This window comes from Rhinichthys klamathensis, unplaced genomic scaffold (genome assembly GCF_029890125.1).
Source record: "Rhinichthys klamathensis goyatoka isolate OS25496 unplaced genomic scaffold, OSU_Roscu_1.1 h1tg000277l_1, whole genome shotgun sequence".
NCBI classification, from domain to species: Eukaryota; Metazoa; Chordata; class Actinopteri; order Cypriniformes; family Leuciscidae; genus Rhinichthys; species Rhinichthys klamathensis.
Window position 1 is genome coordinate 1,600,745 of NW_026606796.1, and position 72,089 is coordinate 1,672,833.

Consider the following 72,089-nt stretch of genomic DNA (forward strand, 5'->3'; position numbering starts at 1 on the left):
CTTGAACACAGCAGATTTTATATTGCTTCCCCTTCACGTTCCAGATCGCCCCTGCTGTTATCAGTAGCTGTGTTTATTGTAATTAAGCCACCGTTTCGTTGGTTTCTCCTTTTAATGCTTTTCATTTGAACTACGTCTTCAAGGTCTGGCAGTTGTGGGTTATCTAATGAATCAACCATGGTGGAAAACAAAGGCAGTATAAAACATTTTAATCATACACTTGTGCATTAATGCTGACAGTCAGCACTGGAGGGGTATTTGATGCGATGAAATATTCTTGTGACTGAGAAACAAGAAAGCCTGTATCAAAGCAAACAAGAATAATGGAGCGAAGAATGACACATTCATTATTCATCACGGGGCTTTTGCAAAACATTTATTTATTCATCCACCGACTTATTTATTTTATTTATGAGCGAATCCCACGCCGCACACGACGGCAGACGCAAGCTACTGTTTAGGCTGCGCTTATAGGGATGCATGTGGCAGAGTTTCTCAAGATATTGATGCAACTTTAAGAATGTTGTTGTCAGTTTGCTGATAAATAGGTAAAGGTGAACGAGACCGAATGAGAAATGAGGATCGACTGGGGTTTTCACCTTCCCTCGCACTGTTATTGCCATGTGCGCACCATGATGTAAACCGTCGCCTGGAGTGATGAAGAAGCGTGATTGCGCGGAGGAGATGGAGGATGTACCTGATAAATCCAGAGGTCTGGTTTCGAGATTTTTGCTGTGGGACGTTCGATGCAGAGCTATTACGGGCTGCGAAGTAGCTTTGCCCCAACTACCACATTTCTCTGTTATCACAATGGAGATTAATTTGCATGTGTGCCAGACACAGGCTTTTTTTGAATTTATTTATTGCTTTCCAGTGGCAGGAAATTTCCCAAATTTGATGAAAATGTGCACATACTCAATCTTCTATGCATCAGTCATATGGGAGCCATCAGACAAACATAAATTAGAGAAATGCATGTTGAAGGCCTCATTTATAAAAGCAAAAATAATCACAAAACAGTGAGCCCTCAGGGATCTCAAATACAATTTTCATTTGCTTCAGATCCTTCATTTTTCTCCTCTGTCACTTTTTGTACCTGGTCTCCCTCATCTGGGGACGATCATTAGACTAATTAGCAGGTAATCAATGTTTAATTAAAACGAGGTTGTTAATGAAAATGACTGGTGGTGCAATTTTGGACCGAGTCTCTTTGTCACACCATCCTCATGTGAGAAAGACATTACGGGAAAGCACTTTTAGCACATTCATACTTTTGATGCAGTTAGACAGAAGTTGACACACTCAGCAGTAACCCTGTTGATACCGTGACAACTTCTACCGACATTATATTACTTAAAGTTTACTTAATAAACAACAACAACAACAACACGTCAGAGCACCACTAAATCTGCAAAAGTCATATAATAATTTAGCACACCTGTTGTTCTTTTCATTAAGCTAAGAGACAACAGTGGACTTTTAATTTATTTCAGTTTAATTTGATTTAAAATGTTTGCAATTGTGCTAAAAAATGTAATGTGTATCGAACTCACTTGTTTGGAAAGTGGGTCTGGGTATTACGTAATGTGTTTGCGAGCAAATGAAGCATGCTTACTGTAGAGCTTTACAGTCAATACTCCTACGTGCTACTATTCTAGAAATACTACTAAAAAAAAAGTACCCTACAGAGCTGAGACATTCCTGGTTGACAGGTGTGAACATCCTTCAGTCAAGGTTATGAGATGGGCCGGGCAGGGCCGAATGAGTTCTCAGTGATCATATACCCTAATTTGAACAAAGCATAATGAGGGGCTGTAATAAAACATCTGTTTTAGCATAGTCGGTGATTAAAACTGACCTTTGAGTAAGACAGGAGAGTGCTTAACGACTGGAGTGGTATGCAAAGTGAAAAATGAATGCATTATCAATGTAATTAATGTCTATGGTGGACCTAAAGGCATTATGCAAATTGCACTGAATCTTAATGCCTTCCACATCAAATGTTCTGTCTGGTGATTGCCCACAGACTTTGCTCATGAAGGTTCAGTTCAGCATTGCATTAACTCTCCAACCTTGCTAAACTTAGTCGTCTCCATCTTGAACGTTTTCAGAGTGGTTTAGATGTGATGGAGTGTCAGAGGGGTAAATGTCTTAGTATTTTGATTCCTAACTCGTGACATGAAAGATTTCGAAATGTGTGCCGTAAAATAAATCCCTTTTCAGAATCTCTATGCTTTAAAGAAGTTGTTGTTTTCAGAGCTCAAATTGCACCTGACTTCCTTTTACCCGTCACACTTCTTTCTGTTCGTCAGGTTGTACATTAGTAGTGCAATTAAGTTTATAAACCTCCAAGTAGAAATTATTCTGCCTGATGTTTAACATAATAAAACAACAACAACAAAAAATGATTTTGATGTCTAAAAATATGTTTGAAAAACTATCTACTATCATTCCCAAGGAAAATTTTTTCTTCATCCTATTTACTTTTGCCTTGTTTGATTTACTTGTTCAAAGTCGTTTCCTGTCATTTCTTATTGTTCCACATATGATTGTTCTGTTGATGGCTGTTGAGAAATACATTTTTAGCAGTAATCCATTTTTGAAATGAATTGCATTGTTTGAATTCATTTGAAACATTTTATGAAATGGGTGCCTTTTTAAATAATAAATGATACATTTTGAGGTCATAAATAAATGCATACTGGGCTATAATTATGTCAAAAAATATTATTATTTTAAATATAATACAATAAAATTATTATTATTTTTTTTTTTACTATATTACCACATACTGTAGTAAAAGCTGGCATCAGATATTCATTGTTTAAGGGCTCCTGACTGGCACCAGCTTTGTAAAATGTCTTATTCCCTATTTCATCCTGAAATAGTTTTTTTTTTTTTTTTTTTTTTTTTTACATTTTATGAGGGTTTTTGGCTAATTTGACAATTTTTTTTAATGGTGTGACTTCATTAGTTATTCTGAGAGCATACAGAAAAGTTAATTATAACTTTAAATAACCCGAAAATTCAAATAATGACATTAAGGAATCCATATCAGTGCAACTTATACACTTATTACTTTGATTCTAGGGAATATATGCCTACTTTTAACTTGTGAAATACACAGCTTACCATCTAAATGGCTAGAACAGCAAGTATTTTTCAGAAATGAAAAGAAAACATACATTTATGTCAAATTAGGATACCAGATTCCACCCCCAAAGCGTTGCTTATAAATTGAAAAGAACTTTAAGCTTTGTTGAATGCGTAGGAGCTAAAACTATGACACGATGGATGGGTCAGGCATGAACCAACGTCAGAAGACTCAACACAATCTCATGGCAATTGGCAAACATTTTGGCATATGAATTCGTATAATAATTTTTCATATGATACGAAATTGCCACCTTGAGACTGGTTTGGAAAACTACTAGGCTATATACTGTACCCTTAGCGTTCTAATGATAATTTCTCGCATGCACATTGACATATAATGTCAGTTTTGACCTTGTCTGTGTGACGGCACAAAAAAGAGCAACATATTGACACTTTTGCTTGACACAGAATTGACAGAAACATCTTCATCTCACACAAAGTGCAAAAAGAGCTCTCCACTCCCTCTTTTGTAAACCTAATGACCCTTTGTGTAAAATAGATTTCATTAATCTGGACAGAAGAGCTCTTATCCTAGCTGATGTGCTGTTCACTTTGTATTCATTAGAGTTGCGTACTGTGATAATGCAGGAAGAGGGGAGTTTTCCTGCACCCCCACCAAGGCCAACTTTTTCATCAATGCACCTGCAGTGCTTATAGGGATTTAGATTACCCTGCTTCATCAATAAGCTGCACAGGTCATCGATGAAATTATCCTTTGAATACAATTAAGGAAGTAATAAAGCCTTTCATTGTCCTTGACAGATTGATGGTCTTAATCTTTGTGGTGAGAACATTACCTGCTCATAGCAATGCGAGGTGAAATGTCCCCATATCGCCTGACATAAATATTACAGGTAAATAATGGTTCTAAAGTATCCGTGCAGCACAGAACCGATGCTTTAATGTGACTTCATATGGAAAGAATGATACTAATTTACACGCTCGCAACCTAGTGTCACTGATTAATTACAACTTGTTTATCTCAAATTATCGACATTAATTAGACACATGACTGCAGTGACCTGACAAATGGGGGCCGTGATATTAAAACACGTTTTTATGCCGGAAACTGCCCTCTTCCCAAAAACGCTTTCAGTTCTCGGGAAGATAATTAACAGCCAGGGAACGATTTCCATGCTTTTAATTTTATTTTTTATTTTTTTTGTCAGAAGAGCACCATGCACCTTTTGTAGAAAAGCTCAGAGATGGGCCGGACTCGAAAGGAGAAGTAAATCCGAGCTGCTGTGAGTTAAGTAGCATTTCGTGCTCTCTCGATAAATAATTCACTCTCCAGCGATCACACCAAATTTAATTAGCTCTTGTTATCCTGATATCATCAGGGCCTCCATGCTGGAGCATCTCTCTCTGCATCAGGGCGAGAGGACCTCTCGCTGCACACACTGCCTCTAGGTCACAGGACGACACACACACACTCGTACAGTGGCACACGTGCGAACTCACACCTCTGCTGATTTAGTGTGAAGCCAGTTAAAGATTACTACGCTGAACAAGGAAAATGAACATTGCGCAGAGGGCTTTTGCAATACAGCTATTGCTCAAATTGGGTTGGGGTCACGTAGTGTCTTTTGTGGTACGTTGTGTAATTGGTGTAACTGAGATGTAGTTTGTGGAGGCGCAACAGCAACAGTCCTGTAACAAATGTGTGAAGAGTGCTTTTCCAAACAGCTTTTACCTCCAAATGATTGTCTTTCTGTTAGCCTCAAAGGATGAGGGATGTTTTAGCACTGTTTTCTGCCATTTTAATATTACATATTGCCTATAAAAGAACAAATATTTAAAATTGAAAATGTTGATTAGTTACTTGGGACATGTTTTCGATGTGCTAAATCTGATGTGGAAACCCTTAATGTGGCTGTTGTTTGTCCTAGCAAACGAAATACAGTTGAGAGCTAATGGAGAAATCTCCCTCTGCTTGCATATCACGTGTATCTCCTCTTGAATTTCAAGAGATCTCAACAGTGTCTCCAATGGTGCTCAAGGCAAGTCTAAGATTTCATTTATATTTACAAAGTTATAATTGCATATTAAAGGTGTAGCTCTATACTTTGTGCATCAGTCACTAATAATAAGTTGCATACAGTGCATAGAGGAACTAGTTCCCACCAAGGGGGTAATCCACCAGCCGGAAACTGAAGTCTCCCCGGGGGCCGCCATTGGCTAACAAGCCTTCACCTGCTGTTAGCATTCCATTGACTCCCATTCATTTTGGCGTCACTTTGACAGCGAATAACTTTACATCTGAGGCGTTTAAAGACTCCATTTGTCCATTGTTTATTTCTAAAGAAACACGACAATGTATAAAATGCTCCATTACCTTGTATCTTACGGTATGGCCCCGTAGAAGCAGTTTTTGTAAAAATAGGCTAACGATTGCGTCATAACACGCGACTCTCTGTCGCACAGTAGAGAAATGACCGTATAGACAGAAGTAGAAGCTCGCGCGCAATCGGGGGACGTGGAGGCATAAAGTCAAGGGAGAAGCCCATAGAGAGTTGTAAAGTTGCTCCTGCTGCTAGCTCATGGACAGCTAATACTCCGGCTCTGCAAGATTCGGAAGGGAATGATTCAGATTCCTCTTGGCACAGCTACTAGAAGACGTACAACTGTGAGACAGGTTGCTCACGTCACATCACACGTCACAGGTTGCTCACGCAGTGCGCTTGGCAATCAGGAAGCGAGTGCTTCTAATTGACTTCACTTTTCTCTGTTGAAGTCTATGGGGTCGCTGTGTCCATTTCTTTTACTGTCTATGGTTCCCACCAGGTTTGCAGCAAGACCTTCAAGCAAAGTGTATCATTCAACTTTTTAAATGAATAAATTTTTACATTATTTATTAATATTAATTAATTAATTTATTCAATTCTGAATGAACAAATTCCATGTTTAAGCCCACTGTGATTTATATGCTTTATTTGTTTGTTTTGCATATTTAACGTATTTTAAGTATGAACTACTTTAATTCAAAATCAGGAATTGAAATTTAAAATGTAGAAGATGTATATGCATGCTTAGTGAATGAGGCCCATTGTTTTATGCATTTATTTCTTTTAGGAAATTTCAGTAGAAAAGTGTAAGAAAGTTGACTCTTAAATGGCAAGATCATTTGGAACTGAGCACCTTCTAAGGGTGTGTTCACGCTTGGCATGGTTGGTTCGATTAAAACGAACCTTAATGCGATTGCTTTGTTAGTGCGGTTCATTTGAATAAGTATGAACGCTGCCATCCGAACCCTGGTGCGCACCTAACAAGCGGACCGAGACTGCTGAAAAGATGAACGCAACCCGGACCAAAGACATGTAAACGACCCCAAAACAGGACATGATGTCACAAGATGCGACCCTAAAAAGGACATCTTTAGGTTCGGTGTTAAAAATGACAGCGTGAACGCTAAGCGAACCAGGTGTAAATGTATTATTTTCTTTTTTTGATCCGGACCAAAAGGACCAAGAGAACTAGTGTGAACACACCCCAAGTGTATCACTTCACTCTAACATCAAAACTTTTACAAAGAAGTGATAACATTTTGTATAATGTTGTAACCCCATCTCAGACATGTATAATGTTATTGGCCACTGAACTGTCTGTGTGCTGGAGCTCTGAGCTGCAGTGGCATGGTGTGATTCGCCCAGGCTTAATTGCAGTGATTGTGAGAGCATTGTAGCAGTATAATGTGGTGGTGTTCAGGGAAGCATAGAGCCGTAGAGCGATCAGTTTGAGGAGGTGACTGGTTGTGAGTCACACACACACACACAGACACACACACACACACACACACACACACACACACACACACACACACACACACACACACGCACACACACACGCACACACACACACACACACACACACACACACTTGTCAAAAGCGAGGATGGAACAGAGAAAGACAGCAGCCCTAGGAGTCTAAAATTTGTCTAACCTCATGATAACTGGATTGTGAGTTTTAGGAGGATTTTTGAGCATATTCAGCAGTATTGTTATTACAGAAAGAGTCAGGACTCTTAAAGGGTTATTCCTGGTTTAATTCAAATTAAGCTCAGTTGACAGCATTTGTGGCATAATTTTGATTGCTACATTTTGTTTTTTACTTTTACCTGGTTGGGAAATAGATATTACTGCCCTAACAATACAAGCAGAAGGGGACACATTTCTGAGGATTTAAATTCAGAAATGTGAGGCATATATAATATGTAATAAATAATATAAAATATAACAATGGATCATATCATATAATTATATAATATATAATAAAATCACTTGTTAACATGCTTATTATTCTTGTTAACTTTTTTATTTGAAATGTAAAATTCCTCTTGTTATTTATACAGTTGATAGTGTTGCATTGTCATGGCAACTTTAGCAAGCCTTTTACACTAATCATGTTCGCATATTGCGGCTGTAGATTTGAACTGAGTATTTTGATGTTTACAAATTGGTCCCATTCACTTCCATTGTTAATTTCTCACTGTAAGTTATATTTTGCTTTTCTTTTGATGGGACAAAATGTATCTTTTTAATCTTTTTAAACTTATTATTATTGTAGTTTTTTTTTTGAATGAGTTTATATTTTTATATTTTCATTATTGATATATGATATATTTGTATAAAAAAAAAAGCAGCCTTGGAAGCTAGCAGAAATATATATATATATATATATATATATATATATATATATATATATATATATATATATTGACGTTATAGTAAATATAGTGGCAATAAACATTGTGTGACAGCATCTGTCAAATGATTTTGAATCCTTACGAATCCCATCCTAACAGCCGGTCATAACATCTCAGTCGTTCTCTTGCAGATTTCTCTCTTCAGAACATCAGACCAGGCGAGAGCGGCCTGTCCCTTCCCCTTGTTATTGGCAGCTTGACATTATCAGGAAACGTAAGTGTCTCAGGAATCACGACTCCATCTCTGCGTCGCTCAACTTCTGCATCGCCACGTTCCTAAATCAGCCTTACGTTCTCGACAGCCATGTTAGCTTTACCCCACTTCACCCCCCTCACACCTCAAATCTTGTTAGTCATTCTCCAAAAGCGTCAAAGACATCTTTATTGCGTCTGGGCTGGCAATGTTTTTTTTTTTTCTTCTTCTTCTTCCAGTGTGACAAGATAAAGGCGAGTCTGCACTTCAAACGGCTTCTGTTGGCTGCGCAGGAATAACAATCGGCGCTTCATTATTTATTTTTCGCCTCTGTTGTCTCTGGCAGTTATCTTAGCCATACGTCGTTATCCAACAAACCCCCCACCACCACCACCACCACCCCCCCCTCCACCCAATCCCCATCCCCATCCCCACCCCGACAGTCCTCCTCCCGTTATTACGAATTCAAAAGAAATAGTTTCTGAAGTGTAGCGAGCGCCTGGGGAGCTGATTAGCTATTTACAGATGCCACCCACAAAATCCCATGACCCTTGGAGTGGAGGCTGCTAGCAGACAAGCCAATTAGCAAAGAGAGAGTCTGCAGTCTGCTATTAATGCCATTATTCTCTCTATAATGCCAGCTATTGTTATTCTTTGTGTAGCCGTGTGGTGGAAGCTGAGGGCACCTGTGTGAACCTGTTAATGGAGGTGCTGAGTGCCGGTGATGGGGCTGAGAGAAGGGCAGATGTGAGTGGGGAAATCCCAGTTTAGTGGCGTTGTGAACAGGCTTCTGCTTTGAGATCCATTTCAGGCCCACAGCGTTAACCGGATATGATTATTGACTGCTGGGAATCCACACTGTGGATGACTGAAAACACTGGGGCTTTGTTGTGTATGTGCGTGTCTGACTGCGCCTGTTTTTTTTTTTTTAAACTATAGAAAGTTGACTCTTTTAGTTCTTGAACGTGGGTCCGTTTAGATGCATTCTTGCAACCAGTTGTTTGACGTTAAAAACGCTTGACATCTCCAGGCATCTGCATTTTGTCCCATTCTGTTGCATGCATGTAGTAATTTTGCGTTAGCTGCCCTATAGAAATGGATTAGTTCAAATTAATATACAATTGACGTTTATTTAAATTGATAATTAATGACAAAAAATTATGACTGATTGGGTAAAAATATTATATTATAAAATATATTTTGAAGTGTCAGATATATTATTATATATACATTTAGGATCAGTAAGGTTTTTGTTTTGAAGGAAACAAATACTTTTATTCATCAAGGAATCATTCAATTGATCAAAAGTGACAGTAAAGACATTTTATAATGATACAAAAGATTTTTTTTTTTTAAATAAAAAACGTTCTTTTGAACTTTTTATTAATCAAATCAGCATATTAAATTGATTTCTAAAGGATCATGTCACACCGAAACACTGCTGAATATTCAGCTTTGCCATCAAAGGAATAAATAAAATTGTATGATTGATATATATATATATATATATATATATATATATATATATATATATATATATATATATATATAGTAATATTAGTCATATTTAATTTTTCTCTAGTTATATTACTGTTTTTACTGTATAATAAACACAGCCTAGAAGGGCATAAGAGACTTTTTTGAAACATGAAACACATAAAACATGAAAAAACTTGTAAACCCCAAAATTTTGAATAGTAGTGTATATTATATTATGATAAATTATATATTAGCCTACATTGGTCTGTCACTTTTCAAACTGTCACAAATTCATAACTGTAATTATGCATATTGGCATGCAACATACTCTGATAATGTGATGATGACCAGCAATAATCACCACAGCAACAACAGGTGCATTGATTTTGATAATGCCGATAAGTGCTAAAACATTATTGATGAGGTGAAGTAGTACCAGGTGTAATTTATGAGACGCATTCTCTGATAGCAAGGCATGAATTACATCACAGTGCTAAGATCAGAGTTCAAACGGCTAATTTAGCTTTTAATTGAAATCAGTGGAGTGTAGTCTACCCTGACAGCATTGAGCGCTCAGGGGCCCATGGGGCTGCCATAGACTTTCCACACTTTATATCCTCAATTTACACCATCAGTTAAAGACGTCTCCCAGCATCTCATGATGAAACTCTCTTATAGACCATGTTTGGGTCTTATATTGTCTTTAAGCGTAGATTTCTGGGCAACTTCCCAATGATAAGCATGAATGTGTGGAAATTGCATGGTATATGCCGATCAAGTTTAACTGCAAGCATGCATTTATTGCATTACATGACAAAGGAAAATATGATTGCTAAATGTGCATGTGCCAGTATGTATTGTGTCGGAGAAATGGTATAATTTTAGTGCGGATTAGAGATTGAGAGAACGATGGCGGAAAAAGAATAGAGGGCTGTAGCTGCCTCTCGTCTCTATCGTTCAGTACCTGTCAGCCTGTGTTAGTGGTCGGAGCCTTCCGAGAAGGGCTCGCGTGAAACTGTCAGTGCATCCTCTCCACCTCCGCGTTCTGTCTCTCCTCCTCCTCCTCCTTCCTCCCTGTCCGTCCCTCCCACCCTCATCTCTCTCGCTCTCTCTCTCTCTCTCTCTCTCTCTCTCTCTCTCTCTCTCTCTCTCTCTCTCTCTCTCTCTCTCTCTCTCTCTCTCTCTCTCTCTCTCTCTCTCTCTCTCTCTCTCGCTCTCTCTGATGTGTTCTTACAGTGTAAGGCGCAGCCAGTGAGTGAAAGCCCAAGCACCCTCCCCAACACACACAAACCCACCGCTTACACACATACACCCCGCTTGTGTGAACTTAAACACACATACACACACCACAGACGCGTGTGGTTGACCGCACCGGGCTCTCGGCTATGTGTGAAGACGCGCAGCACGCCAAAGAATCAGCACTACTGAATCTGACGCTCGCTTTTTAGCAGGACCAGATCGCATCGAAAAAACCATCCTCCTACTCTCTCTCTCTCTCTCTCTCTCTCTCTCTCTCTCTCTCTCTCTCCTCTCTCTCCTCTCTCTCTCTCTCTCTCTTCAGTTGTACTTGTGCGAACAGAGCTGGAGAAAAGGAAATACCTCCCCCATCTCTCTCTCTCTCTCTCTCTCTCTCTCTCTCTCTCTCTCCTCTCTCTCTCTCTCTCTCTCTCTCTCTCTCTCTCTCTCTCTCTCTCCCTCTCTCCCTCTCTCTCTTTCTCTCTGTCCTATGGTGGGATAAACAGTGAAAAGATGAGCCTGTGATACAGCACCAGACCTGAGTGACCTGACAGCTCAAACTGTGAGTACACGAGTCTCATACTTTCACTTCTACACCGGCACACCACTCCAGCCTATCCATACAAACTCTTTTAATTGTTGTAAGTCGATGATATTTGAATCTTTAAAGACAGGTGTGTTGTCAACATCTGCTTTTTAACCTTTGATAAAACTCTGCGCTTGTTCGTTTAGATTTGCGCTGAATGATTGGTTTCATTTTGATGAAACAAATATCCTCCGGCAATCGTGGCGCTTCGTGAATTTAAGTGGCACTTAAGGCATCCAGAACTGCGTGTGGAGATTCGTAGTCGCGTTTTCTCACATGCGTTATTCAAAAGTACACCTCGCTCTTCATTTATCCCAGAAACGGGGCACTTATCTGTTATGATGCACCCTCAGATCCTTGCATTTTTATGAGAAGGCAGAGAGTCAAAAATGAAAGGACATCATCATCTCAAAGAGTGTCATCCATATTTCTTTCTTTCTTCATTTTAATTCAAATGGTCTGTGTGTGAAGTGGTGCTATTGTTTACTTTGAATACTTCAGACTTTTCTTTTTACCTTTTGAGAAGTATATCTTGTATCTGGTGTGGATTTCACAGCTAAATATAGAAAGAAATATATCAAATATTCTGCAGTTTTATTGCGTAACTCAATTTTGAGTGAGATTCCTTTTGTATAACTGTATTCTTCTTTGTTTTATCATTTGGCTATGTAGTGCATAAGGCTTAACTGTGTGTTACACTGTAGAATGTTTGTGTGTGTGTTTGAGTGCTGGATGAGAAGAAAGTGAGAGGTTTGCCTCCTCTTCGGTTGACCGGACGGAGAGTGAGAGAGAAAGAGATGCAGACAGTGAGACAGAGAACAGCGCGTCACGTTCGGCTTGCTTGTGATGGTTTGCTCGAGCAGTGTAGCATAGCTGTCAACTGAAGCGGGAACACAGTGTTACCCTTAGCCTGTAAACAGTTAGGTAACAAAGTGAAGTCTTTAAAATGGATTTCAGGAGGTTTTTTTTAATAAGAGTAATCTTCTATGCAGAAGGGACTACATATGAGCATGATTTATTTTGATTTATTTTTTGATTTATTAAAAAAAGGTGAGTGGTAGGAATAAGCTAATATAGTCTTTAAGTAATAACATTATACCAAAAAATCTTTTAGAAATTGTTATTTTTTTGTAGATTTCCTGAAACGGAATGTGTAAATGTATAATTACTGCTCTACATATGCGCCATCAAAGGATAGACTGAAGAATAGTTTCTTCCTCTTAGCTGTTCACATATGTAATTACATTGGTAATAGCTAGTTGCTTTGCCTTCCTCCACTAAACTTTGCACCTTAATAGTTATATAGTGTATATTCATAGTCAATAGGCATCTTTATAATACTGCACATAATTTCATACATAGTACACAGAGTTGTACTTTAATATACATCTTATAGTCTAACATTCTAATCTTTATTACTGACTATTTGTCTGTCTATAGTGTATTTATTATCCACACTTCTGTCTCATGTTGTTTTTGCACTGCCTGAATCCATTTTACATGTACATAAAGGGTTGAGAAACAATATATATTCTTTGTTTGACAATAGATTTTTACTTGCCCTGTCAACATTTACATTGGCCCATTTTTTAGCAACATATCAGGAATAAATATTCCGATTTTTAATTAATTAAACACTTTTTAAAGAAAATGCTTGTAGTGTGCAATAATAGCTAGAAAAGTACGGCTCTAATGCTTCATAAATTGTTTTGCTGGAAAAGTGTGGCATAATGTGCAAAGCATTGCTGATTTGTTTATAAATTTGTAACCGAAGTCATAATTCTAGTAATCGACAATGTTACTTTCTAGTACATGCTTAGAAATGATTGGAACATAAGAGTGTAAATACTGGCACAATAAGATGAGGAGTTCGCTTAACCGTCCCGAAACATTTTTGCCAGCGGCTCATCCTTATTGTTGAGCCCTGATATTGCAATAAAGTACTTTACTACAACAACAACAACTACTATGACAATTTAATAGAAACCAACATCTTCTGGCAGTTAATCGAGCTCTCCACCTTTTTTCTCTCCTGTTCTCACTTTCCGGTGTGTTTGCGCTTGTGTGATTTCACCATTAGGCTTGACTACTGTGCCGTTTCTCGATATGATGACAATTTCCTGCTGAGGCGCATGTCAAATGAAAAATGGTGCGAGATGTGTGAACCACATGGTCAGAAAGGTTCACAGCTTGTGAATGCAGATTTCATTCATCCATGTGTTACCAAAGAGCGTAGCACTAACATGAAATGAGCTTTTTAGCAAGCTTCTTGATTTCAACGTAAAATTGGCATGTTACTTAACTCCATCTCAGCGTGAGACTCTGCTTTTTTGTTGAAGGATTTTGTGTTGAATGCTCCTGTCAGAATGAGCTACATGGAAGTAAGCATCTGTGTAATAAATGCTAGTGATGGCTTTTAGGTGAACTGCATAAGTTCTTTGCAAAAGTAGTGTAACCAGTCAGAAAAATAATCATCAATGTCAGAGTATATATTGCAAGTATGAGGCTCTATACATATCACTTTATTGGCTTTTGAATTTGCTAAAGGGATAAGGTAAAACTCTATATTGCTTTTCAAAGACCTATAACTTAACGTGTGCTCTTCGCTTTTCAAATCGCTCTTACAGCCCTGCAGTGAAGTGCATGCTAGGGGTTTGACAGGTGAATCATTTACATGCATTTACAGATATTATAGTAGTGGTATAAAGAATTGATTGCTGTTGTCTAGGACCATTAAAAGAAATGATAAAGTTTATACTAACAAAGAATGTCAGAATTGCTGCCAAATAGAGTAGTTTGGGCATTTGGACTGGCAGTTCTTACAAATAGTGCTTTTTTTTTTTGGCAGTGACTCATTTACTAAACTAAATTATTTATGCAAAGTGATTTCAAAACCTCTTCTCTGTAACTATTTGTTTTATGAAAAGCATATAAAGTATATGGAACAGCGTTTGTCTATCTGGGGTCCAAAAAATACCCGGTGTCTCAGTGGGAAAAAATCCAGAATCGGACAGAATGCTCATTGAAAAATAATGGCAAGCAATATGAGGCTTCAGCGACTGGCTATTTTTACAGCTGCCTGGATTCCAGAAGTATATATTTATTTATTTTCTCCACAGGGATTTAAGCAATTCTTCAGTATAGATAATTCAGGATCAGGAATAAGTTGTAAACCTTGAAACCAAAACAACCAGCTCAACATTACAAAATTTGGTTCTAAGATAAACTTTTTGAAAAGTCTAAAACTGCGTCATTTTTATGAGGTAGTAAGCTATAAAGCATTGTAAATGATGTGATCGTAATCAGCAATGACGGTACAATATAAAACTATTGACTTTAAATCAAAGACAAAAGTACAATGTATTAGAAATTGTTAAAAATATTGATACTTCTCATGAAGTATTTACCATTGCCTAATAGCCTCAGAGCTAATGGTTGGTCTGTCTTGAAATATTTGTGCATTATTCCTAAAAATCCATTTCTCTGTGGAGAAAATGAATGGGATTTTTTTCACGCTGATGAACAAACACCCTCAGCATGGTACCATAAAGCAGCCTTTTTTCATTTGTGCGTGGGCATTTTCTGTGTGCTTTTTGTTTACACATTTTTGTGTACATATGACCAGGATTTAATCTGTCATATCCAATTTATTCAGCCTTTTATCTGGTCTGTCTTCTGCTTTATGGTGATAAAAGCGAGGTAAGGTGGTACAATGTTCCCGTGGGAACGGAGGTTCAAGTCCAGTCTGTCATGTCTCGATTCCACACGCTCTGTTGTCCCCCTCATTTTGCTATATACCATCTCTATCCATTCAGGATAAAATACACGAAAGACATATATGTACATTCATGTATTATGGTATATAATATCAGCACTGTATTACCTTATATAAATGATGCTGAAGGACAAACTTAGCCCTTCCTTTCTGCGCAGTACATAAATCACCCAAGTAGTGTGAAAATGCACATGCGGATTATCTGTCATTGAATTCACGTATTGACAAATTGGAGCCGTAGCCATATTTGTTTTTTTAATCTGAACCTAATGATGTGTTGGCTGAATGCGGTCGTTCTGCGTTAGTCCAGGGTTAAAGGGAACCACCCTGACCTCACCTTGGACCCCTCGCTGTCACAGTCCCCCGGCAAGTGACTGATGCAGGACTAAAGGACCTACTTGTTTATGTTCAATGGAGAGCTTTCTCTCCCGTCTCCCTGTTTATTTATGAGCCCCTCTCATCCAGCCTGAGCGAGGGGAGATAAATCTGTCACACTCAGATCTACTACCGCTACAACCCACCCGTGCACACCAGCTAACTCACACTCTCTCTTTAGTTAGGTTCGAGTACATGAAGACAACATTTGCTTTTTATTTTGCCTCGTTTTTATCACAGGATTTTGAAATGGGGTACAACAGGGTTAAAAACCCCTTAAGGAAAGTATATTATATTATATTATTATTTATATTTTATTTTAATATTTATCTTTTTTGTTGTTGTTATGTTAGTATTAATTAGTGTTTTGTTGGGGGGGGGGGGGGGGGGAGACTAATTGATCATTATTCGTAATAATAGAATATATACTCTAAATATTGATTTGCCATCTCACTGAAGGCTCCATGACAGACCTCCATTGGCTATTTGTGTACAACAGACGCTAATGCTTACAGTCAGCTGAGCATTACTTTGTTTTTATATCTCCTTAAATATAGTTTAGAGAGGACACATGATTTATGTGTTTGAAGTTCAGAGTGATCGGTGGGTCCGGAAACAGTGACTCATCTTCTTGTCATAACTTGTCATGCTGCTCATATTTTTGGATGGAGCTGCATTAAAGGCCTTCTGTTTGATCATCTGTCTATTTAGAAATGCACGGGAAGTGCTGTCACTCACAGCATTGAGCACCTGTTATAAATATTTGCAAACATATTTTAATGGAAGGTGGATGTTTATTTATATAGATTATGTTTATGTTTTTATTTTTTTTGTGGTTGCAATGATTGTGCAAGTTAGCTAGAATTGGAGTTAGCTCAAATTATGTGTTTATATCTATAAATATGTATATATATGTGTGTGTGTGTGTATATATATATATCTTTGGGGTCAGTAAGATTTTGATAATTATTTTAGAGAAATTAATACCTTTATTGCAGGTGCATTGATCAAATGTTACACCAAAGACATTTACATTGTTACAATAAAAAACAATCCATTTTAAATAAATGTTAATCAAAGAATCCTGAAAAAAATATCATGGATCCCACAAAAATATTAAGCAGCACCACTGTTTTCACCATTGATCATAATAAGAAATATTTCTTGTGCTCCAAATACGCATATTAGAATGATTTCTGAAGGGTCATGTGACCTGTGATGACAAAGTTTTGCCATCACAGGAATAAATTACATTTAAAATACACATATTTCACAATATGACTGTTATTGAGCAAAAAAAGCCACTTTGGTGAGCACAAGAGTTCCTTTAAGAACACAAAAAAAAAAAAAAAAAACTTTACTCAAAGAACTAGGCTAATGCTAAATTTAACAGACCAAACTGTGCCTCCCACATTTGTTTCAATTTTTTAGCTGGCATATGATGTTGTCTCTGAGATTCTTTTATCATTATCAGTCATTGTTTTCCCATCAAATTGTGAAAGTTTAAAGTGAGGCAGGCTCAAAGGAAAGCTTTAAAAATGCATCTAACAGCAGCAACAACCTTTGGCGATGTGTGTTGATGACAGCTCTAGTGTAATCCCACAGTATTCAGCTAGGCAACATTTCCATATGCGACTGCCAAGACCGTAGCAGTCGAATCCATGCCCTCCAAGGAACGGCTTTGATAGTCAGACTCACAGAGATTGTGTGGTCCTAGACTGGATAATGCTAGTGCTATCCGTGAGACTCCCGAGTGAAAAAAAAAAAAAACATTCACAATGCCGGTTATGAAGTGAGGAAGAGGGTAAATACTGCGCACAGTATCATAGGGAGGGAAAACATCACAGCAACACCTGGTTAGGGGTCATAACTTTTCCAGTAAATGTACAAACTGCCTCCTTAACGGTGAACAGGAGCTGAGAAAAGAGGGACCAGTGTTCGGACTGTGCCTCTGAAACGCCCTGACAAAAGACAGCTTAGCCAACAATTTCCTCTCCTTCACAGAGGGGGGAAATAAAAAAGCAAACTGGCTGGGGGAAAGACTAGCTTTATCCACAGTCCTTTTGATGTTGGATTTTGTGTGTGTGTGTGTTCAGGGCACCGCCGGTCCTGCGAGAGCATTGGTTATCATTGTGTGTCAAGGGAGGAATATGGTCTCCTCTGGCCCCTGGAGAGACACTCCTGCGTCACCCGAATCCACCAAAACAGGCAGAAAAGCTAGTTAACACGGCAGCCATCGCGGACACACAGACCCTGGCCAATAGCGAATGCTCTCTCTCTCTCTCTCTCTCTCTCTCTCTCTCTCTCTCTCTCTCTCTCTCTCTCTCTCTCTCTCTGTGCAGGGTCTGGTGGCAGTGATTAGAGCGCTGTGGAAGCCTCTGTAATAAGGACGGGGCTACGGCTTTTGCGCTGGCATGATCTGCTGTGCGGCCGTGGCGGGTATTTTAGAGGGCTGCAGCGGGAAGATAGGGAGATTGAATGGGGGCGGGGGGAACTGTCCTGAGGTAAGAGAGAAGAAAATGGGTGAACTGGTATTAGTTGGTAAAAGAGCTGGCACCAGCAACTCGGAAGGGAAATGCACCAGGTTGCCGGGCCTAATGGCACAATTATCTTCTAGACCTCTACACAACCCATCTCTATTCTGCATCTATCTCTATCAACTTGTTGTTATCAGTGGAAAAATCACTGGCATTTACACATCAGACATGCAAAGGTGACATCAGAAGCTGTTTGAATGGGATATAAACTTTGTTGGTAAGATGGGTGTATCCACCTTATTTTTAACATGAGCGTGGATGCGGCCATTTGTAACTTCAATGTGCAAAGCTTCCCGTTTCATTTACTTTCAGTAATTTTAGCTGCTAACAGTGTGTTATGCTGCTTGAAATCGCAAACTGGTATTTGCTTTCAGATTATTTTTCAATTTATTATCATAATCATTAACACGCTGATTTGCAGCACAAAGAGTGTTCATGTTTACCGCATTTTGTTATTCTTCTAGTTATTTACCTATTAGCGGCTAATGAATCGGAAGTTGGACACATTCACTCCAATGATTATGGTACTTCTATGACATGGTTAACGATTCTTTTAGTACATCAATCTTCACGCACATCAACAACAATAACATTTCTTTGTGCCATTTTTTCCGTCATCAACCATGTTGGAGATAACTACCCTATTGCTGTTGTGGAAGTCCCAAATACTGCGGAAAGCCAAACGCCGACATGTCTGGCTTTAACAGAACCATCCAGAGGCACACACACAACTCAGTTTATTACTCAGTAAATTTCACACCCGCTTCCAAAGCGTGTCAAACTAGATGTGTCAATAAGCTCTTCTCTGATTAGCTTGCACGACAACAATCGCGTTGTCCAATTCGCGTCATTCGCATTGCCCGCCGAGTATTGGCGTCTTTGGATTGACTTTATATGTAATCTTGTGTTAATAATAAAAATTCACTTTTGGTGTGGATACACCATTTGAGTATCTGTAGTTGACTGCAGACACAACTCAGAAAAATGAATAAGGAAAATTGTAACACTTAATATGGCAGCTGTAGAAATGGAAGTTCCGCCTTTCCGTTAAAAGAGCCAATCATGCAATTGTAATGCAATTTTGTAGTGTGATTTGAGCTAAAACAGCAAAAACATGTATGGCATCATTGTTGTCTGAATGTATCAGTTATTTGAAATGTATGTTATTGAAGTGCAGTCTTTACAATTGGAGATTTTTGTTTTCCCCTGTTCAAGTGGATAGCCGTACATATATACCAGTTCCCTACATAGCTGCCTAGTTGCATTACTAAGGTGGCGGCCAGGTAATCAGGTTTCCCTTAAAGGGATAGTTCACCCAAAAATGACATTTCTATCATCATTTACTCACCCTCCTGTCATTCCAAACCTGTATTTTGTAAAATATTGGTAACCGAGGCATTTTGTTGACCACTGACACATTCCATTGTATGAAAATATATATATATATTTTGAGACATTTATCAAAACATCTACTTTTATGTTAAGAAAAAAAGTCATACATATTTGGGAAGACATCAGGGGGAGTAAATTGACAATTTTCTATTTCATCGCTTTTAGAGGGTCGTTTGACATAATCGGCCATGTCCTTTTTATCAATAGAGATATGAAAGTGTGTTGAATTTGTCCAGTCACACCTGTGAGCTGTAAGTGTAGCTTAGCACAAGGGATGACAGATGGCCAGGTTGTTAGTGAGTGTACGGTTTGACCCGGCCCAGCATGAGGAACAGTCGACTGACAGCGGCCAGTGCAAATCCCATACTCCACTGGACCATCCCTTTCCCGCATGGCAGCCAGGTCTGGCCTTAAACACTCCCGAGACCCGCACTTACTGTTCGGAGCATTACACATCGATGAGAGGTGAAAAATGGACAGTGTGTGTGTTCACTGAGAGAGAGTCCGAGAAAGGTGTCCAGAACAAAAAACAGCCACATTGACTTAACACATACAGACATGCTGACTAAACACAACAGAGAAACAAACACTGACCAAATGTACACTTTGCAATGCGCAAGATGGGTGGGTGCGTGTGTGTGTTTTGGTATCGATTTATTTTGTAAAAGCATGGCAACATAAGCCAATCATAACGGACATGCTTTTGTTTGCATTTGAATCAGGAACAAGAAAAATCCTTCGAGTTTTCAGCAGACAGACATCTTTAAAAGACATTATATGAGGCAAAAAGCATTATTCACACATTTAAACTCTACACTATACATTTTAGCACAGCTTTTTGCATTTCTGTTCAGGAGTCTAGAAGATAAAACGGGCTTGATAATTACTTGACTAGACACTTTTGGAAGGTTACCAAGTAAAGTTTAACCAATTAATATGCAGTCATTATTCATGTTCATTAAATATACTATATGCAGAATACAACTAAATGGAATTTAGTGCAGGGCTCTCTAGAGATGCACAATATATCGGTACCATATCTGCTATTGGCTAAAATTAGCATTTAATTTTTTTTTAAAAAAAATGTTATGTATCTTTCTTTATCAATCAATATTGATATGAATGATATTTAATGTACATGCTAATCTCCCCAATTTTTAGGTGTAAATTAGGTATAAGCCTCAATATATCTGGTTAAATCAATTTCAAGCAGGTCATAGTCTCTCCACAGACCTCATGTTTTTTTTCTTCAGGATAATTTTAGCCGTAGCTCTTCCTATAGCTGTGGCAGGTAGCAACTGCAGCATTATTAGCAGTGGTTGCATCACTGGCGAGAGCTCAAGAGTTCACTACCAGTCTTGAACAGTATTGTTGATATAGTGATAGCCCTAGTCACAATAGGGATGGTGATAGTTAGCCGAGGTTCTGCCCTGGCTGGCTAGAGGCTGTGTCGAGCAGCAAGGCCCTTGTGCCTGCTCTCCCCGTACACGGTCTCTGCACGTGTGCTTTTATTTAGCAGGAGCTGTCATCTCCCATAAACCCTCAGTGCGCTTACATCCATTGCCTCTGCCAACTTCTCTGCGTCAGGCACACTTGTTACAGGAGAGAGAGCTGACAGCTCCGGTCCAACTGGCCGCTCACTATCCCTGGAGAGAGAGAGACAGGGAGAGAAAGAGAGAAATTTGGTAGCATGTATTAACCCTTAGGCCAGAAATATACCTTAGTACGCAAATGTAAACGGTGGCCTGTTGTACATATGTACGTTGTACTGTACATGTACGTGCATTTTTGCGTAGCTCTGGCGGTAACAAACCTCGTTACTCAAGGGACCATAGAGTTATGGTAATGTGATGTTGTTCAGGTAGCTTCCTATAAACATGTTGACTTTAGCTTACTTGCTCAGCAAGATTATTTTCAAAATATACTGCTGTACCATGTCAGTAGTTGACCTTAAAGAGAAAGTTATCATGGAAGATTTGTTTTTGTTAACGTATGCTGTACCGCCCATAGTGAAAATGTTAGGACTAACACAATAATTAATTTTGGCAGACAATATAATGATTGTCTGTTAACCTTTGTCAGTGATTTATTCGTATTTAACTGCGATTCTATTCTATTCTACTCTATTTTATTATATTCTCCAAACTGCTTAGTTGTCGGATGTACGGTCGGGGGGATGCTGGAGCTTCGTTTATATTATATTATATTATATTATATTATATTATATTATATTATATTATATTATATTATATTATATTATATTATATTATATTATCCATTATATTATATTATCCATTATATTATATTATATTATATTATATTATATTATATGTATATATACCGCTTAATTGTCCTATGCAGGGTCGAGTGGATGCTGGAGCTTCTATTCTATTCTATTCTATTCTATTCTATTCTATTCTATTCTATTCTATTCTATTCTGTTCTGTTCTATTTTTATTTATTTTATTCATCTCTTTTCCAAACTGCTTAATATTCTATTCTATTCTATTCTATTCTATTCTATTCTATTCTATTCTATTCTATTCTATTCTATTCTATTCTATTCTACCATCTATTCTCCAAACCGCTTGTCCTATGCAGGGTCGGGGGAATGCTTGAGCTCATATACAGTATTATATTAATTACATTACATTCTGGCCTTATTGAGTAAAAGGCATAGCTTACCATGTTCCTCCGTGCAGTCAATAATTGTCTTTTGGTAAAAAAGGGTTGGATCGAGTGAGAGCGAGTTATTCAATCGAGGGTGATGTTTGATGGTCAAATGGTACCCGTGGATTGCTCTACAGATAGATGTGTTCAGAGACTGCCAGCGTTGAATTCATCAGCATCTCATCTCAGCCACATGAAATAGTATCATTTTCGTGCACATGTAGTCACGGCCACATTTATGCAGAGGTCACTGTATATTTTGACTGAGTGTAAAAAGCACAGCTAGGGAAAACTTGTCATGTGTCTAAAACGGCTTCTTTGGTTCCTTAGCAGCCATGTTTGCAGGAGCTAAATAAAGCAAGCGTGTAGGAGTGAAGCTTTCAGGACTTTGGAAAGCTTTGGAGCGGCTCCCACCAGGGGCCAGATACCTCCTCTATGTCAGTTAGCCTGCTGGTTAATCATCAAACAAACTACACACAGACAGAAAGCAACAAAAAAAACAACTTCTCTTCACATTTTGTCACGTTCCAGTCTCCTGTAAGCCCTCGAACGGACAGAAGATGAAATGCACGAGGCAAGGCGTGCTGACAACGCGAGGACATCCTTCACATTCGACTTAGTGTTTCCATGAAGTTACAGCATGAGGTCTTCAGGTTTGAATTCAAATCATTGTACGGTCTCTGTTGAGTCCTTCTCCGCAGGGGCTTTCCTTTCAAGTGTTCCTTCCAGTCCAGAGAAAACCAGAACGCTTTCTTTTTTTTTTTTTCGTGCTGAGATAACCTGTCTGCCTGGCTCTTGGGTATGCAGAGAGAGTTTCTGCTGCTTTAGTGTGCATGCTGTTTACTTTAAAGTGAAGAGCTTTAAGTATGCATTTGCAGACTCCGGTGACAATACATTATCAAGTAATTTTTGCTCTGCGCCCATGCTTGTTTGAGTGTGACATTTTCAAGCGTCAACATGGTTTAAATTCAAACTAAAACAATGTCACTGCATGCGAAGTAAAGTTAATGAGGACGCTTTGTTTTGTTTCAGAGCAACTTGCTGACCACCTTTACAGGACTGAAGAATCAGGATAATACAATCCACGGACAGATAATTACAGCACAACCCTGATCGCAATGCTAAACAGAAGACCTTTATTCACTACGGCTCCAAGCTGAAAATCCATAAATCACAACTGCTGTCACACCATCACTATACTCTATATCGGTTTTAAAATCCCTGGGTTTGACATTACCCTGTCTTCATAAAAACAAAAGATGGCAATATCGTAGAATCTCAGCATGTGACTTCACAGTTGTAGGCTGTGATATTTATTTATTTATTTACAGTTTTTAATTAAACTGAACACTTTTAATTAATAAATAATCTATTATACAGTGGTTGGTAAACAGTCTCAAATGCTCACCGGGGCTGCATTTATTTGAACAATAATACAGCAAAAACAGTTTATTTGAACAATAATACAGCAAAAACAGTTTATTTGAACAATAATACAGCAAAAACAGTTTATTTGAACAATAATACAGCAAAAACAGTCAATTGTAATGTATTCCTGTGATGGCAATGCATTACATAAATGCAATTTAAATTAATTGTATTATTTATATATTTAACTTTATTATTATTGTAGAAATTAGATGTGACTTACACCCGTTTGTTTGTCTATCCTTCACAGCCGTGTTTTAAAATGTCACTCTGACCCTGGAATCTCTGATTTGCTGGTTAGATCTAGTTCTAGTGTCTTCTGATTATGACCCTCTTGCTTTTTCAACGGTCAGGACAAAGACTTATGCGGATGCAACCTTCAGTTTTAACCTAATTTGAAGTGAAACGTTTGAGTTGAATTGATTTGAATCAAATTACACAGTGAAAATGCTTTACCACTGCCTCATCAGGACAGGGCCTTGTCTTTTTCTCTTTGCTCTGTTCTTTGAGCTGTCATCAGAATGTCAAATTGAGCTGTCTTACCCATCACTGAACTCTTCTCTCATTGTTCTGACCCGTGGAATAGATTGTCTTTGAAAATAACATGATTCTATCTGACCTTCCTTATAAACCCGCATGTAGACACTTGTAGTGTACATCAGGTCATGTTGGGTGTTGTAGACGGGTATTTTATTGACATGAAAAGGGGGAGTACTTGGTCGTCAAGCGGAACGCGTGACTCTTGTTTCTCCCTGTGTGTGTGTGTGTTTTTGGTACCTTCATGTACTCTGGCACTGTGCAGCCCTGGCCTGTAGCCGGCTATGGGACCGGCCCGTCGTGTGGGGAGCAGGAAGCACCCCACAGGCCCTCAGTACCAGCAGGAAGAAAGGAGATTCTGCACCTGCTATTGTGCAAATCCCCGCCAAGCTCCAAAGCCAGAGTCCTCCTTTTGTCCTTGGCCAACAGTGGCTGTGTCCCTTACTGTTGGGACGGGACGGGACGTGCAGGTGCTGCCGGGGCCGATCGCAGTGGTTGTACATCATTGATGTCAGTCATCGACGAGTGCCCTTTTTTTCTCCTCTCAGGCATCGATTTGAAAAAAAACGTCAAAGTGGAGCCCAAGATGTGATCAATGGGAGCCAGGACCCTCCTGGAATCCCACTGCAGGCTGGGAGGGAGGAGAGAATTCCATGGCGCCGAGAATTCTCTCACGCCTGTATTTGGGTGTCGACGTTTTCCAAGTCTGTTCGTCTTTGCTCAGTTTGTTTGTTTAGTTCACTCTGGTTTCTGCCTTTTGTTTTTATCCCCTTTATCTTAATTGGGTAGAGGGTAAATGATAATAGTACAGAAATGCACATTTCCAACATCCCTTCAGTCGTAACTGAGTTAACGGAAGTTTATAGGATGGCGAGACTGAGATGTTCTTTTAAAGGGTTAGTTCACCCAAAAATGAAAATTCTGTCATTAATTACCCTCATTCATGTCGTTCCAAACCCGTAAGACCTTCGTTCGTCTTCAGAGCACAAATTAATGTGTTTGATGAAATCCGAGAGCTTTCTGACTGACACGAAAGAGAAGAAATATTATTTTGTAACTGTTTAACTTTTTTTTTTTTTTTTTTTTTAAGAGAAATACTGTGAAATAATATTATATATTAATATAATAATATTAATATAATATTTCAAATATTTTCTTTTAAAATATATTTTAACTTCTAATTTATTGGTATGATGGTAATGCAATTTTTTTTTGCAGCCATTACTCCAGTCTTCAGTGTCACATGATCCTTCAAAAATAATTCTAATATGCTGATTTCATGCTCAAGAAAACATTCCTTTTTATAAATGTTGAAAGCAGTTGTGCTGCTTAGTATTTTGTGGAAACCATAAAAAATTGCAGGATTAATTAATAATAATTTTTCAAAAGAACAATATTAAATAGAGATAAAAATAATTTGTAACCTATTCTGATCTTAACAGTTTGTGTGGGTTATTGTTTGATTTGAAAACCGGTTGGAATGTAATGCAGGTTTTGCAAAGGGCCTGTTTTAGGACAGTTAAAAACTAAATTGAAATCTTAAAGGTATCAAAGTATCCAATTTAGAGTTTATAGATGGTGGGAAATGGTTATTTACAGCCGTATAGCTAAATTCCAACAGTTATACTAACATAACTGGACTTTAGGGGGAACCATTATGAAAAATGTATGATAAGTACTCTTTCATGAAGAGAAACCCAACAGGAGGTTGTTTTACTTTATAGTATTTAATCTTTCCTTTAATGATTTAAGACTTAGCCTTTATGACTTTATACTGAGCGATAATGCAAGTTTTAAAATGACTGTATTCTAGACGAAGACCCTGCACACTTGCATTTCTGCCTTTCTACTTGGTGCTCAGATCATGTAAAGCAGTTTGTTAATGGCTTTTAGTCTCTGATTTGCATTTATATTTGGAGCAGCTCTTTACAATTAGTGTAAGATGTGTGGCAGGTAGCGCTGAAATCGGTCTTGAGTTCTGGATGAGGGGCAGGGGAAGAAACTTGATCAATCTATCTGAACTGCTTAGGGTGCAAAGAGTCTCACAGTCTCTCTCTCTTTTGCTCTCGCTCTTTTTTTACTAATCGATAGCAGATGTTATCACAGCTCATCAGCTGTGAATAAGTGACGTAATAGAGGTCAGGCCACCGAGGACTTCATCTATTTTCGCAACCAGTTCAATGACAAGTGTTGATTGAGACACACATGTTCAGCAGGAACACAGGGTCTGACTACCATGTGTGTGTGTTTGTGTATGACTTGGTTTACAATCACAGTGCAGTGAGGGACATGGAATGATTATACTGAAAAATGGAGCTATGTATATCAATGAACACCACGTTCAGCATATCAGTAAGAAAGTTAAAGAGACAAATGCAGGCCAACCGGCACAGAGCAGCAATGCGGTAATGGAGCCACAGCTCGATATTGTAGAGGAAGAGAGAAACTATAAAATCGGTGAATAGGTCCACCTCGAGCGGGACCTTGGAAATGGTACGGAAATCAAGCACAAGGCAAACTAATAAAATTCACCCTCCAAGCACAAACGTTACCCTGCTTCGCTTGTCTTCATAAGAGCAAGCCGGCAATATCGTAAAACCTCAGAACCACTTGCTGTGGTGAGGTCATGTTACTGAATTGTGCTGTGTGGAGATTGATAGGAATATGCAGATTGTGTGTAAAGGAAATAAAAGGAACCATTCTGATCTGCATTTATTTTGTTTTGCTTGATTTTTTTTCTAGTTTTAAATTATTTTATATTCCAATATATATGTAAATGCATGTGTGTGTGTGTATATGTATGTATATATATATATATATATATATATATATCAAATACAAGTAATATTGTGAAATTTAAAAAAAAATCGAATTACTATTAATATATTTTAAAATGTAATTTATTCCTGTGATGTCAAAGCTGAATTTTCAGCCCTTTCTCTCGTCTTGATCCTTCAGAAGTCATTCTAACATGCTGATTTGGTGCTCAAGAAAGGTTTTTGCAAAATTCCTTGAAAAGAAAGTTCAAAAGAACAGCATTTAATTAAAATACATTTGCTTTGATTTTGATTATCTTAATGAGTCCCTGAAAGCATTTTTTGTAAATGTTTCATTTTTTGTTTTATCATTTTCAAAACCAAGACAATTTAATCTTTTTAAAAGGGTCATAGTATGATGATCAACTTTCTCTTGATGTTTTGCCATAAAATGGTTCATTTTACTATCAAAACATGCTGTAATCAGATCTCGGGACCCAAAAAGTGTTCCATTCGTGGCCCGTTGTGAGTCCGCAGTGTTGTCACTGTTTGGAGTATTGAGTTTGCTGTTTCTGGCGGTCAGTGGGGTTACTGGTTTTGCAAGTCAAATACAGAAAGGTGAGGATGTGCTTATCTCTGGCTGACAAGTGCGATCTGTGTCAGAAATGGGTCCAAGGTGTACCCTGTGCTCTAGCTGCCCCGTTCTGGAACTTACACTGATTGACACTGGCTTGCCACAAACTGCCCAGCTTCCTTTTTGCCTTGAGCCCTTCTGGCCCAGATCAGTATACACAACTACACAGCGCAAATAGACAAAATGTGCTTTTAAATGAGATTCTCATATTGTTTAAGAAACTAAGTAATCTGGTTGCACTTTGCCATTTTGCACCACAAAGAATTCAGCTGCTCGTTATTTTAATAAACAAGAGGTAGGACAATATATTATTGCTCTGAAGTCACAGTGAAATATTTGTTTGTTGCCTTGTCGATCCACAGAGGTGGTCGAATCGGTGGTAAAGCCACATTCTATTAGGTTCAGAAGGCCTTTCCTTCACTCACTTGGGGCCAGTCGCCTGGCAAGCTTAATACAAATTGTAATTGGGTGCCATAAATCGTGCACGGCGACAGACTAGGTCAAGGCCCAGAGACAAGATTACTAAAGCATTACGGTCAATCAAAAGAGTCCTTGAATTGGAAGATTTTAATTAGAGTTTGGTTCTTGTGTGTGTGCGCGTGTGCGCCGTGTACTAATGCGTGTCTCTCGTTGTTCTCCTGAAAGTTTGTTGAAATTTGGGGAACTGAAATTGGAATCAATTAAATCCTCAACGCTGGAAGTTAAATGCCAATGTGGATGCTAATAAAATGTCTCGGCTTCGGCGGTGTCAGTAATACTGTGATTAAAAATGTATCTTAATTGGCAATATTCATACGACTCACTGCAACGCTTGGGTTAATGTTGGAGACAGGGAGACGTCCTCGGAGTGCTCCTCATAAACCCTCGTCTCCTGTCTCTGCCGAGAGAATATTTGCACGATGAAGGGTTTGGCTCTGTTAAGCCCCCTCATGTCTTAATGGAGCAGATCCCCCTAATCATTCTGTAATCTCTTTTAGGCTAATGTCAGCAATATGTTCACAGAATTATTGCTGATTTGGAGCGCACTTTAAGATTGGGAAAGGGAAATCTTACGCTTGAGCAAGTGAGCTTAAGAAGTCTCTTGACAGTCGAAAGGTAAATCTTCCATCGTGTTTGTTTTCCTCACTCGATTTTACATTCATAATAGGTTAAAATCAGCTCATTGATTCCAAAGTGCTAAGAAGCTTACTACTAAAATGTAACATTTGCACTAAAAAGTTTTGAGTTTAGCCCTTGTTTGCGGGCGCCGTTTCCCTGAGGGCGACTTGATCCTGATTGCGTGTCACATGACAATATCAAAAGGCATCGTCTAGCTTGGGTGGGACTTTCAATCAGCAGATTTCCAAGCTTCATAATGCAAATGTTAAACAAACATGCTCTGAGGTTTCTGAAATGGCTCTGTTCATAAAAATGCATGAGTTCCTGATGTTATGCTTAAGGATCAAACTTTGGCCATTCGCCAGTTCAGTCTCGATGGCTGTGGCTGCCCGTCAGAGGTGAAATAGGCTGAGCTTCCTCAAAAAACTATTCAAAATAATGTAACAATGAAAGTGACGAAATTAAACTGTTGTTTCCATCCATCCATCCATCCATCCATCCATCCATCCATCCATCCATCCATCCATCCATCCATCCATCCATCCATCCATCCATCCAGTCTATTTTTCTATCTATCATCCTTACATGTTCTCTATCTTTCTTATTTCTATCTGTTCTTTCTATTGTTCATTCTGTCTATCGTTTGTTTTATGTCTTTCTACCTATCGTTCTTCCTATCTTTCGTTCCTTCTAATACTGTATGTATGTGTGACACACTCACACACACACACACACACACACACACACACAGAGTCTTTCATTATATTACATTATTAATATTAATTTTATAAATATAGAATATGTATAATTTTTATTCTATTGTACAATTCTAAAATATCAGGTATGATATGAGAATGGGAGCATAATTATGAGACAAAGAAAATATATATGATATTAAAACTCACTGTCATTAACACTACTGCTCGCCTGAATACTTGTACGCAATGTGTGAATGTTTACAACCTACCGTATTACTACCTGTGACCTAGCAATTATGGTGTTCGTGCTACTCAAGCGGGCATCACAACTTTGAGTTCAGCTTGAATAATTTCTTTCTCTTTTTTTCTTGCATGATATCCTGTTTTCTCTCGATTGTCACAATAATAATAAAATAAAAAAAATGGCCAAAATATAAATGTCTGTCAGTAACTTCAAAAGCAGTTTTGATGTATAACGTGGTGTCGTCTTTTCTCCACACATAGCCAAAAAGTTTCAAAAAGTCATTGAGTGGTGTGTTATTCACACATGATTTGGCCAAGGGTGGAGGAGAGGGATGTACCCTACTTTGTCTTGAGCATGTCGGGCTGTCAGGGTCTCTCTCGCTCCGTCTCCCACCTGGCCCAATGAGATAGCAGGTGTGGGGAGAGGGTTCCCAGAGGACTGCTGTAGACAATCGGCTACATTCTCTCCTCCTCTCGCTGGCTGACACAGGCAGTAATTCCCCCGCGTCAGACAGATGTGAAGTGAGGAGAGGTAAGCATCAGCACACACGCTGGACATATGCATCATTCACCTCTCTGGTCTCCTGGCCATACATTTAATTGGCGAGCTGCATTCGGTGACATTGCCATTGTACGTTTGCATTCCCACTGCTGATCGCACTCCCCCAAGTTTTAGAGAGAGAGAACAAGTTTCATTTTGCTCTTTCTAAGACATTAAAGTGGCTTTATTTGCTGCATGATTGATGTATCTATGAGTGGTGGTTTGGTTATTCGTCTCCAGGCATCTAAATTTGTTAATATCAAGAGTTTTAGATCTAGCACTTGTATCATTGCTTTCTCAAGGGCTATTGGGTTGTTTATTCATGAATTAGGATATTCTTGTGTGCCTCGCAGGGATATTTAAGACATAATAGGATGTTTTAAAGAATGATGAAACCTACTTCTGCTGAATTTAAACAGTGTTACGTTTGCGGCAACATTTTTCTGCTCCTTGATGTGTGACAGTAAACTATTCTTACATCATTTCCTAACCAGGCGACAAGTTTCCAGCGACAAGCAATTTGTTTGTCCACACTGAACACGAGACTGCTGGGCGATGTGAACGAGGGGTCAAGGTTTGTCTGGTTAGTGTGGTCCAAATAGGTAGATGCAATAATAACATCATTCTGCTGTCAAAATTCATCTTTCTCTGTGGACACCATTTCAAAATACTCTCACTTAAAACATAAACTTAAAGCATAATATATATATATATATATATATATATATTAGAGGTGGGCATAGATTATTATTTTTAATCTAGATTAATCTAGATTAATATTGAAATTAATCTAGATTAAAATGGCTCATTTGAATTCTCCCGTAGGCATTCAGAATATGTGTGCTACCCAAATAATGACTAAAAGTAAGTCTTTGAGAATAGTTTGCCTCGCGTAGGGATGTGCATTTCTGCCAAAAATGCCATTCGACAATCGAGGAGCAAAAGTCGAATATCGTAAAAAAAAAAAAAAAAAAAGAAAAAAAAGAAAGGGAGGCCAATTTCATCTTTATCGATTTGTCATCAAACAAACTGTTTATTAATTGAAGAAGTAACATGTTTTCGTCCTTTTTTTTTTTTACATAGTAGGCTAATTGGAAGAAGAAAAAAAAACAATACGCACGACAGTCCGTTTTTGCATCGCCAATGCTCGTTAGATCAAAAAATAATGTCATCATATGTCATAAGAATTTTATGTGAACCTGCCTTGTTACTGCAATAGCCTCATTTTTAAACAAATTAGTTTCAATCAATGTAAACTATTCGTGTGATTATGCCACTGCGCAATACACGCGCAATACACACACAATGTATTACCTGAATGAAATGAAATCGAATGTATCGTCCTGTGGAATCATTCATTCACAGACAGCTTACGAAGATGTTCAACTAATAAAGATCTTCATCGCTGGCAAAAATATGATGCATTTGCAGATTTGCATTCACTAGACTAGACTGTAGATCGGCCACTTCATCCAACGCTCTTGATGCACTTAAATCTTCCTGTTTCGACTCCGAGTGTGAATTGAAAGCGCTTCAGACGATTCAGTGCGCGAGGAACTGAACAGATTAACTGATTCGCGAACCGATTTAGACAGATCATCTGACAACTTGTTTGATGAAGTCTTTGAACAGAATCGACTCAAAAGAGTGATTCATTTGTAAATGAGCATCGCTCATGCCCATACAAAGGACACAGCGCGCTTGGAATAAACTCATTTAACAACGTATTGCATTAAAATAAAGTAACGAGAGGAACGTCGCCCAACGTAACAAAGTAAAAGTACACCTTGTGTCCCTGACAGGAAAATACCCTACTGCGCGATCTGTGACAGTAGGCGCGGCGTCATAGGCTACTACACATTAGAATTGCGCGAAAATATAACGATATTCGAAAAAGCTATTTATGATCCCAACCCAACTTTGATTAACGGCGATATTTTTTTTTATCGCCCGATAAGAGTCTCACGTTAACGCAGCACGTTAACGCCGATAACGGCCCAGCACTAATATATATATATATATATATAAATATAAATAATTTATATATATATATATATATAATATATATATATATATATATATATATATGTGTGTATATATATATATATATATATATATATATACATATATATACATACACACTACACAGACACTCACACACAGACATAGCCTATATACAGTATATATATATTATATAATTATAATAATAATAGATACACACATACATTATGTAAACACAAACTTTTATGTTAGATGCGTTTTCAATTTTGACAGCTATATATTTATATAAAAAATGTCTTCAGAGTTATTAGTTACTTGCAATGATTATTATTGTTTATTTTAAATACCACTTTCAAGGAATTAATATGTAATATTTTCAATTTTTATCCCAAAACTTGATAGAACAAGCTTAAGGAGACAGACTGACTTTGGGTTTTAGACTTGAGATGAAACTAGAAGAAAACGGTCAAAAGAGAGAGCAGGGTAAATTTCACAAAAGGGAAACAGAAGGGGATACCGCAGCTTCGGTTCTGTGTCGATGACACCTCTCGAAAGTATTTCATTCATCAAGGGGGAGAGGGCTTGAGCCTGTGTAAATTGCTGCAGATAAAGGGACAAACCTTGAAGAATTGGATTGTGAGGGGAAAGGATTTGAATTCCCCTCTGGTGATCAGTGCCGTGCATGGGACCACTTTCGTAGCCCGTGGCTCCTGTTGAGCTTTACCGCAGAGCTGTTCTTTAGCTCACTGCTGTTATTATTTCACCTGAATACACACAATTCAACATGTCCTACAGCAGGCATGATCTTTGCCAGAGGGCCCTTTTTTGTTAAAGGAGCATATCTTACACTTTTGTAGAACTTTATTATTGTACTTTTTTAAAGGGATCTTGAATGACATTGTTTTTTTTTTTTAATTTAACAATGTTCTCTGAGGTCCACATATAATATTAGCAAGATTTAAAAGACAAAAAAAGTAATTTTGAAGCAATAGGCTTTTTTTTTTTAAATCCTCTCTATGACCCTCTCTCTTATGATGTGTGGTGGTAATGTCTGTCTGTTAGCTTACAGAAATAGTCAAAGGAATGAACATAAAAGATCAATGTGCGGATTAAAAAAAAGGGGAAAACCATTGTGCTGTGAATAATTTAAAAATAACTTTTTAGGGTGAGCTATTACTTTCATAAACTCATGATCGTAACCATTATGATTTCCGTTGTTGCTGCTTAGTTTTCATAAATGGTCTTTGTGGACTGGAAAGGGAGGAAGCTTTGCACTGGGAAAATAAGAGTATGTCTACATAGTAGATGTATTTTTTAAACTCTTATTTCAAACGATCAAGGCGAAATCCTGTTTTCCTTGATATGCCCCATTTTAAAGCTGAATTATCAAATACGCTTCTAGTAATAAAGTGCTCATGAGAGCAATGAAAGAAACTCATAAATGTTATATGAACCTATAATGTTTCTTCATCTCTGATGGCTCCCACTGAGGTAGCGTGTTTGTGAAAGAGAGCCATGGGATGCATTGTGGAAGTTGCCTTTTTGTTTCCTCCACCCAGACGCCCATCCTGTTTGTCAGCCTTTCTGCGCCCGTCTCACACTTCCAGAGGAAACAAAGTCTTTGCATTAAATCCCCTCTGCATAGACGAAGACAACCATGATGTTTAATTCATTTGCTTAGAGCCAGAGGACACTCCTTGTAAAATTCTAGAGTAAAAAGAAAATTTGGGAGAAGAAAGGAAAACATTTGTTCCCTCTTATTTCCCCTTAGCATGTATGTGTGATAGGAATGAAGGCACAAGGCAACAGAATCAAGAAAGGTGAACCGACTTAATGAGCTGAATGGTTGAGGGGGGGAAGAAACAAATAAATAATTCAAGTGAAAGTCAAAGAGGAAGAGCGGAGAAGGTCGTCTCTCACCTCTCATCTGTTTTTGCTTCTCTTGTTCAGGAGAGCCGAGAGGGTCCAATGCTCCAGCGACGTCTAGCAACAGCGTCTCACTAATCAGGCCTTGATTAAACATCCATTCAGAGAGGCAGGGATTAGGGGAAGTCCCCTCGGAACCGGCTTGCTAGACTGAGAGGGAAGGGAGGCAGAAAAGTTTTTGATGTGTCAGTCATGCAGTCCGGTCATTGTTTGACTGCTTCCACCTCCCCAGCCGAGACCGGCAAACAGTTCGTCTGGAGCCACAGAGAAGCAATGCAATGGAAGGGCAACACAATTATGTCCATTCAGACGCTCATCCCTGGAGCGCCGCGTGGGCCTCGGAAAAGCTCCGAAGCACATGCGGAAAATCTGTCCAAAACGGGGTGACCCAAAGGACAGTGCCCTGCTTTGTCGATGAAAGTTATCCTGCCCTTGAATAGCAGAGAGCAAAGAGTATGGCATTACAAGATACAAGATCTTAGACGGCATGCCTGTTTATCTCCTGCTCCCCATCATTGATTTGGTTATTGGCTTATTGTCGAGCACTTTTTGCATTTTTAATTGTTAACCGGTCAGGTCGTAACCGTAAAGATTTGTTCTGCTAGTTCAGATTTGAACTTGCCCTACCAATATTTTTTACTGGCTCCATAAAAAAAATAAAAAAAACTTTTTTAGCAGCATATTAAATGTCCAAAATACATTTGTTTTTAATAAACATGACGTTTTTTAGTTAAATTTTATTATCATAAAACTAAAAATATTTTTTATATTATATGAATTTGGATTAATGTTTTTATAAACTGATTAGAAAATGTAAGATTGTTGATCCCTGGTTATTGTGTTATTGTCCTGTGTTAATTTATTTTGTGATCCTTGTTCAGATTTGAACTTGCCCTACCAATATTTTCTCTTAGCCAAGTACAAAAGTGGTGTTATTTTAATGTTATTATAGAGTCTGAAAATACATCTATAACTTTCAACAACCATTTATTATTGTTATTGGAATTTTTATGACTTTATCATTAGCATTTATACAAATGGCTGAGCAAACATACATTTTTTGTTGATTGTGCTGTGCTTATTGTTGACCCATGGTTATCATAAACATTATTTTTGTTCATTTATTTTGAATTCATTTTATTCAGTTTGTCAAAATATACCTTTTTGAGCCAACAAGTTTGAATGCCCTTTTTCATCTTTACCTGTGATATATTTAAACTGTGCCTTTACAGACTGAGATATCTCTTTTTGCAGTTAAAGGAAAATTCTTGAAAAGGTTAATGTTGCCAAAGGCGAGATCTCACCCACCAGTGCTCGAGAGGAAAATGGAGTTCATTGTTAATGATCCGCAGAAGCATTTAATTTGCCATATTTGCTTGTGTTTTTTTTGTGCGAGGTGGGCTAATATATAGAAACGAGTGCGTGTCAGAGTATGACATTGCTCTGGGCCCTTTATTCTGCTTGTTACAGTGCTAAAGTATTTCATTTATTCAGCGTGATTCTTGCTGAGAGCTCATTTTTTTCTATCGGAGGGAGAGAGCGACCGGCACAGGAGGGGCGTAATGAAATTGCCCAAACGTACTTGCATCTCAGAAATCTAATCCATGTCTATTGTTTATTATTGAGAGACAGTCATTATTAAATGTACAACTTTGGCATCGTTTGAATACCAAGGGCAGGTTTTAGACCCTTTAAGCTGATGATTGCCCCTTTATCCAATTTGGAGGTGGTTAGATGGGGAGAGAATTGGTAGTGTAATTGACAGAGATTGCTGTAGGTTTCAGTGCTAATATGCTGGTTGCTGCTCACAGGTCGTTTGTTTCCTTTCACGGCTGTGAGAGTAGGTTGAAGAAACTTGCTCTGCAATAAGACACTGGGAAGGCTTTTTTTTCTGAGACCACATTATACTTTACATTATAGCATTTATCAGTGTTGGGGTAATGCATTACAAGTAACATTCATTAGGAAATCAAATTACTTTTTTGATGTATCTAGTAATGTAACGGATTACTTTATACATTTACACATTCAATTTGTATTTTTTTAAGTGATCCACATTACTTTTCAGTTTAATTACTTTGCTCAAACATTTTTAACCCTTAAATGCATGAATGTTTCGCCAATCATTATTAGATATTCGGGTCTTTAGCAACCCCGGATCTAGCTATATCTAACACGGATGGATCTCTACCTGTTGCGATCATATAAAACTCTCCTGATATTAGAGTAATAAATACAGAAGAATAAAATAAAGCATATTTTACCTTTTTCGAGCTTGGAAGGGTTCAGTTTAAGCAGATGTTTTATACCATCATCACTGTCCTCGTCAGAGCTCATTTCCCAGTGCATTCTGCATCTGGCTCACATTCGCGATCTCAAACATATTCTCAAAACTATCATTTTCAACATCTTCAAAATCAATATTTTGATCGCTGACAGCTTCTTCACCAGATCCATTATCAAGTGACCGTGACACTAATATTTGAATGCGTTCAGTACTCGGTCTGCTGTAAATCGCTGAGCCATTTCAAGTTTTGCTGATGATACTTCCTATTCTTTTGTTTTCTGCCTGCGGTGACAATGGCACAGTGAATGGAAACTGGAGCTTTCAAGCTTAGAAATAGCAGAAAAGCTCCATAAAAGGAGTCCATTTGATTTATGATTTGAGCTACTTATTCTGCATATTCCGAAGCCATATGATGCAAGAAACTGGATGTTTTTTGGGGTTTTTTAACTGATAATGCTCTCCTCCACCGTAACTCGCCAATCTCAATTGTACTATTTAAATACAGCAACACACCAAATTTGTATATGCACAACAGTTAGAAGACACAATAACAAATTACTTTTGGCATCTTTTTTGGGTTAAATTTGTGGGCTGTTCATCATACAAAATCTATCGTACGACTCTTGAAAACTTGCAACGCATCATGGCTTTTATCGGTTTGGGTCACCGTTTACTTTCATTGTGTTTTGCTAAACTTCTTTTATGTTCCAAGAAAGAAAGTCATAGGTTTGAAACAACATGAAGCTGAGTAAATGATGACAGAATTAGCATTGTTAAGACATCTGAAGCTTGGAGGAAAATTTGATCAATGTAAACATACAATAGTGTCGTCAGGGCTGGATGCTCAAGAATTAGTCTCCAGATGATTGTCAGGGTTATCAATCAATAAGGATGTGAAGTGGCTTATCTCTTGCATTGTGTCAATATCATCACCATCTGTGTTAGCCCTCTGATAAACAAGGTTTCAGAAAGCTCTCCTTAAAACAAGCATTAAGCTCTAGTGGTGACATCTACATGTTCCTTTAGGGCCTTTTGTAGCTTGCTTGCAGAACCACTTGATGACATCCCAGTACACTGATGTTAGGCAGAATGAACGGCAAGTACATAAGAGATCGATTGGTCAATTATTATCTGATTATTCATTTAAAAGGACATACCAAAGATGAGATTTGCGTGCACAGACCTGATCTTCCATGGAAATCAAGCTTCTTCTGATAAAATGCCACCCTTTCATGCATAAACAAATTTAACTGGGAGTGTGAATTTTATGAAATGTTTGACTTTTTCGATAAGCGACAGCCTAAATCTATTTACACAAGCCTTTGTTGTATAAGAGTTAATGTCCTGTGAAATTAAAAATCTCACCAAAAAACATTTCCAACTTGTAAAAGCAGCATGCTATCTATTTATGATATTCATGCTTGGCCACTAAAAAAATGAGCCATGACTATGAAAAAAAAAAATGCATTACTGGCAGATTCAACTCTGGAAAACAGGGTCATTAACAAGGAAAGACGAAATGTCCAAGTGTTGAGATCAAACGTGCGTCCTTCCAGCTGTGCTACAGTTCCCTGTGATAGAATTCTTTGTCTCGGTTGCTTTAAGATGTCAAATGACAAATGCTGCAATTAGCGGCCATCTTGGCGGACGTGAAAATCTTTAACATCACTGTTGCTTAACACAGCCAAGCATGAAATGAATGTGATATTACCAGGAATAAACATTAGAATGTGCGGTCATTTTTTCTCAAACGGATCCCAGGAGCTAAGCTGACCTCAGTCAGACTTGGAAAGGAACATTTTATCCCCAAATCTACAATGACAGCTGTCAAAATGTGCAGCTAATTCTCAGTACCAGCGCTAGATTTGAGTTGACCTGTGGTACGGTTTGTGCTAGCTGCGCTACACGAATTCCTCTATCTTCATCTTAATTCTAGTCATCCTCTATCTTCACCTATCTGCTCATCTCGGCATGTAAGAGCTTTTACCTGAGGTCTGCTGTGGCATGTGTTATGCGGAAGGATCTGGGTGGTCTACACTTAGCATTCCGGGCAGCTGTTTGTCATTGTGAGTTATGCGGCTATAATTGCACAGTGCCGCTGGGCTAGACCTTGGGGAACGTGGCCTTGTCAAGGTGCATTCGTGGCAGGTTGCGTGGTTCTGCCCTTATTGATCAGGCAGGGCCTGGATATCTCGCTGTGCTTGGGCTCCCCCCTTTGGAGTATTTACACAGCAGCTCATCTGAAGGAAAGCAGATAATTGGGTATATTAGAACCTAGAGGAAGAGAAACTTTAGGGCCACTTCTGCTTTAGTATGGGAAGACTGTGATACAGTACATCATTTGAGAGAACTGGGCAAGGTGAAACTGTTAAAAGCTTCTGCACCAGTGTTATTTTAATATTTCATTACATTTTTTATTAGTTTATGTGTATTTAGGCTTATTTTTTAACTTCAGTTTTAGTTTTAGTTGAAATTTTTATTTCCAGTTGGTAATTTTAGTGCTTTAGTGGGTTAGTTCTCTCAAAAATGTAAATTCGGTCATCATTTACTCACCCTCATGTCGTTCCTAACCTGTAAGACTTTTGTTCACAAATGAAATGAAGATCTTTTAATGTAATCTGGGAGATTTGTGTCCCTCCATTGACAGTCCATGCAACTACATCAAAAAGTTCATAAAGAGATCGTAAAACTAATCCACATGAATTGAGTGTAGTCCAAATTTTCTGAAGAGACGCGATCGTGTTATGATGAGTGTTTTTTATTAGAGAAGTATAAGTCCACTGTTGTGAACATCATTTCTTTCTTTTTCTTTTTTTTTCTTCGAATTGTTCAGGTAATCCAGTTCACAAAATTGGTCTAAATGATTCACTCACGTATTGGACTGAATCTTGTGTTCAATTTAGTGGTTAACTCACTAGAGGGGATGGTTATCAGTGAAAAACGACTTCAATTTCAGTTTGTTTCTCACACAAAGCTATCACATGGCTTTAAAAGGCTTAACATAGAGCACAAGTCATTTGAACCACTTTTATGATACTTGTAGGGTGATTTTTCATCATTTTGGAGCTTTTTGGACAGCCCCAGTCCTGTACTTTTATTATTACCCCTTCTACTTTTGTTTTCTGAGGAAGTCAGTTAGTCATACAAGTTTTAAACAACATAGGGGAAGTTTTAAACAACATAGCCTAAGTAACAACAGAGTTGTCTTTTTATTTAAATCAAACTTCTTCATAGTTAAAGTGAGGTGTACTTGTTTGTGTGAAGCCATGCTTACAGGAGTTGTTGAAACTTTGTTTTCATCTAAAGGAACCATTTAGGCCTGTTTCCAATTAGAAACATTGATCAAACGGGCGCTCCTGCAGGTTATGTTCCATAGTATTCCGTCAACGTCTTGTTCCAGAGTGCTGGGGGAGAAAAGAAAAATCAATAGTATGCTTTTATGTGCAATAAAGCTGATTCTTTTGCAGGAGAACTGAACCATAATCAAGGTGCGTTAAACTGATGATGTTTATGAGGCAGTCCGTGAACACATATTATGAGGGTATAAAATGTCCCGTAAGAGAAATAGGTTTGATGGAGGAAGCAAATCAATGCATGTTTACTGCTGCTTACACAAATATTCTATGTACACACTTTAGATAAGTTACTTCTTTCGCTCTCTCTCTCTTTCTTTTTACTCCTCTTGGCATTTGATTAAAATAGCCCAATTCACATATAAAATAATATATTTATAACCCATTTTATGATCCGATAAAGGACAAAGTTTATAACTAACATTATTTTAACTTATTAAACAAATTATCTATCTATCTATCTATCTATCTATCTATCTATCTATCTATCTATCTATCTATCTATCTATCTATCTATCTATCTATCTATCTATCTATCTATCTATCTATCTATCTATCTATCTATCTATCTATCTATCTATCTATCTATCTATCTATCTATCTATCTATCTATCTATCTATCTATCTATCTATCTATCTATCTATCTATCTATCTATCTATCTGATCATTGTGTTGATTTATCGTTATATCTATCTATCATTTATTTTATTCTTTCATGTTATCTATTGTTCAGTCTTCATGCTTTCCATGTAAAACTCACGGCCACATTTCTAGGGTGTTGCTATGCAGTTGCTACAGTGCTCTTTGTTTTTAGAATGTTGTTATGTGGTTGCTAGGGTGTTTTTTGGGTGCTTTTGCTTATTGTCCCAGCTCAAAAGAACCCATCCTAAAGTCTTTTTGATGTTTTGGCTCTTAAATATTGTTTGAGTCACTCCTGTAATGTCCGTCTGTGGGATTTATTTAAAAAAAAAAATTGTTGTCCGTTTCATCATCCGCCTGGTAAAACCATAAGACTATAGCTTTGAAATGTGATTTAGTTTGAAACACTTCACCTAGCCACACAATTTGAGGTATCATTCACTTCTGTAGCACAAAAAGACACATGCTTGTGTTAGATGTCAGTCTGTCTGATTCATTGAGATTGTGCTTGTTGGCAAGATCCATTGCTAGAACGATCTTTCTGTGATCTGCCTTGCTAAGTGTTAAAATAGCCCTCCTCAGCAGACCACAGACTGTGTCTGTGACCCGATTGACCCGTGCAAGCTGACCATAGCCGAGAGCGCATGTTCACCTCCTTTACATGGCTCTTTACTGCTGAAGTCAGTGTCACACGCCCATCTTCCAAGATATTAGCAACTTGTCACGCTCTCCCTGCAGCTAAAAATATTCTGTCTGGGCTACTGGAGGGGTGGCCAAGTAGAACGGGATGACGGCTCGGCTCCTCTGCCCCTCTGATCAATCTCTCCCAGTCCCAAGCAGCAAAGCTGTCCCTCCTCGCCTAGTGTGACCTTTACCAAAGCTTTTCCCAGCATGCTCGGCCTGTCTGTCTGCTACCACCCAGCTGTCAGGTAGAAGTCTCACCCTGCTTCTGCAGTGTGCGTAGTTGGTCACGATGCCCTCAATGACACATTCTGACCTCTTGTATGGGCTGAAGGAATGTCGCTGATGGCAGTGCCCACATTTTCATTTCCAATTAGTTTTGGTATGATATTGGTCAGAAATATAAAGGATCCCTAATATGTATGCATGTAAGTGTTGAGTTATATTGAAAGACCAACTAAAAGAAGCTTTGTCACCCTTTTGCTTTCAAAATATCTCTAAATTCTTAACCAGCCATGTATATCCGTATAAAACATTGACGCAATCGTATTTATTCACTTTATTGACATCTTAAACTCTAGCAAGGGGTCATTGTTATCCGCACAAATCTTGATAGCTGAAATTCTGTTTGGTCGAGCCGCTCCCACCATAGTGCCCTTGTTCAGCATCTGAACCCTGTTAGGAAAGAGAGTACTGTTGCCCAAGGGTCATCCATTTGCATTTCACTTGATGGTGAAATGTCAAAATAGCTCAAAGGAGTTTCTCTTGTTGTTTACTGCAGTATAACACTCGGCATGCCAAGCACTCCGCGCTGCCTCTGAAGGCGCAGAAACAGTTTGGGAATTGATGATTTTCAGGAATTCGAAAAGACTGAGAGGGCGGGCCAGTCAAAAGAGGTTGTCCCTGTAGAAAAATAAAGGAACCAGATAGACAAATGGATTAGAAATGCTCACTGAAAGCATCAGGTTTAAACGGGGTACGGCGAGCAGCCCCTCTCCCAATTGGCTGGCTGCACGCTTGTCTTTAATGCAGCTACACGCTGTAACGTTCCTTCAAATGGGCGAGGAATCAAGCGCTTTTGCTGCTCTTGATCCCCTAGCTAATTACCTTGGGGGTTACCGTATGCTTATTAAAATTCTTCCTCTCCCAAACATTGAGTTGTTTTCAACATGGGGAAAAAGGAAAAGGCATACTGATAGCTTTGCTCAAAGCTAAAAGACTATAGAAAGAAAATATTCACCAGGGGTATGAAGTCTTATACTGTAATAATTCAGTGTAAAATTGTCTGTAATTGAGGTAAATAAATAAACAACAGCCCTTGTTCATACTGCACCAAGAATATTTTTAGGAACATGACATTGGTTGTAGTTTAACAAATATGTATGACAAAAATATCTGTATATTATATACACATCTATCATGTTATATCATTATTGATTTTTATATATTTAATATTTCAATATTTTCTACTGTTTTAAAAACAATATTGTCATATTATATACATTATATTTATATAATTATTATATATTTTATATTTTAATTTAAAAAATAATTCTTCTGCTAATTTCATGCAAATTGTCCTGTATTGCTTCCATTTAGCTGGTTTTGTACATACCCCAGGTTTTAAAAAAACACTAATATAATGAATTGTGGGTAATTGTGCTCATGCCCTTCCCATCTATGATACAATTCATTATATCACACAGTGTTGACAATTAGTAGTGTAATAGTGCCATAATGCTATGGTTGAAATATGTCCTTTTTTGATTGCGCGGACCATGGATCAGAACTAATTCTAGTTTAATTGTTCCTATATTTCAGAGGTGGCAAGTTCTGAAGGATAATTTATTTCCTGCCTAAAAGGAACCTTGGCCCATGCCGGCAGATGAGAGTGGTTAATTACAGTAGATAGCCTTATCTCCTTGTAATTATTTTGGTCTCTTTGGAATTTCCTGGCTCTGACCAGCCAATCGATGCTATCAGACCATGAACGGGAGAGGAAAAGGCAGGAACACAATAAGTGTGCCGCAGATTTGGGCAGGAGGACAGAGGGACCGGCTTCGTGGAAAGCGTTCTTCTATGCCTATTAAAATGGTGAGGGCAGTTTGATAGCTATCATTTATATCTAGCCTGCATTCACTCTTTCATCATAGATGCCCTTTTTACTGCATTAAATTAAATGGCCCTCTATTACGTTAAAGATGACCACCTTTCATTTTAAATGACCAACTGTACTTGATTTACATAATATGGATATTGCTTTATGTCATTTTATAAGACATGAAATTTACTCTATAATGGCTTTTTTAAAGTTCACAAGCTGTCTTAATGTTGAAGTGGTTCTTGGGTGTGCTGCCAAAATATCATCGCTTGGTTTCCTTTTAGGCACCCATTTTTAGGTCCTGCACTTCTGAAAATGGTCCAATAAATCTCATGGGCATTGCTCAAAGAAACGGTCCCTTATCATAGAAGTGCTGCCAGAACCTCTTCAGCATTGGGTGAAACGCCTCTCAAATGGAAAAGAGTGTAAAAATGAGAGTTGCGAAGTTAAAAAGGATTCATATTCTCACCAGTCAGCTTGCCTATCTGCATTGGGTTGCTGCAAACAAACTGAAAACAACACCTATTGGTTGTGTTCAGACATCAATGTGTCTGGAGCAGGAAGTCAGTTGAAATTGACCCCCCCCCCCCAAAAAAAAAAAAACTCTGATGGAATGCTGATGAAACGAGCGCCGTTTGGCTTCTTGTAATCATCCCAGCAAGCCCAGCAGCTTGGACACAAACACAGACGAAATACTCCTCAGTAGCTGACTGGCTGTTTAAGCTGCCTGATTGCCATATCACTCTCATTACAGCAGTGCTTTAAATCGACAAAGGGAGAGAGAAGCTGTGGCGGCACACGGGAGGCAGTATCAGAGCGGTGGCAGTGCAATCACTCCTATTACCTTTTATAGTCATGTAATTGACTTCTAGTTACTTTCACCTGAACGTTAACTGCGGTTTAGTGTGTCTCTAAGAGCACGCTTTGAAGTCTGAGGCAGTTTGTGTAGTGCGTTTCCAAGCCGGATTGAGCGGTTGACTGCCGCGGTGTGAATCTGTACAGACACGCAGATCAAGCGGGCTTTGCACTCTTCTTTAGTAGGACAAACTGTATTAACGTCCAAGTGCCAGTTTATATATGCTGAAAAAGAAACCACCTACCGCTTTAAATGTATTCCCTTTTATCTCAATGATTGGTTGCAGATGTAAGGGAAAGAATATATTTGTAAATCTGAAATGCATTGTTTTAAAACTCTCATGTTGTTCCAAACCTGTATACGTTTCTTTCCAGTGTTGTTTTGGACCCTATTGACTTTGTGTGGACAATAACTAAAATATACTTTTTTTGTGTGTGTGTTACACAGAAAAAAGAAAGTCATACAGATTTGGAATGACATCAAGGTGATAAGATGACAGAATTTTTGGTTAACTATCCCTTTAAACATTACTTATAGTCACCAGCTAAAACTATAAATCCAGCAATTTTCTGTGGTCATGTTTGCTTGTTTCACAAGTGTTTTGGGTGCTAAATTCGCTGTACACCAGCTCAACGAGGTTGAGAGTCCAGCAGGACCAGATTTAAGTCCTGTAAACCCACTTACTCTGGTTTAACCTGTTAAGCTTCAAGCCCACTTTTGAAAAATCCCCAGAAATGACATACCCAAACTAAAACAGATACAGTTCATGAACCCTTTGCACTAAAAGCACAAGTATGATCTCATTTGAAAGCTGACACCTGGTTGTTTATTGTAAATGTAGAATTAATTATTGTCATAATGAAAAAAAACAATTTTAAATAGCTTCAAAGTTTTGTAAAGTTATTAGAAATTTATTTTTATGAAACATCTTCATGAAAATAAAATTGAAGTTGGCCCTGGAGCAATCTAGAAATGCACTGCAGCTAAAGCCACATGTCTGACCATTCTATATTTAAAATCTGAAAATGATAAGTATAAAGCTCTGTATTTAGTTAAATGTTTTTCAAGATCATGTCAAATTACTTTATTTTGATTAGACTCTATTAGCAAACTGATGTTTAGTCATCTTCTGAGTCATCTATTCAGTCTATTGTCTCTATTGTTTTGTGGTGCCCCATTCAGTCTCAGTCTCCCCTGCACACATTTACACCACTTCAGACTGGTTATTATGGCTCTAAATATGCATTTCTTTTGTCTGCATTATAACTACTAACGACTGGCTATTCACAAGCTATTCATAGGGTTTCAAACCCTAATTTCTTTTATCAAAGTTCTCACTAAATATTTGAAACTGGTATCAAATGCACTGAAACATTTCAGTAAGCATTCCTATTTAGAAAAAAAATCATAAAACAATAACTGCTCGTGGCAGGTGCGCCTGGGCTCGCTAGCATGTTAGCTTAGCACACCATCAATACACGACCATTTATGAGATTAAAACTATGTTTGCGCTCCAAACTCACTATATAACGCAAGTCTAGTGTTTTAAATAATCTTCTGTGATCTAACTTGGCTTCAGATAAAAAAAAATCCGACAGAAAATGTATTATTTAGTGTACTGAACGATGATGAAATCTATATCGATTAGCATTACACTATAAATATAATCTATTATTATGAAATACCTGGCATGGCTTGAAGAACACAGGTAACTCAAATATCATTGCAATCATGTTTATTGTCTTCAAAACATCTTTATCTGCATGTTACAGCGATCTCTGTACTTTCTGTATCACTCAGTGACGTCCTGGAATGTCACATGACTATGGGTCTTCTTCATGATCCATATATGGACTTTTATTGGACATAATAGCGCCCCCATGCTATTGGTATGAATGGAAAACACAGCACATCTCAGTAAGAAGCGATCATTATGATCACATCGACGCATTTGGGTATAAATTCAATAAATATTATTCCTGTCTATAGAAATATGATGTGAATCTATGAGAATATATCAATATTTCTCCACATCTGCACATTGTTGAGCTAAAAGCCCTCAGGGACGTTGTTTTGTGAATCGCTGTCATGACGACAGCACGGAGTGTTTTTTATGAATGGACCAGCTGACGCTCATAATTCATATTAAAGGTATCGACTCGTTTTTTTCATTTCATAACTCCTGACACAAATTAAGACATAACTGTCACTATAAGTTTCTCAGAATACAATAGTGGTCAAATACTGAATCTTGAGTCTTATATCTTTTTAATGATGTATAGTTTGTCAAGTTAATAACATTAAATCTGATAGTATATTTGAACTAAATAAAAAAAAAACGCTTCAGTGCGCCGACGCTCTGGAGAAGGTTAAGAGGTTAAATGTCCTTTTTTCTGTGTTTTTCCAGCAGGGATGGGTAATATAATTCCAGGCACATTTCTCTGTCTGCACACCTGTAAGGAACATTAGATTCAATGCAATCAAAGCTCCATTGAACATGCACCAAACCTTGCTCAGAACATCAGGGGGAGCTTGTTGAGCAGATTTGTGGGGGCGTATGGTCACACAATAGAAGAAAAAATGCTACAGGGATTCAGACAAGGCTGCTTTATCAGATCGTTTACTACTTATTTTAGTCGCTGCTAAAAAAATAAATAGAAAATGCGTAGCACAGAAAAGCCTTTCATCTCTGTAAATGACACTTAACAAGTTAGGCTAGTTAGAAGTGAATATTACATGGACAAAGTGCTTAAATGCACCACATCTCTGTAGCAGCGAGGGAGGCAATATGTTCTTCTTAAGGGGTTGCTGGCATGTCAACAGGGCGGGAGTATTGTGTCACTGTTAATCACTAGCTGCTGCTTAGAATGCAGTGAAGCCTCCAGGAGGGTCAGGGAGGGGGAGGGGGTGGGGGGTGGGGGGGAGAGGGAGGGGGTTGGGGGGGGGGGGCTTGATCAACCTGCCTCCACACGGGCCTCCACTGCTGACCGGTTAATCACTGCTGCTAATTACCAGACCCATTCATGCCGGTTGCATGCAAATGCACTTTGCTTAAAAAGCACAAAGACTGTTGTTGAGCCTGTTTGTTACAATTGTCTTTGACTGCTTAACATTTTAGTATGTTCAAATTTTTCCTCGTTGTGGTCATGTATGCATTGTTTATAGAGCTCTCCAGATACATTCAGTAGATTTCCATCTTATTCAAAATTAACCATTACAAATGTTCCAACTTTGGAGCAAAAAACAAACAAACATGAAAATCATTATTTATTGAAATTCTTCCCTTCCTGTGAGCTCTTACCTCAAGGACTCAGGTCATTGAGTCAGTGAGTTGAATGGATCAGTCTGATTCATGAACGTATCATTAAAACCAGTTTTCTGAATTGGATCAGCCAAATTCGTTGAAAAGATCCGATTCCAAGGAATGATTTGTTCGCTAATTGAGCGTCGCTACTTCTCTCATGAACTCTAGAATTAGGTCTTTTCATTGCATAAAATCTATCATAGAATGTGTATTGCGTATGAGAATATAGCCCATATTTATGATTTTTTTCTTAGGCTTTTATGATGCTTTTTCAACCTTTTTGAAGCTTGAAAGCTTCAATCGCCATTGATTGTAATTGCTTTGAAAAGAGTGACCAGGACATTATTCATAATTCCTTCTTTCGTGCTGCACAGAAGAAAGCCAGTCATATGAGTTTGGAACGACATGAGGGTGAGTAAAGGATGACAGATTTTTCATTTTGGGTGAACTAATCCTTTAAAGAGCTGTCCTCTGCCTGCAGCCATAACATATGCTGAACAGAATCAAGTGAATCATCAACTAAAACCTTTTATTTACTAGGCCATGACCTTTCTTTTCTCTATGGTATCAGTTATGGAAATTGATTTGGACCAAATCAAGGTTTTTGGGGTTTTTTTTTTCTCCAGCGAATTATCTCAGTCAGCTGTCTCTAGGTTTTTGTATCTCTCAGTTTGGTCATGTGAAGGTCAAGTGCTTAAGGCGTGACACCTCTTTCCACTTCAACACTTTCTGACATGAATGCTGATCTTGGAGCATCTTTCTTTCTTCTCTCCTGCCTGTACTGCCTCTATTACTGAAACAAAACCTCTCAGCATTAAGCCATGTTAGGGCATCCTTCTGTTAAACAGTGTTGCTGATGTTTATTGAATAGCTGGGGAAGAAGGAGAATCAGCTCCCATCATGAATGCAGATTTCATGAATCCGGTCTGACGAGATTCCATTAAAAATAACGGCCAGAGCTTGGCCTTTTGATTTCATTTGCAAGTTCTGAATTGCATTGCATTAGTTATGGCACGAAAATTTTGCACTAGCTCAACGTCCTTCGTTTCTGATTGGTTGGTTGATGCATTTAGTGTATGCAGTGGAACTAGTTGTGCCAAGACATTATGGTGTCAGCCTGTTATCGCAATGTTCTTGCATTTATTTCTCATCTTTTTCTTCCTTGGTTTTCTTTCTGGAAACTTTTATCCAGCAAGGACACATGGAAACTGATTAAAAGTGACAGTGAAGACTTTTACATTGTTACAAAATATTGCTATATCTAATAAATGCTTTTCTTTTGAACTTGGTTTATCAAAGAATCCTGAGACAAAATATTAAATTTTTTCACAAAAATATTAAGCAGAACAACTGTTTTAACATTGATGACAATGCAAAATGTTCCCTGAGCTCCAAATCAGCATATTAGAATGATTTTGTAAGGATCATTTGTCACTGTAGACTGGAGTAACTGCTTCTGAGAATTCAGCTTAAGCTTCACAGAAATAAATTATATTATTTTAAATTATTACATATGTATTGCTGTTTTTACTGTGTTTATATTACATATGTTAAATGTTAATTGTTGTTTCCCTTAGTTGATTAAACCTTACAGTTGTGATGTCATTGTAATTGATAACCAATAATGTATTTTGGAAAAACAAAAGTATATATATTTTTAAAAACCATTACTGTATTTTGGAAAAACAAATGTATATTTAAAAATCATTACTATTTATAGTATATTAGTATATTCATTTATATTAAAATGATCTCTAAAATGATTTTGAATATTTTTTCCTTTATTATTATGACTGACTCATTAAAAAGAGCTAGTTTAAAAAAAGCATTTTTAACGAATGGGATTATAGCTGACGAAAACACCAATGGTGACTAGTTAAAGTATTGCTGCACAATTCTTTTCCATAAAGTCACAGTCTGGAGCCATGGATTATGTATCCACATAATATATAGTGCCTATTTCTCTGTTTTAGATAATACTTGCTCATGTAATGACTTATTCCTCAAAAAAAAAAAAAAAAAAAAAAAAAAATACAGCCTATCTTCCCCAATGCAGTGAAGGGCACAGTGCACAATGTGGCAGATGGGCCCGTATGTTGATTTCATTTCAGTGAATTGCCGGGTTAGCCCAGTGCTGGGTGGGCCGCCAGGTGTGCAGGCGTCCTTTTACTGGGCTGCTGGGCACTTTGTTTGAGGTCTCTTTGTGAGATAGCACACCCTTATAGAGACCATCTGTGTGCCCGGAGCCAAGGTGTTTTTCTGTTTTCATTGCATGAGTTTGTTTGTTTATTAATGTTCTCGCTCCCACCAATACTGACCACCAGTGGCTTGTCTCTAACTGTAGTTTCGATATGCCCAGGAGATGAACGTTTCGGTACGAGTGCCACTATGCCGGCGGTCTGTCTTGCCACCCGGGGGGCCTGGTGGTGGCAATGCCTGACATCTGTTGGCATAATGTTGTGAGATGCCTCCAAGGCAAGAGTAACTGATGTCTCAAGCTCATTTTCTTTTTAAAGGGGGGTTAGGCAACATCTGAGGGTAATTATCAGATGGCATGGGGTCCGTGCAATTAGTCCCGGCTTTTTCTGTAATGAAGGAGCAGGAAAGACTGCTTGGAGGGAACTTGACCGGTCTGTGTTGGTTTTAGTCCTTGGACTGAAGTATCTCATCTGCTGCCACTTAAAGTCCAGCCAATATGAAGTAATGACTTGAAATATGGAATCACCATATGCTCAGATAGGGCAAAGTCACAATCAGTGATAAGTGATAAAATAACTTTTAAGTATAGGATTGGGGAGGAAAATCTTGCGGTAACGGTTCAGTTTCCTCCTGGTCCATCAATGAAATCCAATAATTGGCCTTATGTATCATAATGGTTAACAAAAAGGTAACATATTATTACTATTAATCTCTAATTATTAAAACAATAAAAAGAAAAGAATGGACCACCTTGGTTGTCCTGTACAGTACATGAAGATCTGGTTCATATGTGTTACTCATTCAGGGATCACTTTGACCAAACTGTTCAAATGATATGTTTTTGATTTACTGAAAAGAACTGGCTCATAGCAGTCATTTGTTTGGGAATCATTTGGACAACATTGCTTGAATCAGTTTATAATAGGACTACTCTGGTCACACAGCATGTTTCTGATTCATTAAAAGATCTGCCTCTGCCTCATTGGTCGCACTGTTTGTTTTTGTAGTGCTTTTTAATAGCAGTGAAGGAATCACTGCCCAAGTATTTAGTGTTCTGTACTAAGGCTTGATTTTATGTACTTAGTAATGTGTGTAGATAAATAGCCAAATTTGTAAATTAGAACAAGATGCTTGGGTGTAGTGCATATTACGAAGTGTATCACGCTCCCCAGAAAGCTTTTTAAACACAAGCAATACAAGGCCCCGGCAGATTGCGTGCACCTTTGTCACATATTCATACGTTGTATCATGCTTCCTGTCTCTCTCCTTTTCCAAAAAGCTTTTCTTCTCTCTTTTCATCTGTCAAGTGGTAACATCCTGTGTCTCCTGGTACACAAGCTGTAACTTTCTGAGAGACAGCAGACACTAATCGCCCCCCTCTCAGCCCTTTACGACAGGAAGGAGAGAAGGAAAAACATGCCTTGCATGGTTCCCTTCTTTCACTTTCAAGCTTGAGCAAGCCACTGGAGGGGAGGGCCGTTTGAATGGCATGAATAACAGAGAACAAGAGAGAAGGACAGAGGACAGATGATACAATCCCTCTTTTTGACACGAGCACTTCAGCCCACACGCGCACAGATCTCGGCAGCCAGACACTGATAGGAAGGCGTAAAATGAGATGTCTCATACATGGAAATGACTTGTTTTTCCCTTCTCAAGTTTTCTCAGTGTGTTCGCTCATTTATATAAGTGTCAGGAAAGTGTAGGAGACGGCCCCCCTCCGTCAGGCCTTGTCACGCATGTCCACAGATCGCACTGGTGCATGAGAAGCGCGCAGTTTCATCCGAAATTGCAAAAAAGTTGATTCGCCAGAGCTATTTAGTGCATGAAATGTTTGTGAGGGAGGAACATGTAAACATTCTAGTGATTGTCAGACTCATTCATCAATGAAGAATAAATTACCAACATCCTACAGATTTTTTTTGGTGGGCATGCTGGGTATTTTTTTCAACTTTCGCTTAGTCTGGACAGCGTGCCGATATGTTCACGTATAAAATCCAATCCATACTTCCTCCACCTCCTCTACACTTGAAGAACAAATTTATACTTGTGTGTTATGTACTACTCTCTATTAGTCTCTGACAGATAAGTTGAAAATACTTGGGCCGCCATTTTCTCCATCCTCTCAGAAAGCGATGACACATTCAAAACATCCGGTAGTGTGGGTTTTCCAGGAAATGCGTGTACTCGCTGGACCTCTGCTTGTGTATTGTATTGTGTATTGTGCACGTTATCTTTTTGACAGACATCGATGTTTGTGCTATATACAGTAGATTGTTTTTTAGTTGCAATATTCCAACCGACAGCCAGCCTAAGTTTTTGACGGATGTGATAACGTGTGTAAGGGATGAACTATACTTGATTTTTGGGTAATTATAAAATGTGCGAAATTCTTTTGGCATATTCATTATACTTATTTTATGGAATGTTGATGTAAAGTTTATTTTCTGGCTTAAATAAATACAAAATAAATGTTACTCAGATACTGCCATGTTTGGCTTGTCAAAAAATGTTACATTTAGCCGTCATAAATTTGACAAAAGATTTTGTAAAAGTTGTTTTGATGTACAAAGTTGTTATATTTAAACCCAAGAAAATGCAAATACTGTTGTAAATAATTATATATATATATATATATATATATATATAATTTATTTATTTATATTCACCCAAAAAATTCTGAAATCATTTACTCACAAAATGATGTCAAAGTGGTAGTTGTGTAGACTGTCAATGGAGGTACAGAAATCTCTCAGATTTCATTAAAAATATCTGTGTCTAAGATGAACGAATGTCTTACGGGTTTAACGACAGTTTTGAAACTAACCCTTTAAGTACCCATATAATAAGATGGATATAATCTACTGTCAGCTGGTCATTATTGCATTTGATCTCCGAATTCATTTTGGGGTCTCAATCACCCTGTCTTGGTACATTTTTGTAAGTCAGTGACTGACTATACGTTATCCCTTACATATACTTTTTCTTAAACAACCCAACTGTTGTTTAAGGCCTGTACAATCAATAACCATTACAAGCTCTGCACATTTCACTAAATTTCATTACAAAATTTCATTATCCAACTCTGTAGTCTCACGACATATCCCACGGAATCACATTGTAAAGATTACGATCAGCTAAATTGTCGTGGAGATTGGCTGTCTTTGCTTACGGCCTGTTTGAGTCAGGCATTCCCTCTGATGGCCCAGCTTCACCTGCCGTTGTCACGCTCTGCACGTATAAGCAATATTATAAGCTGCAGTCAATGAAATAAAAGATTTTGTGTACAACAACACAACAAATATTCTCCCTGCATGACCATCTGCAGCCTGGTGCAAATCAGCAGGAGTCCAGAAAATGAGGTCAGTTGGGTTTTGATGCAGGAAAACAGTGGGAAGACGTAATGACTCCTGCTGTGTTGTGCCATTCGCATGAACTTTATGAACTCTGTGTTGGTGCAAACTGTTATATTTCATGCCTCTTAAAGGAATAGTTCATCCACTAATGAATATTCTATCATTTACTCACACCCATTCTGTTCCAAACCTGTATGACGTTGATGTCCCTGGAACACAAAAAGATGATTTGGGAGAATTATACTGTTCACTTTTTTTCTCGTGGAAAAAAGGATTTAAAGTTTAAAAAAAAAAAGAAAGAAAAGGTGCTATATTTCAAGTCATACTTTGAGTGATAATCAAACCAAATCCATTTAATAGTTTTGATAAACATAATGATTTACACTGTTATTATTGCATATCATTTAATGTACAACAACACTGAGGTGCAAATAGTATTTTCCATCCAACTACTACACTTATTGCAAAGACAATACTGCTATTTTTACTAAGTGCAACTAGAATCTATAGCCACTGCCTTTTAAATGCGTGAGTCTTTAGTAATTTTATATCCAAGTCTTCAAAAGAAAGTAAGTCTTACAGATTTAGAACAATATTAGTGACTGAATTTACTTTTTTTTTGTTGTTGTTGTAAACTATGGTGCTTAAATAGCTCTCCACTGTATTTAAATGAAGTCATTGTCTCTTTTTGTTGTTGTTAAGGAGCCTCCTTTCTATGTAAATTATTCTAAATTAAACCTCATTTAGAAAACAACACAGTTAACTGTGTCTTTCCACAGGAAGTAATAGCGCAAAGCTGTTTCTATACATTTTCTGTTGATCATGACAGCAGCAATTCGTCAAATGATGCTCGAATGATGGAGAAGAGCATTATAACTGGGCACATATCCAGACACACAATGTAGTCGAACACATTTTTGGCATTTTAAAGAGCTGATTCAGGTGCCACAGTAGTGGAGCAATGCTGTGCTGTAAAGTACGCCAGATCACGCAAGTCTGCTGCATCGTCCACATAGCATTTAAAATGCATGTTGATGAACAGTACTATCAGCGGGCACAATTCTTTTTTTTATTTTTGTGTATACCCCCCTCGGTTTTGCCAGGCCAGTGTCTTCTATTCTTTTTCTCTGACAATCAGGGACCCTGTGAGACTCCAAACTGCTGACACACAGGATGGCATATTGGTCCACAGCATACATACTGAGTTTGGCCCTGTTAAATAGCACCCATGGAGAGAATGAGCTCCCGCACAGGCCCCTGAGCACCATCTTTCAGCTGAATATATTAAACTAGATAATATTACAATCCCTACATCCTCGCCTCATAGAGGAGAATGATAAAGGAGTTAATAAGGAAAGTCAATTTGTATAGGAAAACCACGTAATATCTTTCCTTTCTTGACTTTTTTTATTAAAAAAAAAAAACATTTCTATACACAACACAGGAGATTATGAGAAATTATGCATGTCATTCTCTGCACCCCAAGCTCCATAATTAAAATACTTTCTGTATGCTATTTTTTTTCCCTGTGTATTAAAAATCAGCATCATGAAAACAGAACTTGGAAGTAAACAAACCACTCAGCTATGTGCAACCTACCACCACTGGCAGTTTCTGCTGTTTATTTGGAGAAATTAATTGATTGCCGCATCATTACAGATTTTTAGAAAACAACATTAATCCGCAAGAAATGGCAAGTAGGCAACGTGCATTTGGAAATGGTAGTAAGAGATTAAAACGTGAATCTTTGACGTTTACAATAATAAATCCTGTCAAAGTGTGATTTTAATGACATTAGTGGGTTGTAAAACTGTGGCTTCAGCCATCTGTGTGATCAGTAGGCTACAGGTAGCGGATATTCTCCGCCCGATGTTGGCCAGCCGTCCCATGCATTTTTTCAAAAGCTGTGAAATATTTGTTCAACAAAGTGTGAAATGCGACAACATCTGCTGTGCAATTGCATGTTTAGACCCAGCGAGGCCCAACAGTGGCTGTCAGGACAGACTTGCCTCCATACAGGTGTGCAGAGGAGAAGAGTTAATAAGCCAGCAGCTGCAGGCTCCACATCTGGGCACCACTGGCATCCGACGCAGACGTGTTTTCCTCTCTGATCCGAGTGTGCTGTTCTCACCGGTCTTTAAGGTATTGCGCTCTTGTAATGTCACCAGTCTGAAGACTGCAAAAAATGGTGGAAACGTGCACAACAGTGTCCTTGTTTACACCTGGTATTAAGTTAACATCGTCTCAGGCTATCCAATCACAAGTGGCCTGTACTACGGTAAATACAGGAGTTCTGTAAATGGGATTCGCTGTGTCTTGTGATCCAATGGTATGACTTTACAGTTTGTTAACATTAATTTGTTAGCATTAGGCATCAGCGAATACATTTATTGATTTATTAATTGGTTTATTGTTCAAGGTTAATATTAATTTAGTTAATTTAGTTTATGTGTGTTGTTAAAAAAATAGGTTAATTAATTAATGTTTGTTCATATTAATATATATATATATATATATATATACATAGTGTTTTCCATCAGCCAATACATATGTCATTTCTTTCTTTCTTTTTTGACTGACAAAACTTATTTGCTAACAAAAATGACTGTTGTTTGAAGAGATTTTATACACACACATGGTCACCGGAGGAGCTTTTGAGATGCATGTGTAATCTGTCTCACCTGACCGCTTCTGATAGGATCACTCAAGATGCTAATACCAGGTGTAAAGAGAGCCATAGAGATCTGTGAGAGGCTTATGTTTCTTGTTCGTTGTGTTGATTTCCGTCTGAGTGCTCTGTGATCAGTATAGGCATGAGAGCATGTTGACTGATCATCCAGAGTTCTCTCGTGTTCCCTCTTGTTCATTCAGCATAGAAGACAAAAGAGGCAAGAAAGAAACCAATGCAATGGACAAGTCTGGCTCAGAACTCAACCTCCATCTCATGATTAATGACCCTCCCCTTTCTGCTCATCTCACTCTGTCTCTGTCAAGAGTCAAGTGAGCTGAAGACAATAATAAACAGTCCAAAACCAAACAGAGCCACTGTCCGCTCTCTCCACACCTGCACACTTGAGGCCAGAGCAAAGAAAGGTGCACGTACACACACATACACAGAGCGAGCGTCCTTTGAATGTGTCGTCTTTGAAGATGGAGGCTTTGATTTCCAGGCTCAAGGTCAATTTTCAGTAAAAGTGCTTAATCTTTCATTGAAAGGCTTATTCATGAGCCATTGTTTATAGCATAGCACAGATGGAACCATTGAGAAGACTAGATAGATTCCAGTGCTCTGTGCCTGCAGGATTAAAAACTTCTTAGTGTTATTTAAAATATTTTTGAAGAAAAAAAAACATAAATGTGTAGATTTTTATTATAAATAATGTAATATTTCATATATCGTACAATTGATAAACGTATAATATACGTATAATAGTATTACGTATAATACAATTTATAATTTTTTTCAATTATGTAAATATATTTAATACTACTTATATATATATATATATATATATATATATATATATATATATAAAGTAAATATTAATTATACATTATAGAATATATATATATAGTACAATTAAAATATATTTTTTTATATAATTTAATATATATATATATATATATAAGTTTTTTTTTTGCTATATAGAATATAGTGCTGTGATTTTTGCAAAGGGGGCAAATGTTTAAATATTTGTCATTATTACATAGTCAATTTAGGATGCGCACACACACCATTCGTCTTGTTTCGTGCACAGTGGTTTAGGGAGTGCAGAGACCTGTGACTTTATTTAGTAGCACTGTCTCACTCACCCCTCCCTAGAGTGCGTCCCTTCACACTGTCACATCCTTCTCTGCCTGGCACTCAGGAAGTGCCATGACCAATCAACCCGGAGACCCTGCTGATGCCCCACTCTGGAGCTGCAGGCGGGGTGTGAATCGCCACTGCCCAACACCACTGCATGCTCACACACACACTCCTCTACGTAACCACCGCTGGGGCTAACACTTAGGCTGAATCCGAATCGCCTCCTAAACTCTCATTCACTATTCCCCGTTAGTCCACTAATACTGTTCACTTGAAGGAGTGAATAAAAACGAGTGAGTGAATTCGGACAACAGCCGTTGAGCGTACATTGATTGTACACTCGTTTTTGCTGTGCAATGTGGGATTGAATGAGTGCACTCGATAACGTCCACTATTGTTTCGGACACCACTACAAATGGCTGTCCCCTCAAATAGCGCCCTATTTTGTGGGTATAGGGGGCGATTTTTGGATTCAGCCTTAGTTCATCCATATGAAAACCAGCTGAGAACATTATATGAACAGTTCTGCAGATCTCAGATGATTTTAGCCTGGTTTATGAGCACAGATTATTTAATGAGCAGAAGAAAATGAGGATTTATCAGCCATTTGAAAATGGACTATATTGGTATAATTTTAGTTATCAGGTGATATTAGAGATTTTTTATATTTATATTACTGTAGAGAATTGCATTGAAATGACTTTTGCTGTCATTAATGCACTCATAGTTAATCTACAAAATAGTTAAATAACTTGGTTAATGTAAACTTTAGCAAATCTCAAAATGTATTTCCATTTTATTCCTTACACACACATCAGCCATAACAAAAAATAATTATAGGCGTCACAAACTGTGGGTTCACACACAGGTTGAAAATCCAAACGCAGCTATTTATTAATGGTAATTCACAATCAAAATCCAAATGACAGGCAATGGTCAAAACCATCGGGAAGAAAATCCAAACAATAACAGTGTCCAAGATATAGGCAAACAGGGAAATCCAGGAAACCGAACAGAACCATAAATGACACTAACAAGACTTTGCAATGAGTGAGTGAAAATAAAGAGCTTATTAAGGCAAACACAAACAAGTTAATTATACACAGGTGGAATTACTCAGACCATAATGAGTCCAGGCAGTTAGTTATGGGAAATGTAGTTCATGATGGGAAAGCAAAGGAGACGGGAGGAGAGCCCTCTGGTGAAGATCATGAGCGCTTATCAGTGCATCTGCATCAGCCAAAATCACAATAGTAGGGCATCCCTATAATAAAAAAAATAAAATAAAAAAGTTAATGTATAAGATATATATATATATATATATATGTATATTATGTGTAAATAATAAAGAAATGTTTTGGACAAGACACTACCTTCATCCTGATGCAGGTACAGTCTTGACCAAACCATTCATTGCTGCATCACTTTATAGTTCTCTTTAAAAATGTACCATACTTTCCTTCCTTTTACAATTTTTTACTTCATACAACACTAGGCATAGATTCCAAGTCATTTTTGGTCTTTAAAGGATTAAGCAAATAAGACATTTTACAATCGCTGCAAGGAAATGATTTCAGGCACTAACACTGTAGAGCTTCTGCCTCTTAAGTTCATGCCATATCCTTCTAATATAGATACAGGACCTTAATGCTTTGTATAACTTTCCAAAAATGGGTCGATCTGATTGTATAAGGTACTTTCGGTCTCCCACACTGCCTTTGAATTGTGTTTTTGACAAATCAGGTGCATTGTGTCAGGTTCATTGTGTGTCATGTCGGATTCCGGGCTAAAGATGTTAGGAATGAGAGCACTCCCGTTCCTGAGAGTCCACTTTATCTCCGTAATTGGCTCAGTAACGGGGGGGAAAAACTGTTTGCATTCTTGATAGAACACACAGTATCTCAAACACACACGCAGCTTTAAGCCTAGGAAGAAAGAAGCCTGTAGGCGGTATTCTTTAACCTACCTCGTTACGGCTGTGATCGAGCGGCCCGGGGAGAGGAGACACCTCTTCGTTTTGACCTGATTGAGGCATGTGTTTCTACAGCCCCCTGAGAAACTGACCACCTTGTTTATGGATGTGTTTACTTTACCTGTGGCTTTAAATGCTCATTGGCTTTTGTTTCCACAGCACTTTTAAGCAAGCTCGTAAAGCAGATGATGCGTGCGTGTTGAATATCATCAGTTTGCTGCATTAACGTAGTTGCACAAACACGCAATCGGGAGAGAAAGTCCAATCCTGCAACCCCCTCGTCTGGAGCTTTCCCTCGAGGCCTGCGCGCACAGGGTCCCAATGCGCCAGAGAGTGGGCGGCAGCCCTACAAAAACACGTCATTATTGCTACCCTCACCTTCAGCCTGCAGCAGAACTGCTGACATTCTGATGTTTGGTTACACATGACGGCTGATATCATCACAGGCTCATTACCGCAACATGCTTCATTTGAAATGAGCCAGACGTCGGCAATAAGAACGCAGTCATGAGAGAGACGCAAACCAAGGGAAGACACTGCCCACAGTTAGGTGGGGGTTTTTTTTACGAGAAAAATTGGAGTAAAAGGGAGGATGTTGATGATGAGCAATGCGGTGACTTTCCGAATGTGCAGATGTGACTGCTCGGTAATTATGTTTGACTGAGTTTTTTTAGTTTTTTTTTTGCGGATTATAGCTGCCAGCTATGCAAGGACAAAGAGCACTGACTCAGTGGGATTAGAACTACATCATGTAAGGACGTCCACCCAAGTGTAACAAAAACCTCATTAACATCTCATGGAAACACTATTTTAATTAGCTGCATTTTATTCTCTTTAAATCCTTTATACATGCACAAGAGGGCTTCTGGGGACCCTCGGCTTCTACGTGCATTTTTCCTTTCTTTCGTGTAGTCACTGTTGGTGCAGTTTAGTGTGTCCTCTGAGATTTGAGTTTAAACCAAACCAGGAAAACAGGCGAGGAGTTGTTTACCAACTGGAGTTAAGCTATATATAAGAAGCACCTCAGGCCCCTTGACATATTCTTAATTGAATCTTCTCGACCCGTTTAATGAGAAGGAAAGACAGAGTCTATCAGGCAGGGATCGCTATGTAATGCATGGCTAATGTTCTAAAACAATCTAGAGCCTGAAAACCAATGTTTATATGATGAGTAACCCAGCGCTTTGCCACAACGACTGCCACCTAGTGTTGGGAACAGAAAAAAATGGTTCCATATTTTGTAAAAAATACGGAACTGAATGATATTTTCGTGATGATGTACAGGAGTACTCATGAGCAAATGACTCTGAGCTGGTTCTTTTTTGAGAAAACAGAAACATATTGTACATCATGCAACCGGTGCAATCTGATTTCCAAATGAATAATTCTTAAGATCCGTTTTTTTTTTTTGTCAATCGAACATTTAGTTGCTGTGCATGTGACTAAGATGATCTGCTTCTTTTTATGACTCAAACAAATACAGCATGACTAGTGTATTTCAACAGATTTTTGAATGAATGGAAATTTTGAGTTTGAATCTATTGGTCTGTCCGTCCGGTAAAATCACCACTCCTTTCTTTTTATTTCATAAGAGTAAAGAAAGGGAACCATGGTACCACATTTTTTAAATTCTGTTAAATATATAGTTTTAATTATTGGATTGCATTAATGTAATCTTTAAAAAGAAAAGTTACTGTTTGTAAGAAATAGTTTAACTGTACATTATTTAAAATCAAAAGTATCCTTTTTCCTGCAATTTTTTCCCTTATGATTCCCAATCCCCACTGCCATCGTCCTGCAAACCTTTTCCGTGTTTTCGTATTATTTTTGGCCGTAATATAAACAATTTAATTCATATATCAGATCATCAGCCATTTCTATCCTGCTCTAATTCCTTTTGTCTGTACAGATCAGCAGGCTACATTGATTTGAGACCATCATTAACTCAATCTCAGCATATCGCTGTTCAGTGCAGTTTGGTTTGTACTAGATGTAGGTTATTTGAGGACAGCGGGACTTCGAGCGCTCCTGGTTTAAGAATCAAAGCGCTTTTTAGAAGCTGCGGAATGAATTTTTCACAGTGGTCTCACTTCACTGGATTCCAGCAGCACACTAGTAGGTTGTGCCAAAGATGGTGCAGGGTTGCGATTGAAGGAAGTGGGGAGCGGGTCAAAGTTTGCTGTGGCTGTAGGAGCCACTGGAGAACATGTCAATCTGTGGTGCTGGGCACTGACACAGAACTGATTGGCCTTCTGAAACAGAATGAAACAAAACAGGAATGTTGGTTGCTGTCTGGTTCTTTTTTGGTCTACACTAGTGTGATATATATATATATATATATATATATATATATATATATACACTGTGTTTGCTTGTTTATTTCCTATTGTACATACTATATATAATATATATATATATACTGTGTTTGCTTGTTTATTTCCTATTGTACATACTATATATATATATATATATATATATATATATATACTGTGTTTGCTTATTTCCTATTGTACATACTACTTATACTTTTATAATGGCTAATATATTTTATATTGTTTAAGTATTTTTTCAATAAATATTATTTGATATAAATATTTATATTTAAAATATATTTTATATAAATAAATAGGCTATATATAAATATCATGTCATATTTGGTTAGGGTTGCCAACTGTCCCGAATTAGCCGGGACGTCCCGATTTTTGGGCCTAATTTATTTGTCCCGATCGGGACCTCTCTTGTCCCGATTATTGAGTGCTACGCTGATCTGACTGATACAACAGCAACACGGCCCGTAAATTAGCAACACGACCCCCCAAATAACAATCAATACCAAATCAATAATTTGGTATTGATTGTTATTTCGACTTCAGTGAAAGTTAGCTACATTTTTACACCTTTAGATGGCAGCAAACTGTCTTTATGAGTGAGTCAGTAGCAAAGACTTTTATATTGAAAGGGACTGAAACAAATGCATTGACTAGCGCGGTCATGGGAAATCCCCTTGACTGTTAAAAGGACAACGTAAAAGATATCGCTTTCCTCAGCGGACGTTTAACAGGGTTCCCACTCTTTTCCAGCAATCAATTTCCAGGTCTTTTTCAGGACATTTTCAATTGTACTATAGCGGGAAAAAAAGACAAGGATCACGCCCTAAAGTAATATATTGCTCTCTAAATCTTTAAAAGGCGTACAGTTTATTGCCATGGCTTAACTATAAAATCACTTTTTAATTTTAATATGAGCTCTTAATCATACATTATCACTATGGAAGCTAGGGCTGTGCGATTTGGGGAAAATATCTAATTGCGATTTTTCTGACAGATATTGCGATTTGATTTGCGATAAAATTTTGTAAAGTCAAGCTTCAGCTCAATATTCTCAATAGTCTGCAGCACACACTCTAAATTAAAGTACCGGTAGTACAACCTTTAACTGTAGACCCCTCCACTGTAGTCTAGCAGATGCAGAGTGCCTTTCTATTAGTGTTAGTGTCATGCATTTTGTCAGCAATTTTTTTTATTTATTTAGTCTTAGTCCTGTGTCCAATGTACGTTTTAGTTTTTATCCGGCGTTTTAGGATCCCAAAACTCTCGATCTGTTTGTATTGAAACGCTGATAAGATACAAAGTTTTTACGTATACAGCTAAACGCCTCTTCGTGTGGACGAGCATTTACACTTATTGCACACATCTATTTTGACATCAGAATTTTTTGTCCCATCCAATGCTGGTTATCACCATGTCAATCAATAAAATTTTGGATTCAATCCCGCATTTAAATAAGTTAGTCGTCGTTCCCAAAACTTTGCAGTGTGTATATACATAGCAGCATGAAAAATAAAACTTTTTTCAAACTGCGAATGGGTTATATACAGATAGCAAACAAAGAGCATTCCTTTTTTAATCACTACAGCTGTCAATCACTTCAGCGCTACCTCACAGAGTTCAGCACTGTTGTGAAAACTCCTGTTATAATCAATGAAGCTAGATACAGTGCACAATTAATATCTTATTGACTTTATAATCACTTCAAAATTATTAGTTAGCAAGATACTGAATTAGGTAGCTGCTTACCATTTAACATTCGCTGCATACATTTGAGCAGTTAATAGCATTAGCTAACTGCTGCAAGTGGCAACACAAGACTAAACATCATCATTTAAAATACTATTCTCACATGTCAAAACTCACCATTCCAGAACATTGTACTTTCAACAACTAACGGTAATTGTTTTTGGCCAGTGAAAAACTCTTTGTTCTCGCCTAAATAAAAAACGAATAACTTTTAAAATAATAATTTTCCAGGACAACAACAAGATTTTCCAGGACATTTTACACTTTCTCTAATTTTCCATATGTTTTCCATGACTGGAAAGTTTTTCATCAATTATCCAGGTTTTCAAGGTTTTCCAGGACGAGTGGGAACCCTGGTTTAAGCTGATTTTGTGTTTAGGAATAGGCTATAAGATTGACATGAAGAATATCAGCTAGATGCAGGTAATGCACTCACTTAGTCGATCTCCCTTTCTCGATCTCACTCTCTCATAATACTCAACTCAGTGTTCTTTCGTTGCTGTTTCTAAAGTGACGTTTTAGAATTAGTAACGGATGCTCTGGCTCAACTGTTAAATACAGCAATAACCAATAAGACCCGCTGAGTGCCTAAAACCGCCTTAGCTGTTCTAAATTCACTGTAAAACACGGCTTCAAGGGGCTTATTGCTTTTATAAAACGGTTAAGTTATTTCAATATTTATTTTATTCATAAAATAAACACCAGCAACAAAAATAAAATAAAAAATAACGTTATAACACATGTATTCCTCCGCCAAGCAATGTAGTCAAAGAGTATCTAGAAGTACCAAGAGGCGAAACTCAATAGAACGTCCCATTGCAACAAACGCACCCATGCACAGAGCTGCAGCTCCGCCATCTTGGACTGAACGCAACCAGAGACGCAACACAGCTATAGGCCCTGTCCCAAATGGGCACTTCATGCGGACTTTCGGTCTCGTGGACTTAAATTGCGCGTGCTCGCCGAGTCTACGAGTCCGTAGGCCGTCCCATTTAGCATTTTAACGCTCTGAAGTGTGCTCAGCAGCGCCCCCTTTGTACCCTTGAAGCGGTCTTCCGCGAAGCCCGCATAGATCCAGGCTCCACGCACTTTAACTACCCAGGAACCAATCAGACAACGGATGGGAGGAGATTTCGCTCACGGACAATTGTTAACATGGCTGAGAAGAAAATATTTAAGTGTAATTATCATTACGGTTTTTATGACAAGTTTATACAAACATTATGATCATCAACCAGTGGTTGATGTCTCAAACATAGGCTAATAATAGCGAGCTGAATAATACTATCGTATTATGATTCATTAAATAAATAGAACAGAATGTCAGGGCTTTACTGAGTCCTATGTAAAGACAACAACAATAGGCAGCATGTTTCCCCGAACCTGTAGCTTCTGTCCATAACAATAATCAGACCGTCTTCCTGTTTCCGGCGTGACGATCGAGTCTGTCCCAAAAATATCTCTCAATGCGCCCTCGCGGACTCGCGCTAAGGGCCCTATAGGTCTGCACTACATGACGTCACCGAAGTGTGGACTCTGAGGATGTCCACAAGTCCGGAGTGTGCCATTTGGGACAGGGCCATAGAATTGAACGATACCGGTTCCAATTCAAAAGCGGTTAAGGGAACTAAATCGTAGTTTTTAGTTTTTAATATCTCTATAGCCTAAATTAAAACGGCATATTGAATAATGTACAACAAAATAATGCTTATGGATCGGTTTATAATTAAACAATTTCGTCATAGAGCATGAAGCTGTCAAATAGGCTATATTTACCCCAATAACTTTTGGGGATAACTCCCGTTTCCATACACAGCACAATTTTACAACACCAGTTACAACAGCCCATGTTCCTCATGAAATGATTGACAAATTCCTTGAAAAAGCCAAAACACAACGAACAGTGACTAGGTGAAAGGGACAAAACATTAGTCAAGAGAGAATATTTAATAGTAATAGAAGATCATCACAAAATTAACAGTAATACAATTGGTGATGGTCAGTAGATCACCACATTATTTCTGCCTGCATTACACACAACAAATCAAACATTGTACAAGTAAAGTGCACACATTTACTAAAAATAGAATGACAATGGTAAGTATATTAGCTGTTCTATATGTTTTAGTCTTTAGTTTTATTATAATTTAATTCATCTTGACTGATAAAAACTTTGTACAACACATGTTACATTTGATACAGAAAGAGAGAGTTAATGTACAGATTTACAGATGACTTAGCTTTAAAAAAATTCTGTTGCGCTTCTGTCTGGGCTGTGAGAGTTGTCGATTTTATATCCGTAATATATGATGGATTCTGACTCTATTGAATAGTTTCACCATGTATACAAGAGTGTTTTGGCACTTTTCCTTTTCACACACCATAAATATATACACTAGATGGAACGAATATGCGTAATTAGAGCCGGCATCATGGAACAGGGGAGCCCCTCCTCTTTAATGCATAACCGTCAATGTAGGCAAAAGTCTAACGGAAATAAAATCACCATAAATCGTCATGAATGCGATTTTCAATTTTTTTTGGTTCGTTCCAATGGTCAGACATGTATTTATCATTGAGTTCAGAGAAAATTTAAAAAAATATATATTTTTAAAAACAATCTTTCTAGTTCAGATTTCGTTCGTGTGAACATCTAGGCTATATGCAGCACAAAAGTCCGAAAATCCATGAATTCGAAGTACAGGCGGAGATAGCAGCGTTACCTAGCTACTTCCTATGACAAGACCCCTGTTCCAAGATGGCGGCGGTTTTGACGCATGCTTAGAACCCCAAGCGACATCAAGTGTATATATCTCTATGGTCACACACAACTCCCCTGCACTCACTGTTGTACACCTCCATGCTGCTAATTACATTTTTTTATTTTAACCCCCTGGGGTCGGCTATCGCGCCGGCGCGATTGTCTCGCTTTTTTTCTTATCAGTGTAAAAGAGACTCAAAATACTCGGTTAATTTTGATCTTACATATAAGTGTTGTACATCATTAGATCCTGTTAAGTTTCTATTTTTTTTGTGGATACTCACAATAAAAACAAAGTGTTGTGCTTTTCACCAAATAAAGAAAAACAAACATGATGCGAGTTCTGCGTTCTCTCTGTCAGTGAAGTCCATTCTGAAACGCGTCCTAAGATTAACTGTAACTCCGCGATTACTTGTCACACAGGCACGAGAGGTTTTTCTTTATGAAGCTTAAATTCTCTTCTTTTAAATGAAGTAATTTATATAAAAAAACAAATATTCTCAGTTTATGCAATCTGTATGAAAAGAGAGTGCTGTCAGTATTTTTTTTCCCAGCTCATTACACTTCATTACGCGTTAATCTGACACGCCCACGGAGGACGCGCGCTATTCAAACGCAAATGTCGAGGCAAGCCATGACAATGCCCACATCAGCCGTTCCACCGCGGCGGTAAAATTTTTTACCGCTAAGAGGCGCTACAATCATAGACTCTGAAAAGTGTTCGTTTATTCCGGTTTATTCTCTCTAATGTGTAATCTGCTGCCGCACCGCGCTGATTCAGAGCGATTGAAAGCTGGTAGCAGAAGAATTCAACAAGTGAAATGTAGTTAAAATAATTCATAATCACAATACTGAAATTAGGCTACTGAAATGTAATTGAATAAATAATGAAAACATTTCAACATAAAACATTTCAATAAAAACATTTAGGCTACATGAATGAGGCTTTACAACTTTATCAGCGTACAGACGGTAGCTCAGTGATCAACGCAACGACACGAGCTTCGAGGAGCTTCAATCGACCCGAGATCGAATCTCAATGTAGCATAGGCCTACATGTTGTTAACCGATTTTGGCCTACAGCGTTTATATCTTACCACCTTGATGCTTAAATAGGTAACTGTTTATAACTGTTTACTTATTTAAAGTCAAGAGTTTTGTTTAATTATCATTACAACATAAATTTGCTACATTCCTGTAGAACCGCAGCCGCTGCACAAACGACAAAAACTGAAGGAAGATTGTCAGCCGATTGCATCAGAAAATGAAAAAGAAGAAGCTCGTCTTTAGTCTGCTAAATTATTGTGTAATGTAAAAGAACACAAAAATTACTTATGTTTGAAACCAAGTTCGAACATTTCAAGGTTTAAATAAAGTGTCGGGACAGTTTTTTTTTTATTTAAAACAGGGTTGCATCGGTTTAGAGTTTATTTCTTTTGCGATGCAAAATAAGAAACACTAGGCTAATCTTATTCTTACGACATTTTAAATTCGTATTGCCAAAGAAATTACAGCTAAATTAAACAATTAAAACAGTACAAAACGAAAATTGTCCAAAGAAACATATTTAAATTAAAAACATGCGTTTCTCTTTGCCTCTCTCGCGCTGGATCTCTTTTTAACAAGTTTATTTAGTCTCCCTCGCTCTGATAATACTACTGTATATGTCGCTGCGTGTCAGCCATACAAATCACGAAAAAATTATTTAGCCTTTAATTGTTGCTTCAAAGACACAGCATGCCTTGTTGAATTCACCGTACAATAACTTCAATTGAAATTTTGTGTGAAAAAAAAAAACTTTAAATAGGCTACAATAAATAAACTACAATATTTATAATTTAATAAAATATGGGGCCTACATTTGGACACAGATTTATCCTTACAATAATTTTGCCTGCTCATCAGGCTGGCTATCCGACACTCTCCATATGAAAGAGGAACATTAACACCTTTGTTCAGCAACTGTCCCTCCAACCCCCCCACAGGCTATCGGAGTCTGAGGCTGACTTAACACAAAGAGAAGTCGCAATTCACACTTAAATCGCTATTCTAGACAGTGTTGATAATGAAGGAATTAAATGGAATTACATGTAGCATAGTGATATTTCTGTCATAAAAGTTTATTACTAAATATTTCATTATTTCAATAATTGATGAAATAAAACTGGTTTGGGGCAGCTTTTTCCAAGCAAAACTAAATATAATCTGAAAAAACGCTTGTTAATTTGTTGTCATGAACAAAATGTTCAACTCAATATTAAAGTCTACAGGGATCTTTGGATCCTTACAACCAGGCATGCAATTTGTGAATTAAGTTTTTATTTGATTTTGTATTATTCAAATAAATATCGAAACACGGTGCTTCGTGGTAATGCTGCTAAATTAAATAACATTTATAGAACAATTATGAACTTAAATGAAACAATATCGCAACATTTCGACAAATACATTATTTGATCTGTTTTTACATTTTAATTCAGGGCGATTTAGCCTACATTTAATTAGAGCGAGATTTTCACCCTTGTCTTGTCATTTTCTCATTGGGAAGCGCTTACATTACATGTTTGAGTAGATCCTCTGTTCCTCTAGTTTTCATATGGATTAGCCTATAATCAGATAACATTTATTAGCCTAAATATTTAGACATTTAAAGGCTTTAGACATAGCCGATTTCTTATCGTGACTGAGCTGAAGTGGCTTTCGGTTCATTTTTGTGACGCGCAGTTCCCGAAGACAGAGACGACAGATAGCCTATACTGTTTTTGTCGTTAGCCTAATATGAATACAAGTTTACAGTTTTGAACGATGTAAGCTACTCTACTCTTATCTGTATGCCCAAAAAATTACTGAGTCGCCTACTAAGTTATTTTAGCTGTAATAATGAGAAAAATAAATTAATCTAAATGAACGCGCCGCCGTGTTTGTCGAACACTAACTCACCATGCCAGAATAAAACCCGACTTTAGAAAAATGCATAGGGCCACTCGGCGTGGTGTGCCAAAACACTTAATTATAAACTTCAATATTTCATTCAAAATAATCTCAACACGCTTTGTGAAATTTGAAAAGCCGTGCATGCATTAAGGCCACTGGAACTAATGAACAACTGAAACGCTGGTTTTGATTTTATTGTTTGTCGTTTAAACGTGCCTGTTGCATATCTCTATTTTATATATTTGATATTGGTGAAGTAGCCTATAGCATTGATTAGCTGTGGAGGGAGGGGTGTGGGGATTAAAATAATTCAGCAGAAGCAGGGATGTTTAGACCAGAAGGAAATCACAATCCCCCCTGGCAAATCACACTTTACTTAAAACCATGTTTTTAAAAACTCTAGGTTGTAGGGAACAGACCTCTCTGCCATGCGCGCGCACGGTTTGGAGCACAATATCTGTCTCGCATGCACGCTCGCTCTAGATAGATTACGGGATATTTTAACTAATTTGCGGTATAATAACTAGTCGATCACGAGTGGCTCAACAGGTATCTATAGATAAACTATATCCTTCAGGAATTTGACCGACCGGGTTGACACTTCAGCGTGAGAAATCGGGGGTGTGGCATGAGAGCCTGGAATAAAAAAAATAATATATATATATATCCTATATATATAGGCTATATATAATTTATTTTTTTACAGAACTGCTTTTGAAATTACGATTGGTAGCCTATTATTATACAGATGCAAAGTCGTTCTGTTGGATACTATTTTGTTTTTTTGTATTTTTACTTAGTGTAAAATGGAAATGCATGATAATTGTATTTTATAAATATAAGCAAAAAAAACAAACTGTATGGTGTAACAGAGTTTTAGAGCTAGACAAATCTCTTTGCAATAATAAATATAAAATTTACAGCAGACCATGTTTGTGAGGGATTTGAACCCGTGTCATCTTGATGATGAACGTAAGTTCTACCGCTCAGCTATGAATTTTCTCACTGAGAAATACCCAAACGTCTGTTTCTGACATGAGCGAGAAAACGCTTTGTCTTTAGCCTGTGAGAGTGTAGGCCTACTTTAGCCTTTTAAAGTTTTAAAAGATTATATCTTATCTGTATGACCAACAATTTGTTGTAGGCTTATTTGGAAATTACCATAACTTGTAGTATTTCATCCTTAGGCTACTGTTAATTCATAGATTTCATGTGACGTCACACAGTGGAGCGGCCGCCATTTGTAGGACCGAATTGCAACATGCCGTCTATCTGCTGTGCTGTAAACTGTGATAACAGCAAATCACAAAGATATGTTGAGAAATTAACGTTGACCTGGAAATTTAAATAAAAGTAAAATTAGCAAATTACAGGTTAGCTAGCTAAATTAAAACATGTAGTTTACAATTGGAACACTTATTCTCTATATACAACCTTATTCTAGACCGCTATCTATATTTACACCTTAGTTATACGTTTGGCTGAATTATGTTGTTGTTACCTGCTTCAGTATGCTAAACTACAGCTCACTGTTTCTGCCTTAATGCATTGTTTAAATTAATAGATTATTAGCTAACTGCATGATTTATATACATTGCTGAAATGCATAACTCGGACACTCTAAATTGTAATGTAGACACATGCATTTTCTAAAAAAGCTGCTTTGATTGTGAAAAGCGCTATACAAATAAATGAGAATTGAAAATAAAGGTGTCCAAACGTCACTGATAATACAAGAGATATGTGCTTTACCAACATTATTAGCAATTCAGTTCAGCGATGCTTTTATGTTCAGCGATTACTGGTGTAACGTTAATATTGCTTGATTAACAGAGTGCCACTTACCCTTCCTGTTATCAAGAAAATTTTCTTCATGGGGGCATTTAATACAACACTAAATCATAAATCAGATATACCTGTACAATAACATTACGATGTCCAGCAATCAATGTAAATAGTCCATTGAATTTAATTTGTTGTTTAATGAGATTCAACATCCGACTATTTTACATATGTACTTTGATGGTCCAGTGGCGGAACTTTTGCCAAGCGTGTCAGAGGTTCTGGGTTCTAATCCGCCCTCGTACCCTTTTTTATTAAAAAACCCTTATTAAAATCGATTTTGTTTATCAGTGGATGTATATCAGTCAGGAACACATGTGTGCATTTTATTTTGTGATTTCATTAAAGCGCGCGTCCGTGTGAAGACTGTGCGGTGTGCGCGAGTCACGAGAGAACACTGTTTCTGCACCACTGATCCAGAGTCAACAAGCACTTTGATCACTTGATTTAAAAAACAACACATTTCAGCGTGCTAGATCACCTCTTATTTTACTTTTATTTATGTGTATTGGTACATCCGTGCCGCGAGATGTTTCAAAAGTGGTGGGGACATGGAGAGGGATTGTGGACGAGGTAACGTTAGATGTAAATGTCAGCAAACGTAAAATTTGGCAAGTTTTTACTAGACTTTAGTGGAGTCAGCAGTTCGTTTAACAGTAAATACGGATCTATACCTAAAGTATCTATTTTATTTAAATACCGTTGCTTTTCATCTGTGCTATTTAAGTGTGCAACATCTTTCCGATCACCAGGGAGAGATTATGCGATTTAACGCAATGGTCCTAAAGATGGCGGCCACAACAAAAAAGTCACGTGACTGAAACCCATGAATAGACATTAGCCCCACTTACGTTTTGCTAAATGTCCCTTTGCGCCACCTGGCGGTCATTTCGCGAACGACTTTGCAATGCGACTGGTTTATTTTTACCGCGGTGGATGGCTAAAAATGGTATGTGGATGGCTAAAAGGTGTGACTATAAATGTGCTTTTGGCTTTCATTTAAATTTTGATTGTTTGTAACCTATATATATATGTGTGTGTGTGTGTGTGTGTATAAACATTTATTTATTTATATACACTACCGTTCAAAAGTTTGGGGTCAGTACGATTTTAAATACTTTTAAAAGAATTCTCTTCTGCTAACCATGGCTGCGCTTATTTGATTAAAAATACAACAAAAATCAGTTATAGTATTAAATATTATCTCCAGTGTAAATCAGCTGTTTTCTGTGTGAATATATAGTAAAGTGTAATTTATTCCTGTGATCAAAGCTGAATTTTCAGCATCACCAGTGTCAGGGTCTTCAGTGTCAAATGATCCTTCACAAATCAGTATAATATGAGGATTTGATGCTCAAGAAACGTTTATTATTATTATCAATGTTGAAACAGTTGTTGGTCTGTCAGTTGTACAGTTTTTTTGTTTGTTTTAGGATTCTTTGATGAATAGGAAGTTCAAAAGACTTTTGTAACATTATAAATGTCTTTACTGTCACTTTCGATCAAATTAATTATTCCTTGATAAATAAAAGTATTGTTTTCTTTCCTCCAAAAAATAAAAATAAAATTCTCACTGACCCCAAACTTTTGAACGGTAGTGTATATATATTGTCCTTGCATTCTTTCTTGTGTGACACCCCTGAATGAAAGGCTCATTAGTATGCAGACTGCTCAGGTGAGAACTGCCTAATTATTCATGAGGGGGTTGGGCCGTTCCGCCCATCCGCATATTGCCTTTGCAAACAAAAAAATGTTTTTCACAATTTAAAACAATCTATTGTTTTATGTGAATGATAAGGCAGAATGATTTTCAGATCAATTTGAAGCAAAAACTCTAGGCGATAACATCCACTAGTCAAAAGTCTTGTGGACAAATATTTAGTATGTTATTTGTGGCCTTATATTATAAACTTTATTTTTTAGTTTTTTCAATAACCACGCATGAACAATATTCTC